General features: G+C 44.4%; 3 protein-coding genes, 1 long non-coding RNA gene and 1 pseudogene across 5 annotated transcripts; 3 read left to right on the top strand and 2 right to left on the bottom strand.

The window, feature by feature from the left end:
- The first annotated feature begins 2,648 nt into the window (after positions 1-2,648).
- Positions 2,649-5,283, top strand: LOC117844854 (uncharacterized). Its single transcript, XM_034725663.2, has 2 exons — positions 2,649-3,760; positions 3,856-5,283. Exons 1-2 carry the CDS (start codon positions 2,909-2,911, stop codon positions 4,042-4,044), a joined length of 1,041 nt encoding a protein of 346 aa, XP_034581554.1. The 5' UTR covers positions 2,649-2,908; the 3' UTR covers positions 4,045-5,283.
- Positions 5,284-5,953: 670 nt separating this feature from the next.
- Positions 5,954-8,613, top strand: LOC117844855 (uncharacterized). The gene is made up of 3 exons (XR_004637947.2): positions 5,954-6,142; positions 6,280-6,316; positions 6,885-8,613. It is a non-coding gene; the product is annotated as an uncharacterized lncRNA (long non-coding RNA).
- A 2,486-nt stretch (positions 8,614-11,099) lies between these two features.
- LOC140221834 (uncharacterized) lies at positions 11,100-15,685 on the bottom strand (annotated as a pseudogene).
- A 17,462-nt stretch (positions 15,686-33,147) lies between these two features.
- LOC117846176 (uncharacterized) lies at positions 33,148-36,299 on the bottom strand. The gene is made up of 5 exons (XM_072291946.1): positions 34,483-36,299; positions 34,308-34,388; positions 34,138-34,225; positions 33,677-34,010; positions 33,148-33,372 (listed from the first exon to the last, which is right to left on the bottom strand). The coding sequence occupies exons 1-4, from the start codon at positions 34,558-34,560 to the stop codon at positions 33,937-33,939; spliced, it is 321 nt and encodes a 106-aa protein (XP_072148047.1). The 5' UTR covers positions 34,561-36,299; the 3' UTR covers positions 33,148-33,372; positions 33,677-33,936.
- Positions 36,300-58,722: 22,423 nt separating this feature from the next.
- Positions 58,723-67,855, top strand: LOC117842412 (uncharacterized). Of its 2 annotated transcripts, XM_034722866.2 has the most exons (10): positions 58,723-58,903; positions 60,570-60,990; positions 61,165-61,301; positions 62,366-62,479; positions 62,561-62,629; positions 63,505-63,619; positions 64,774-64,934; positions 65,009-65,138; positions 65,593-66,873; positions 66,951-67,091. In XM_034722866.2, the coding sequence occupies exons 2-10, from the start codon at positions 60,676-60,678 to the stop codon at positions 66,954-66,956; spliced, it is 2,328 nt and encodes a 775-aa protein (XP_034578757.1). In that variant the 5' UTR covers positions 58,723-58,903; positions 60,570-60,675; the 3' UTR covers positions 66,957-67,091. The 2 variants fall into 2 exon arrangements, with proteins under 2 accessions (XP_034578757.1, XP_034578755.1); XM_034722864.2 differs by having other exon boundaries at positions 65,593-67,855.
- The last annotated feature ends 3,635 nt before the right edge of the window (positions 67,856-71,490 follow it).

The raw sequence follows: 71,490 nt of genomic DNA, 5'->3' as shown, positions 1-71,490 counted from the left end.
CTGAAGCTCCTCAGTAGCAAATTGCTCTAGCCTCTCACGGATTTCAGTATTACGATCAAACTCTGCTTTCTTTCTTCTCCATGGATGGTTAGTTGGAAGGAAACAACAGTGGCCAATATAACATATCTTGTTCTTCAATCTCCTTGAGCAAGGATCCATGTCACAACGCACACAGGTATAATAACCTTTCATGACTCAGCCCGCCAATGTGTTCAGTGCTAGATAATCATGCATGCACCAATAACCGCAGCATGCAGTTTAAAGGACTGATGACTACAAGCATCGTTTGCATTGACAGACTTCCAAACGTCCAACAGCTCATTTACGAGATGTTGCAAAAAGACATCAAAATCCTTTGATGGAGATCTCGACCAAGGGATCAATAATGCCATCTTGAAGTTTAATTTATCCATGCATACCTATGGTGGCATGTTATACGACACAAATGGTCTGGGGTAATCTTACCGAAAGGGCAAGAGGGGCGGCAGTTGATGGGGTATTATCTTGGTCCTGTTGGGAAGTGGGCTTTGCTAAGACACTAAACCCACTAGAGAGGGTTTATGCTCTACTACTGCTTCGGAAATCTTAGCGGGTTACCACTTACTAAGAAATCTTTGTAAAGGCCTCGTAGCATCCCTATGCAATCACACCTCGGAAGTGTGGTATTGTGCCTGATCAGCACAACATGGTTGGGCCCAAAGTTCTCTGACTTTTACACGACTTATGGGTAAATATGTACAACCTCTGCAGAATGTAAACTGATATATCAGCCATGCTCACGGTTAAGAGCGGCCTGGACCCTCACATGATTAATTAAACTTGAAGATGGATTAAATCATTATTCCGGTTAACTCCTATGGCCTTACTGAGTACCAACCATAAGTGTACTCACCCTTGCTCACTGCTACTCAGAAGAAGAACATACCATGAAGATGTTGTGAAGATGCTACTGAGTTCTAGGCGTACGCAACCCCTAGTTGAGTGCCCGTGAAGTTTGGAGCCTCCATTTCCAGAGTTTAAGCTGTGTCTCTCCGAAAGTCTTGTAAGTCTTTTTGTATTTTTTTTACATGATACTGTTCCTGTTATTCACTTATAGCGTCACTATATGTGTTATATGTATGAAACTTGATCCTGGTATTAATATAGGCAATACTTGGTTTTGTTTTAAAACCGGATGCGACAAATCAGCCCTCCTCCCTCTCGTAGCCAATACCTGGGTACGCCCCTGCCGATATCCATGTTTCTGTCTCTCAATATTCATATACAACTTGATTGAAGCGATCAGTAGGCTTTCAAACTTGGTTTAGGGGATGGGAGAAAATAAATTTCTGTTTACTTATTTAGGACTGACACTGTAATTCTCGTTGTTGTATGTGCACAACAAATTTCCTACTATCTCGGTTCTATTCGCAAAGCTCTTTTCATAATCCTCAGTTCGAAGTACATATCCTGTTCATTGATGTGTTTTTTTGTTTATCTTACTGACCTGAGTTACACTTTTCAGATGGATTAATTCAACTAGTACGGCTTACAAAATTTCTCCAGATATATGCGTTTTCAGATCAACAGCTAATAACCCGTGCATGTGCACGGCTCCTAGTTTAAATAGGTGTCCTCGCAGCCCAGATCATATCGCTTGGCGCCATCATGATGAGGCACAAGGGTGAGGCATGCCCGCTAGGACGGCGGGTCAGCGCATGCCCCCACGCTCTACGCTCGACTGGTTGACACCACTGCCCACATAAGAGAAGAGCTCGTGAGAGGGAGCCAGGCTGTCCCGGGCAGACCTATCCGTAGCTCTGTTTGAAACATCTTGCGTAAAATGAAAGACTATACAAATACAACTATGGTACTGTTAATTAAACTTGACCATCATTAAGGTGAGAGAGAAAAATATAGTATTATGGGATTTGATGGTCATTGAAAAGCCCTCTCGATTGTTAGGTGAGTGTTATAGGTCATATAAACCGTCGATCGTTCCGGGAACGATAAGCTAAGGATAGGCTAATTTCGTACGTAGCCGCAGTTGCTTTTGAAGAGTGCATTTGTTCTGTTGCACCAAAATTTCTCTTAAATTCATGTCAAATTCTTAGCCAATAAATAAGAAGCTGATTTACAATTTTCCGATTTCAGTAGGTATACCCAAGATTTTCCGTTAAAAATAATATCATTTTAAAAAATCCCCGGCCAACGCTGTTACTCATCGGAGTCATCGGTCATCAGCAGCTCAGCACCGCAACAGCAGGAACCTAGCCCAACTGGTGACAGGTGGGGCCTACCTAATTTAGCGTCAAAATCAAAATCACTTCCAGTCTTGGTTTGGTTCACTTGCTTAAATTTAAGCACCCGTCACATCGAATGTTTAGATACTAATTAGGAGTATTAAACGTAGAGTATTTACAAAACCGATTACATAAGTGGAGGCTAAACGGCGAGACGAATCTATTAAACCTAATTAGTTCATGATTTGACAATGTGTTGCTACAGTAAACATTTGCTAATGATGGATTAATTAGGTTTAATAGATTTGTCTCTCTGTTTAGCCTCCACTTATGTAATGAGTTTTATAAATAGTCTACGTTTAATACTCATTAGTATCTAAACATTGATGTGACACTTGCTTAAAAATAAGCAAAGGAATCAAACGAGCCCAGAGTCGGACTCGGACTCGGACTCGGAGCCAGCCAGACATGAGGATATGGTGGCGCCGCCCGTACGCCTCCGCCGCCTTCCTCCGCCGCCACCGCATCTATGCAATACAAATCCAAATCCTCGGATCCAATCTCAAATCATCCGCGAAACAATTCTCTCGGCAACCTAGATCGCCCGCATCGCGTTCAATTCCTCCCAGCAACCACCGCAAAGGAGAGCCTTGCTCCCAGCAACCACAGCAGATCCGGCGAACGAGATGCTCTGCCTCCCCTCCTCCTCCGCGTTCCGGCCGGCCGATCCGGCGGCGCGTGGCGCCATGGCTTCGCAGCAGGAGCGCCAGAGCTTTCCTCACGCCTCCACTGCAGCTCGAGGCATGCTCAGCTTCTCCTCCGCCGCACCGTCCGGGCCGGCAGATCCGGCGGCGCGCGGCGCCATGGCGGCGCAGCAGCAGGACTTCCGCATGCGGGAGTTCGACTATTTCGTCGTCGTCGACTTCGAGGCTACCTGTGAGAAGGATTCGCGCATCTACCCGCAGGAAATCATCGAATTTCCTGCGGTCCTCGTCGACGCCGCCACCGGCGGCCTGCTCTCCTCGTTCCGCACCTATGTGAAGCCGCGGCACCACCCGGTCCTCACCGCTTTCTGCTCCGAGCTGACGGGGATTCAGCAAGAGCAGGTCGACGGCGGCGTGGATCTTGCAACGGCGCTGGCCTTGCACGACAAGTGGCTGGCGGCGGCGGGCGTCGCCAAGAACCGTCTCGCCATCGTCACCTGGGGTGATTGGGACTGCCGGACGATGCTGAAGTTCGAATGCAATTTCAAGAACATCTCCAAGCCATCGTATTTCAACCAGTGGGTTAACCTCCGGATCCCCTTCGAGACCGCGTTTGGCGCTGGGCGGCGCAACCTGCAAGAAGCTGTCCGGGAGGCGGGTCTGCAGTGGGATGGCCGCCTCCACTGCGGGCTCGATGACGCCCGCAACACAGCGCGTCTCCTTGTCGAGCTGATGCGGCGGGGAGTCCGTATCTCCATAACCGGCTCTCTGGTGCCACCGCCTCTGCCAGAGCCAGAGCCAGAGCCGGAGCCGGAGCCGGAACTCCAACATCAGGTACAGCTTTCACCAGCGAATCGCAACTTAAGCTGGTGTGATGATGGTGCTGCTACTACTGACTGCTTCTACTGCTACTGTGGTGTTCCTATCAGAGGCGGTGTGGTGACCACACCAGGACCAATGCACGGACGATTCTTCTTCGCTTGTGGGAACTGGATGCCGACATGTCGTTTCTTCCTCTGGGCTGCCTGATTGCCGGCCATCTGGACTCCATCGCATCATCGGCGTTAAGGTTAGCTAGTTACTACTCACTTATACACACACATGGAGTGCATGCTTAGTTAGTGCTCAGGTAGGTACCGCACTTGCTCAGGAGTTCATGCTCTGTGAATCTGTGTGAACCAGTTAGAATTTTTTACGGTCGGTAGCAGTGTCTCTGGGGTCTTGGAGGGCAAATCCTGTTGAGGATAGGTGCTTGCAATGAAGCTTGGGCTAGTGTGCAACTCCTGGATGAAACGAACAGTTTTCATACATAATTTCTAAAAAGTTTGATTTTCCTCTTTACTGATCATTGAAAAATTGATCTCCCAATTCTACCAATTTCCTGTAAGTGAGATGATTTGAAAGTCAGGATGAAGCGTAAAATGCAGCCATTGTTAATAAGTTAATAAATTGACATGGTGATGAAACTTGACCCTTTCTGTTTCGTTTTACTGAATAACCATATAATGAAACTTGACCCTTTCTGTTTCATTTTACTCTCTAAAATAGCTTCTTGTGAGATAGGAGTATGTGACTTGTACAGTTGCCACCACACTTTTCTTCAGTACCAGATTTAAGCTATCTTACTAATCCTTTATGATAATCTCCTGAATCTTCTGAACTAGTTTGTAACTCGTGGATGAAACTAACAGTTTTTCTTACATAATAAATCATTAGAGCTAACTTCTAAAAGTTTGATTTTTCTCTTTATCGATCATTGAAAAATTGATCTCCTGTTTCCACCACTTGCCTGAAATTTAGATGATTTGAAAGTCAGATAGGATGGAGCGTAAAATGCACCCATTGTCAATAAGTTAATAAATTCACATGGTATGGAAAATGCAACAATTGCTAAAAGCGTTGTTCTTATACCACTTGGAACATAGCAGATAAGAAGAACTAAAAAAGAACCGAATTCTGAGCCCTTGATCGTTGTGAGTTAACCTTAGGATCATTTTTTTTTGTTTGTCTGTTTGTGGGTGGGGTGGGGGGTAGACCGGTGGAGTCTGTTGAATACCTACCGTGTAAAATACTTCTGGTTCACCTAGATTGACTGAGCACCTGCATGTGGTTTCGCGGTATCCTGAGTTTTTTTTGAAAACTCCTGTGTGTGTGTGGTGAGGTATCTAGGATATGACTACATCATCTTCAATGTAATCTAGTTCGTATCTGGTCTTCAATGTAATCTAGTTTTTATCTTGGCTTCAATGTAATTGAGTTCTTACCAAATGTAATCGAGTTGTTAATATAATCAAGTTCTTCCCTTTTCTTCAATGTAATGGAGTTCTTCTGCGTAATAAACTTTATATGGAAGTGAATGGAGATTGTTTTTCCCGAGTGTCTGCAAATATTGTTCTGTCCAAGCCATTTTACCTGGTGGCAGTTTAAATAGCTTTGGTAACTTGCAAATTGCATGGCAAACCTATTCTTTGTTTTCTGCTTTGATGCGCTCACATCCGATTCCAAGCTTCGCACACCGGGAACAGGTCTTTCGATTGGCAAAGGATTAACCATTAGCATTTATGTGTCTGTAAAAATTCAGTTCAATTCATCTGGTTATGCAAATTCTGAATCATGAGGTTGAAAATTTATGGAGGCATACGTCAGAAACAGCTCTTGCCGCATCGTGAACAGTTAAGATAGCCAGACCTGGAAGGTTTTTGTTGGTGCTGAACAAAACGGCAGCTGAGAGCGAGAACATGTTTGGTTCCTGCAGCAAGGCTGACGTCACCTTGCCAAAACGAGATTTATGGAGCAAGCAGGACATTCGGATTGGGAACAGATCCTCTGGTATGTCAGAGGGATGTTGAAGCCGCAGGTCCCTCATTGCCCATCCAAATTGCAGGCAGTGACGCCGCAGAAAACAGGGTGGAGCTGTAGGCCCAGGAGCATGGAGGGAAAACGGCGTGAGGCCAATGGAAAAGGGCGCAGAGGAATTGATTGCCGGAAGGGATGACCTTCTCTGCTCTTCTATCTTGTATGTAAGTCTTCTGCTCTACCTTCTCCTGCTGTCTTCAGCATGAATGGCTCACTGGTATTGATATAACTTCCATCATCAGATTGCTTTGAACTTGATCGAGCTTCCCCTTTCCTCATGAAAGAAGCAGCCAGTTGAAGTTGTATTATGTAGTATTGGGATGGAAGACGAGGCAAAACTGAGCACCATGATTCCAATACGTAAGTAATACAACCCGACTCTGTTATTTATTATGTGACATCAAATGGATATTAGTTGTTTCAATCCCATGTACTGCTATTCCTTGCTTGTGCTCTGCAATTGCACGTCTCCTGCTCATGTTATTTTTCTGTTGCAGAGCTACGCTACGGCTCCTATCAGCTGTCCAAGCAATGGTGAGTATGTAAGCCCTTTAGTACTACTACACCATCCACTTTGTATTGCAAGTTCGACATGTCTGTAATTACAACTATGTGGTATTCAGAATGGCACATTGCAGCAGTGCGAAGTGGCCTCTTGTAGGCCAGTCTTGCATAGGTGCTAGTATTAGTTTGCATTAGTTCAGTTTTTTTGGATCTTATGTAAGGTAGTCATTTGCAGTAGTTATTTGATATAGGCGCTGAGATCTTGAGTTTCATAGAAATATTTATTTGAGAAAGGTTTCATCATCAGTCCCAAATGATGTAAACAATAAATTCAGAGCCGCTTTGAGGTTTACCCTGATTGGTATATTCATTGTGTTGCAACTGGATTTGGATTGCTCACTACTGCATATAGAATAACATGGTTATTAGAGGGTTACATGGTTGTTGCTGAAACTGTGGCAGCAAAAGAATACCTTTTATCTATTTGTCAACAAGTCAAATATGGACAACACATACTGATTAAATTGGAATAATAAAGGTTGAAAAAAATTGCTTCCTCCTCTCTGTTGATTTAACACACTGTACTGTTGTTTTTCAGTCCTTATGTTAACAAAAACTCGACCACAAGAGGAGACTCCCCCCGAGCTTTGTTCTAAGAAGGTGCCGTGCTTCGAATCCGGGTCGGGACAGGAGTTTCATCGACTCCTGGAGTTCAACGCTCTAACTGGTCCTCCGCGAGAAGCTTGGCAGTATGCCAGCATGTCCTTATGTCAACACAAGTAGGATTAGCTAGCTGGCTGCAATTGACTAATTAGCCCAGCTGATTTATCAAATTAATTGAAAAACAATAATTTCCTTGTGCATGTTAGGTTTAAAATATCATTTTCCTGCTACAACAATGAGTGATAGTCTCAGAAAGCTCGATGTAAGATTACCTGCACAAAAATACAGACATCAATTTATTTTTTTTATCATTGATGGTCTAATACTGCATGTTTGCTTTGATTACCACGTCGACTGGTTGTGGCAAGTTGCCTGTTCGTTGCTGCATTGCTGCAGGATGGCCGCCCGGTGGCGTGGCCTCTTCATGTCCAGGTCTGCGCGTGTCAATGGAAAAAAAGGTAAGAAATCCCAACCGGTGCCTGCTTCCTTCTAAATTATCCCAATTATTTTTGTTCCTTTCAAGCATTGAAGTGTTCAAGTGAAATTGCAAGTTAGAGGAAAATTTAAGCTTAGTGGGACTTAGTTGTGCTATTTCTTTAGCATGTGTGATAATATGTGATTGAAATTTGAATCAGCTATGATTGACAAGTAATTGATGGAAGAATTTATAAGAGGACATTGCAGATAGTGACAACAATGATTTCATGTCTAGAGGAAATGAAGAATGCCATTCTATATTTTTCCTTTGGGGAAATTTAGTACTGTGGTATTGTATTTCATATACTACCTCATTCTTAAATATATGACACCATTGACTTTGTTTCATTCGTTTGACTATTCATCTTTTCTCCAAATATTTTTACAAATAGATAAATCTACATGTTAAATCTAAAGTACTTTAGACAATAGACATAATGGTACTCATTTTACTTTATTTAACTAATTCATTAAATAGATGTTGGTTAAAGTTGGAACAAAAAGTCAACAACATCATATATTTAAGAACGGAGTGAGTATAAAATAAATAAATAAATAAAGTGTTACAGTAGCGTAGTGGAGCACAAAACCACAAAAAGGCCAAGTGAAGGAGAGAAGAGAGAGGTCAGAGAAACAACTTTACAGAAGGCTATTCGGCCAGATGGATACATTTACGACTAAAAGGACTAAATCTGTGCAGGTGAATCTTTACAGTATCCAGAAAGCAAATTTTCCAAGATCTGAATGGAGACTAAGGTCTTTTGAAGATTTGTTCATTTCTCTGTTTCCAAATTTCATGCTGAGATAGTGAAGATTTTCATGAAAAATTGGTGCTGACATTCATCTTAGCTTTCTTAATTGTAGCAAAGAATCTGGTAGTGATCCCATGATATACCAACGAAGTTCCAACATCTACTGCTGAAAGGACATTCAAAGAACAGGTGATATGTGGTTTCCTCTAGATTTAGGTTGCATAGCATGCAGTGACAATTTTCCCCATCAATCTTGTAGTTTCTTCTTCTTAGTAGTTTCTGGAACTCAGTCTATCTTTGAAGATTAGCCACATGAAGATTTTTAGCTTTTTGGTCATTTTAGCTTTCAAGATCCAATCGAAAGGAGTTCGAGGTGTAATAGATCTGAATGATAGCAGATAATACTTTCTTGAAGAGTAATTTCTATTCCCCAAACTGTATTGCCAACTGTCTGTTTCATTGCTTTGCTGCTGTATTTGTTCAACTTTGCTTTGCAAAATTTGCAGTTCCTCCGATGCCTGCTGGGATAGTGTTATATGAAAGTGTATCTGTGGAGTGCTATCTGCCAGAAACGGAGCATATTTTTTTTTTGTAAAGGAGAATAATCTAGGTAGTTGATCCCTAAGATAAGATCCATTCCAAACATCATTCCACATCAGTATTGCCAGTTGGATGCTTTATTTTCCCTATGGAGATCATCTTTTATCTATGATCTTTACTAACAATATTATAGTGGCTTATTAATTTGGTAAAAATTGCCTGGTGCATTGTTATTTAGACAATGTTGCTTTAAGACGGTATTTTGTTATGTTTGCGATAAAGTACCATACCCTTCCTGGCTAACTGGAACCTCTTAATTTCTTTTCATGAAATCAAGGAGCATATAGTCACTAACAATTAAGCGACATATAGACATATATGAATATATGATGTTTAGTCCGAATTATGAATAAATGAAATTTCTGGAGCAGAACATAGGCCACTACCGATATCCCATGGCGGATCCAGGACCCGGGCTGCCTAGGCTGCAGCCTGGATCAAAGGCTTGAAAAACAATGGAGATACAAGAAAAATTATACAAATGATAGATGTGCAAAACACTTGATCTTCGATATCTCGTGGCGGATCCAGGACCCGGGCTGCCTAGGCTGCAGCCTGGATCAAAGGATTGAAAAACAATGGAGATATAAGAAAAAATATACAAATGATAGATGTGCAAAACACTTGATCTTGTATTAAGCTCGGATCATGTCACACCTTGAAATTTTTGAATTTTAGGATGTGATTAAAAGGAATAATTAAACAATGATTTTCTATAATTTAAAATTTTTGCCAACATATATTTTCTTTACAGGATATTTAGTATAGGAAAAGTAATTGTTTGTTTTTTAGAATTAAATAATGTTGTTCTCTGTCTGTGCATTCATGCTGATGCATCTTGGTGTTTCATAAGTGAAAAAGTTTTAAAAATACGTTTAGACGTTGTCCAAGTTCTTCTGAGATTTTTCCAGTTTTTCTAGAATTTATTCTCCTTTTCCTTGAGCTTAATCCAATTTTTTGGATAGTTCTAGAATACTTTTCATGAGCTCCAAATATTTTATTTGGGTTCCTCGTGTCCCAATCTATCTCTGGGATTTTTCCTAGAATTTTTGGGATTTCCAGAACATTTTCCGTGGTTTTAATGATTTATCTAGAATTTTCTGGATTTATCTTTACACGCGAAATGATTTCTGAAAATAATCTTTCAGTCCTTTTCCTTTGGGCCGAGCCTTGGGCCCGACCCACACCAGCCCAGTAGGCCGTCGGCCTTTTTCTTCTGCCGACCCGACCCAACTCCCTACCTTCCTCTCACTGATTGGTGGGCCCCACCACTCGGGCTTCTCTTCAACCTTCAACTGGCGCCGCCGCTTGAGCTCTAGCGCCCTGGCACCACTCGATCTTCCGTCGCCCCGGCTTCCCGACGCCCCTCGACTCCCCACGACCCTCTGCCTTCTACGCGCAAGCTGCCACCCCCTCGTTTCTCCTCCCTTCGGTCGGAAACTGCCGCTCCACCAACCCGCCGCCATGAATGGCACCGCCGCCACCGCGATTCAAGTCCAGGCACCTCAACTCCCTTCCTCCACCCCTATAAAGCGCCTGCGCCTCCTAGGGCCTCCTGCTGCCGCTTCTCCTTTGTGCCGCCGCGCTAACGCCCCTGCATCGCTCCGCAGCGCCGCCGCCCACATCTCTGACCGCCGTCGGCCAAATCTCGCGCCACCACTCCGGCTGCCGCCACCTCACTCCTTCGCCAAGTGCCACCACACCAAGCCTCCGGCTGCCGCCTAGCGCTAGCCTCGCAGCTGTGTCCCTCGCTCGCCGGCGGTGGACCGCCGGAAGGAGCCCCCCATGGGGTGCGGTTGTCAGGCTTGAACCGTCGGTTGGAGGATTGTAGGAGAAGATAAGGTGTCTTTGCAATAAAGCCCCTGTATAACCTCTTTCTTTGTGTCTTGCACCTTTCATAGAAAAGTCCTCGAAATCTAATCAAGCCTTGACTTTTTGCAGATCTAACCCTAGGTTTTCAGCTTTTCGCAGGTCCTGTTCTCTGAGTCTCGGTAATCTTCTCTGCTAACCCCTGTGTAACGACCTAGATTAACTCAGCCGAGTTTAATCTTAAAGACAAGTCCCCTAATCTGGTTGACTCAGCCTTTCTTGAGCTATACCGGCTAAGTCTGGTTTTCAGCCCAACCTAGCGCCTTAGGGAGGGTTTATCTTTGGTAAGTTGAGCTGAACGTCAAGAAATCCCTTTTTTTTAGAAGTTGGAGAACGAAGTCCCTGCTTTAACTTTGTTAATTGGCCCTTAATCCAATTCGCCTCCGAAAATTCCCAAATCTGCAGTTCAAATCAGCCCCGACCCCTGAAACCCAGCAAACCGCCGTTTTTCTCTAAGTCCCGAAACCAGTGTTCCTCTGAACTTTGGAGCCCTGGATCTCCGCATCCACTGCATTTTTGGACTTGGTCTAATTACAAGAGTTGGGCCTTGGCCTGAGTACTACAACTCTTGTTAAGGGAGTCAAAGTGGTGCAGTTCGGAAATTGGGAGATCAAGATTCTGGAAGATGGACCCAGAAAAGGATCCCATGGATCTATCAGACAAAGAGCGCCAGAGCGCGCGTGCACCCCATTTTAGAGTGTCGTCGCCGCGTGGCGTAACCTCACCGGTGAGCACCGCCTCGCCCAGTCGCCAGCCGCAACAAGATGGATCAGCGCGCCTCTTTCCCAATCGCGCGCAGAAGCGCCTTGCAGACCCCTCCGCCCCATCTCGTCTCGCCCGAGACCTCGCCAGCCGCGCCAGGCGCCCTGCTGCTGCTGCGACCGAAGATTGGCCGCTTCCGCGTCAGTACCGCCTCGCCTCCCGCGCGCATCGCCTCACCCGGATCCCCGGCCGCGCGCCCCAACGCCTTCCGGCCCTCCAGTCACACCTCAGTCGCGCTGTGCACGCGCGCGCCCCGCGATGATACTGCCTTCACCAACCTCCGCGCAGGTAGTGACAACTCCTTTTCCCCCACCTCACCAATCGTGTGCTGCGGCAGAGCCACTAGTCCATGCATGCTCGCGTCACATCGCTCGCCCTGTCACCTCGCCTGCAATGCACCTCTCTCCCTCCTATCCGCCGATACCGAGTCGCTGCACCCAATCCGACGCTTGACGTGACCAGGCACGCGCTCGACCTCGCCAATCCTTCACCCAGCAAAACCACGCTTGCCTAGCGCTGTCTTCCTAGACCAATGCCATAAGATCCTGTCCCCGGAGCTCCGCTTCGCCGACCAATGGAGACGCCCACCAATCGCCGTCGAGGCAGAGCACTCCTTCTCCCTTGATCTTATCCTCGCGTCGCTTGAGCTCGTTCATTTTCGCGCAGCTATAAAAGGGGTACTAGAGCCTCTTACCGAAGTTCCCTTTGCCATCTTTGCCCTCGCCGCACTGATTGCATGGTTTCTTCTCCATTGCACTCGCCACCGCACACTCCTCTCCTTCACGCGCAAGTGCGGCCTCCTGAGCTCTCTGTGGAGCTCCCCTTCCGCCCAACACCCCGTCAGTCACTTCGCCTTCTTCCACGCAGCGCTAGAGCTTGCTTGTTGTCCGCAAGAAGCACCGCCACCGCCGGAACACCGCCGGACCTCGCCGCCACCCGAACCTTAAACGCCCTTCGACGTTCCGCCTGAGCTTGCTTCTTCCTGACCCCCAAGACTTTATCAGTAGGAACAAAAGTAAGCTGCCGACCCCTGCCCGTTTCGCCCGACCCTATCTATTTCGCCCGACCCCTGTCCACCTCGCCCGAGGGCCCGGCTGTATCCTTTTCTTTTGACCGAGGGTATCTATGTAAAATTTCGGGGACTTCTCTGTGTTAAGTCTGAGGACCTCGGTACAGTTATTCCCTAGGTCTAAGGGTCAGATCGTAAGTTTTTCCCGATCCGACTCTTTTATCTTGCTCTAAACCAATAGAAGCTTGGAAAATTCATCCTAAATCGAGGAAAAATTAGAAAAATGTGAAATCACTTGGGTTGGAATCCTCTTTCTGAGTAGAATCCAATAAAATGGGTTTCACACCTTTCCTGTAGTTTTGCTACAATTTTTGGGCTAAATACTTGCAAGTGTTGTTGAAATAACCATCTAAGTGTCTCACCCTCGCATTTGCATTCCGTGTAGAGCTAAACCTCGCTGACGGCATGTACGAGCTGCACCCGGTGCCAAAAGACGGAGTTTTAGCCGAGCTGCCGCCTGCAGGAGCTGAAGCCGAGAGCACCGAAGATCAGTTTGCTTCCACCCCGCTCGAAGGCAAGCCCCGGAGCATAACCCAGTCTTTCTAAACTTGCGCATGCCTTCTATTATATGTATGTGCATTTACGTTCAGGAGTTGTTTGGAACCATAGATGCATGACTTAGATCCCTTTTGATCTGAACACTAGTATAATAGGCCGAGTAGTTGTTGTGCTTAAACAGGACTTGGTAAAAGTTGAGTGATTCCCGGTCACTCGCGAGTTATAGGAGTTGCTTGTTCTCCTTTGTCACCACTATAAGGACGATGGACGGGGCATGGCTCAGTGAACTATTTTGGTGGTCGGTGGATTGCCCCGTCTGTCTACATGAAATTGGTTTAAGGTCGAAAAGTGTTGGTGTTCGTGATCAAGTGTTTGAAAGTACTAGGCCCTGTTTGTATCCGCTTTTCTAGAACTCGCTTATCTGGCAAGCAAGCTTATCTGACAAGCCTGCTGCCTGGAGAATCTGCTGTCTGAATAAGCAGGGTGTTTGGCAATCCTGATTATTTTGTGTCGATTGTCTGTCCAGGTTGGTAAATTGACCTGAATGCCCCTAAGGCTGATAATAGCTCATTTTTATTGTGAATCTGAGGAGAAGACAATAATTGTAATGCCTTTGGAGTATGTTAAATAGAAATTACATTACAACAATATGAAATTCATATGATAGATCGGTCTAGTATGGAAACATCCATCATGGGTACAACAACGAATCACGAAACCATAGCGACAGCAATAGCATCACGCAATGCACCCATATCAATGTCATCTCCTAAAGCACCACCACCACCATCTGTGCTAGGTTGGGTTGGATTACCATCATCTTCCTCAAAATTCTCTTCAAAACGCACGTCATGTACGGCACTATCTCTGATGAAATTGTGAATACAAGCAACTATAATTTTTGACTGCTTGTTAACCGGATAACTGGGCAAATTCAAGAGAATGCGCCATTTCATCTTTAGAACTCCAAATGATCGCTCAATCACATTTCCAAGGGATGAATCTGCATGATTAAACACTTCTTTCAATCCTACCGGATGCTGACTATGCTGCCATTCAGAAACATGATACCTCTGTCCCTTGTAGGGTGCAGGAAATCCTTTTCTATTAGGATATCCAGAGTCAACAAGATAGTACTTGCCTGCATGTTATATTTATATGTTATATCACAATGAGCAAATATTCCCTGAAAAATAAATTGCAACATAACTCGTCCTTACCATCGGGAGGATGTGGAAATTGATCCTTGTATGTGAGAAGCGTGTCCAATAATACACGAGTATCATGGACAGAACCAGGCCAACCAAAGACAACAAATGTGAACCGCGTATCAAAGTCACATACCTCCATGACATTTTGTGAAGGATACCCATGCCGACCAATGTATTTCGGTTGATCAGCTAATGGCACAGTTACGGGTATATGGGTACCATCTATTGCTCCTATGCAATCTTTGAAATGAGGCCAAAACCTTGGTTCTTGTAGTTTAGGATGAATAGTAGAAAATTATGGATCCTTAGGCCTCACAATGTCAACAGCTAATCTCATGATAGATTCAAGAACCTCTTCAAATTTTCTACTCACAATTTCTAATGAGCGATGGAAATTATTCTTGCATTGCCTAAAAGATTGACGTGCACCACAAGCCCATAGAAACATTCCTAGTGCTTCCTTGCTACAAAATTGTCTACTTGATCTCAATCCATAATCTTGCACCAAAGTGTCATGAAGGCTTAAGAAAACTGACCTCCTCATTCTGAACATGTTAAAGCACTCCACTGGATCTTGTAGTTGCAACTCAACTCACTGTATTCCAGTCATCCTTGCTATCGTAGTAGTAATCTTCTTCTTGTGCATACCAGATGATGCCATGTAGTCCAGACCAAGCATTGCCACTATGTAATCATCATCAGTGTCATCAGATTCATCAACATCCATGGTATGAATAGAATCACTGTTGCCTTCACATTCACTAATTGCACTAGAGGTACTCATCAAAACAAATGCAAGCCTGTCAAAAAGCACTAACCAAGTCATCAGATGAATTTTTATTGTTACAACACAACTAATAGAAGGTTCATAGTCTCACACATCATACTTAGAAAATTGAAATTATGTCTCACACAACATAAGAGAAATGAAAGAGAAATGGCACACTAATGCAACACCCTAGTGCTTCTTCCTTATCTCCCAAGCTCTCCTCAGCCAATTCAACCTCCCATTTGGTGTCTTCAATGTAATGAACACATCACGGTTTTCCTTTTTTTGAAGAAGTTGTGTGGCATAGAAGTGCTCATCACTCCCCTCCTCAGCCCTATCGTTAATGACTTGCTCCAACATACTTCCAATCTCATCTCTAACGTGATCAACAACTTATGAAGTAGCTGAATGTTTACTACTTTGAGCTTTCAACTCATATGCATCGACCAACTGCTTCATGCACTGGTCTCTAAAAGTCTTCTTCTTTCCTTTAGGGGAACTAGGAGCCGGCCTTTTTGAAGCCCTCCGCTCAGAACTGGATGGGGCCTTATGTGCCTCCCTATCATTGTTGCCCTCAACATCAACAACATCATGTTCATCAACATCAATGTTTCCATCACCACTTGGAACATATGAAGTTTCATTTGTAACAATGACCGATTCAAACATGATTCGCATCTGATCCTCATATTCAAGTGGAGCTGTTCTGAACCGGAGACAACCTGGCATAGCCTGTAAAATATTACCAAAACAGCATGCTATTATACTCCAATTCAAAAAAAATAAACAACGTGTATGTGAACTATATCTCTAGTATGATTGTTAGTGGGCTCACCATATTTTGTTCTTCCCACCATTCATCGTCAGCCACAATACAACCAGTAACAGGATCTCTTCCCAATCCAGTTGATCTCAAGTTCAAAGTCTTCCATTGGGTATACATTTTTTTCAATATATCCCACCTATTCTTCATTTTACTCTCACCGTATGGTCTTTTAATACGCTCATAAAACTTTCTAAGAAGGTTTGCATATCCTACCGCATTCAAACATTGCTGCGGCCGATTGAAAGCAAGTACTTCTTCCACACAAATGTCATTGAAAGCTTTCGCGGCAAATGAATCCCATTTTGCCACAATCTTTGACGGCTTTTCCATCTAAAATTTGATTACAGTATTGTAGAATTAAATACAAATCTACGAGCTTGTTCACTGACCATACAACCCATAATCTGTCATTTTAGCAATCCATCAAGAAGTGACACAAATTTTACCTTGCTATTTGTTGGCGGCCTTGCTGTCGTAACAGCTACAGCTGTCCAGATCCTCCGCAGCAACTGCACACATGCATAAAATTGTTATGAGCTACTCCATCATCATACAGCTCCAAAGAGACTCCAATGCAAAATGAAAAAAGAATTAATGACTTCATTTAAACTACCAAGTAGAAAGGTTACGCATAAGTCATGAAAAAGAAATGTAGTTAATTGAATTAATGGACAGGTTTGGCAAATTGCAAGTACTCTAACTTTGATATGCCATTGAGCATACTTGGTTGCCATTAGGTGGTTAACAGAGTCAACTTTGCACCCTCTATGATACTCCATATTTAATTGACTACAGTTTAGATATCGTTAGGAGTCCTCATCTTACTTTAATTATACCCCACAGTTGTGACTTCATGCAATAACCGTGATGGTTTTATCACCATATATGTATAGGATCCTGCACAACCCCTATCAAGGGATAAAAGGAAGCTACATTGGGGGTATGTTTTCATTATTGTATCATACTGTGTAATAACTTCTATTTTTTTGCACCCTTATGTTATTCTTAACTTGTTTAGTATTCAGTATTAACTCCATCGCTTCACCTTTCATTATTCAAAAGATTTTTTTAAATTGCACAACTCCTTGTGGTAATGGAAACCTTTCTTATTTTTCAAAAACTTTAGTTAGCTACTCCACCTTTCATTGTTCAGAAAGGAAACAACGCCCAACTTCTGAATTTTGCTATGTGGGAAAAGTAGTACACAAAGGCTTCAAGCTACAATTTGGTAATAGATAGTCTTTGTTGCTAACCTTAAGCTTTTTATCAACGTCTGATGAGCACAAGGTTCCAGGAGAGGCGGCGGGGGCGTCCGGCGGCGGGGGTGACGCCCCGGCGGCAGGGGCGGCGCCCCCGCGGCGGGGGTGTCTGGCAGCGGGGGCGGCGCCCAGGCGGCCCGCGGCGGGGGTGGAGCGCCGGCGGCAGGGGCGGCCCGCGGCGGGAGCCTGGCAGGGGCGGCCGGCGGAGGTAGGGAGGCGGAAGGGCCGACCTGAGCGGCGGTGGCAGGATCTGCAGGGGGGCGGCGTCGGGATCTGCAGGAGAGGCGGCGGCGGGATCTGCAGGAGCGACGGTGGTTGCGGGAGGCGCGGTGGGAGCCAAGCCCATCGAAGGTAGGGAGGCGGGCCGGGCGACCCGAGCGGCGGCGGTGGTTGCGGGAAGCGCGGGGGTGGACGCCTGGAGGCGTCGTTGCCCGAGGGTACCTGGGGGAAAAATGGTCCGCTTGCCCCAGAAGCGTCTTCGGACCCGCGTACAAGATAAGCTGGGTGCTAGTTCTATTCCAGATTTTCAACTAAGCGGCTTACGTGACAAGCGAGAAATAAGCAAGGCGTTTGGGTGGGTTTATCGCTTATTTCCACCAATAAGCGGGAAATAAGAGGATACAAACAGGGCCCTAATCTCATACCTAGTATGGGATGGGGAAGCCTAGTACCTGATTGAACTAGTGCATGGCTTATACCCCTGCTGTCCCTGGAACGAGGTTCCCATGGTGCATCATGTGGGTGCAAGTGCGGTCACAGTACGGCAAGAGGTCGAGACTGTGGAGCATTGCAGGAAGTTTGGACCTGACGCGCGCCTAGGAATTGATGGGGACGACCGACAAAGGAGGCAACCTTCGTGGTGTGTGGATGTCGTGAGATTAGGTTCGCCATGCATGGTTAAGAAATTTGAATTGATTTTTCTGCCTCTCACAGTTTGGGACTGCTTCATCGCTATGCTACACTGAGTAAGAATGGAACTTGATGATGAGGTAATATGTTGCTTGTCATAAATTGCTTGGGAACTTTTGCTTGTTTAGTATAGCTGCTAACTTAGTTTGGTAAATGAACCTAGAACTAGAAGCTAAAATATTGAAAGTAAGGACCTACTGTAGTCGCTTTTCGCAAAGCGAACCCCTCAGCCAAAAAGCCTTGCATGTCTAGAAGTTGGTGGAGGAGTTCCCACCAGTCGGTTAAGTCTTGTTGAGCATAGTTGCTCAGCCTTGCTTGTGGCACATCTTTCAGGTGGTGTTGAAACTCCTGAGTTTGCCGCTGTTGGCACTTGGCCTCCCCAGCTCCCGCCTGGGTGGACGGTTGAGTGGGATCCCTCCTCGGATGGCGAGGATAGGGACCAGTGATGTCAGGATCGGCCTTATCCGTGACATCCGACCCCGGCGCTAGCTTCCGCTGGTTTATCTTTTCCGCTGCTTATGAACTCTGTAAAACTTTAATTTTCGAACCAGTGTTGTAATAAATTGATGTACTTGTTTAAGTTGGATGATCTGTTGTACTCTCTGGAACCACTCACCTTTGTGTGAACTCTGCTTGTCTCGGTCCTGATTAGTGGTTTTATCAGATGAAATCTGACGGACTGCCGAGTTAACTTGATTAAAGCATAAGAGCGCATGTCAGGCGACTTAATTGTACTTTAGCTAAGTTAATTAGGGCGGTTCCGCCACACCCTAAGATCTACGGTTAATCTTGTTTAGGTCCTTAGAACCTTGTTTAGTCCATACATTCCACGTCTTAGCTCTGTTTTAATCTGTTTAAGATGCGTTGCATTCATAACAGCTTAAAGTACACGTTAGTAGTGATATCATCCTCCATTTCATGTCTTTAAAAATAAATTTAGTATTAATTTGATTAATGCCTAATGAACATGCGTTTCTCTAAATAAAAGTTACCAAGGGTCATACACCGTTTTTCATAATAAAGATCAATATGATTAATACCTACTTTATATCCTTTGCTAAATAAAATCCAATTAGGTTATACACCGATTTTTCATAAACCAAAGATAAATTTAGTAACACTTATTTAAATAATTCTTCCAATTAAAAGCCATTTAGAGTTAAACCTCGGTTTTTCTCAAATCAAATTTAATTTGATTAATATTTATTCAATTTGCTTTCTAAATAAAAGCTACATAGGTTATATCTCAATTTTTTTCATAATTAAAAGTTAATTTGGCTAATATAAATATAAATACGTGTTTTAATATAATTTGCTTAGTTAAACTCGAAATATAAATTATGCGCTTAGATGCTTTTACAATTTTCTTATAAAATTAAATGCTTAATTTGCATTAATTATACTTAAATATTTATAAATAACATTTGACTAGAACTCGATTAATTCCAAATAGGGTATTTCTCTGAAATAACCTATGTGCATGTTTTGTTTAATTAAAAAGGATCAAGCATATAGCCTTTTTATTTCTTTTATAAATCAAACCTCTCGATAGATTTGCTTTATCAACCTTAGGGCCGTTTTAAGCGTTTCTTGCATTTACGTGACGTTAGATCGAGCCTTGTCCTTTAGTACGCTCTTTTGAAGCCTTTCTATTGTTTTCGTGTATTGTTCTTAGTTGTACTTGTTTACTTGCTAGGGCCGATGTTTGCTTCGAGTAGAAGGATCGCCGTTTGAAGCTTTGAAGATTTAAAGTTTCAAGAAAGCAAGATTTGAAGAGCAATAAGAGTAACTTTGCGTTGGAGAAAGGCAAGTGTCCCTAACCATCCTTCTACCTATGCTTTATTCACAATATCATGATAATGTTAAATGGAACATGGAGAACCACTCGGGAAAATAGTACAACCACAAGGACCATCATTGCTATGGTCTTGGCTAATTAATTAGAGACTAGTTGGTCATGTTGCCAAATGGATTGAAACCATCGGTTGCAAGGTCAAGTCTAATGTTCCTAGCATATTTTGCAAATTCCTACCAACTGTTATCGAAATCTTTCCATGCTTTACTATCAGCTGGATGGCTAAGCTTCAACTTATAATATTGTGCATCCTTTGTTATTTTTGATGAAAGAAACGTCCTCTTCAGCCTTGAACCAGTGGAAAATGCCTCAATACCTTATGAGGATTGCACTTCTTATTGTCTGCATCTTTCCATCTTGAATCCGCTTCAAAACACACTAGGCACACATCATGTCTCGTTAGCATCTTGAGAAACAATACACAATTATTCTTACAAAATCTGATAGATTCATAGCCGAGTCCTATGGCACGTATGTAATTCATTGTGTCATCATAAGGTGTCGGAACACATCCTCCTAGGAAAGCAAGGGATAACACCTTCAGAATCACATTGAATGCGACATTGCTGATCCAATAGAAAGACTTGATATGGAGTAACTTCACAACAAATGTAAATTTTGTATATTTAGATCCCCGTGACACCTTACGGTTTATATGTTTCTTTATATTCTAACATTTTCCTTTCCAGCTCTTTAGCATGGCACATGTCAGCTATTATTTCAGGAAGTCCATCTTCAGTGCCTTCATCCTCCTCCATACCCGAATTTGTTCATTTTCCTAAACCATTTCCTAATCACCATCTTCCTACAGAACTGCATTATCTAGAACCCCCTCATCTGACAGTATTACAATTTCCTCAACCCTATCATCCTGTAGAATTGTATTTTTCTGAACCTCATTATCCTGCATATTTGTATTTTCATGAACCCTATGCTCGAATTTTTCTCCATGATGAATCCATCTAGTGTAGGTGCTTTCCATCCCACTCATAAGTAAGTGCAGGTGCACCACTTCTACAGTACATCTAGATTGATTCAGGCATCCACGACACGGGCATAGTATTTGTTCATCATCAAAGTATCTACTCTTAACAAATTTTGTGAAATCATCAACCCCTTTTTGGGGTAAATAGTTGACAACTGGGTATCCAACATCTATCCATCTAGGAAATTTTAGCGAATTCAACTCAAAATTACTGACAAGATTGAAAGACCTCAATGCGAAATGAAATTTCGTCGAATTCAACTCAAAATTATTGACCAAATTGACACGTTGCAGTAGGAAGCACTAGATTTGTGATGTCATAGGACTGAGCCGCTGTCGGGAGGCGCAGATCTCCGCCGGAGTGCTCCGTTCAGGCCGCCTTCTCTCTATTTTTTTTCCTATTGCGGGAGTGCAGCAGCGGGTAAACTATTTTTTGGCTGCAGCACAGACTTTTCTGCCATGAACTACCACACTCATCTGAAACTTACCTTACATGTTGGACCCAGTCGTGGTAAAGACTTTCCATTCAATCGGTAACAGGTTCGAACCACGGGAGAAGCACGTTTTCCATTTTATTTTACCACCCTATTTATCAGCTCAAACTTATATGTGGGATCCTTGTTGGTTTATGATGTTTTCGCGGAGCCTATATCATCACAAAACCACCATGTAACTGCAAGTAATGATTTCTTTTTGGCTACAGTAGTAACTTTTACGGCGTTCCGTAACTTTGTCACTAAATTTGCTTAGATGTGAAACTTTATGACGTTTTCAGCCAGAAACGTCAAAGATCTATGACGAAAACAAATATGTCATAAAATTTTCATAATAGATCAACACATTTCTTGTACTCATTCTTGGTAGGCTGGTGCCCAAAGCAAGTATTTGATTCGAGAGATTAACTGTGTCCTTGGTAACCCACCTATATAGCTATCTTTAGGAACCCTCTCTACCCACGCCACCTATCTCGCTATGTCCTTGGACCGATTAAACTAGGAGTTAGTACACACACGTTCCTTTGAATTCGATACCCTTAAAATACTCTGAGGTGAAAACTACAACTATGCACTTGCGGATTTATTCATATTCATTAAATATACCAACACCTTACCAGAATGTGGAATGATTGGAGTAATCTTAAGATGTGTGGCAGACACGACATATTCAGCATCTCTTTTGTGCTTCTTTAAAGCAGTAGGAATCTTCGTCAATTTCGAAACTCCTAACGAACCAGCAATATCTGATAACTACTTTTTGGATGTTTTCTTCTTTTTATTTAGGGGGTGTTTGATACCCATGCTAAAGTTTAGCACCTGTCACATCGGATATTTAGATGCTAATTAGGAGTATTAAATATAGACTAATTATAAAACTAATTGCACAGATGAAGTCTAATTCGCGAGACAAATCTATTAAGTCTAATTAGTCCATGATTTGACAATGTGGTGCCACAGTAACCAATTGCTAATGATGGATTAATTAGGCTTAGGCCTGGTTTGGTTCCGGTTGCTTATTTTTAGCACCCGTCACATCGAATGTTTAGATACTAATTAGGATTATTAAACGTAGACTATTTATAAAATCCATTATATAAGTGGAGGCTAAACGGCGAGACGAATATATTAAGCCTAATTAGTCCATGATTTGACAATGTGTTGATACAGTAAATATTTGCTAATGATGGGTTAATTAGGCTTAATAGATTCATCTCGCCATTTAGCCTCCACTTATATAATAAGTTTTGTAAATAGTCTACGTTTAATACTTCTAATTAGTATCTAAAGAGTCGATGTGACACGTGCTAAAAATAAGCAAAGGGAACCAAACGCCCCCTTAATAGATTCGTCTCGCAAATTAGCATAGGAGTTTTGCAATTAGTTTTATAATTAGCTCATATTTAGTCTTCCTAATTAGCATCCGAACATCCGATATGACACTGCTAAAGTTTAGCATCTAGTATCGAAACACCCCCTAGTCTCAGGAACGTTAGAGCCAATGTTGGGGGGGGGGGGGGGGGTGTTGGCATTTTCTTGGCAGGGCCTCCAGGGCGAGCGCGAAGACCATATGAAACACCCATTTCATCAAAAACTCAGTTGATTCACCCTCCATCCTGTAGAACCACCATGGCGTTGTCACGTTCCCTTTGCAAATAGTTGCCAATCATAGAAACGGAATGCCTCTCTATCTCAGTGAGAAATTGTTCGTCGGTATAACCTTCTGGTTTCTTAACACCAAATTTAGGAAATCTAACTTCAAGATCTAAGTTTGGCACCTTTTTCTTGTAAAAGCCTTTCGATTCCGAACCATGGCGCGTGGGACAGATTCCAGTGGCCAAAAATTCCTCGACAGCGTCTCGACTTGAAACAACTTGGCTCCCAGTATAGTAGGCCGATGTTCCGGTGAGCTGCTACTACGCTTCCTTAAGACAGGAGTGAATTCTAAGGGGGTGTTTGGATAGGAGGTGTTAAACTTTAACAATGTCACATCGAATGTTCGGATGATAATTAGGAGAACTAAACATGAGCTAATTATAAAACTAATTGCAGAACCCTGTGTTAATTCGTGAGATGAATCTATTAAGCCTAATTAATCCATCATTAGCAAATGGTTACTGTAGCACCACATGGTCAAATCATGGACTAATTAGGCTTAATAGATTCGTCTCGCGAATTATACTCCATCTGTGCAATTAGTTTTGTAATTAGCCTATATTTAATACTCCTAATTAGCATCCAAACATCCGATGTGATGGGTGTTAAACTTTAACAGCTGGTTGTCAAACAGAGTCAAATACTCAATCTGACAAGCAAGAGGATATTCCACTTTATCGTTACCCTCGGAATCTTGCCCGGTAACAACTGGGATCATTGTGTAAAATCAATACGAATCCCATTTGTCAGATCATTTATTCCTTTGACTGGGAGCGAGGGCAACTGGTGTTGCCACAGGATTATGGCCGATAAAATCCTACAAAAGAGGAAGATGAAGATCTGTGCGGGCACGTTGAGGTCGTCCTCAGGACCGGTGGCAAGGGCGACACCATGATCTTGTTTAGTTTCCAATTTGGGAGTGGTAAAGTTGGAATTTTACCATAAATACGTAACTGTAGCATTTCGTTTGTATTTGTGAATTATTGTCCAAACATTAACTAATTAGGCTCAAAAGATTTGTCTCGCAAAGTACAATAAAACTGTACAATTAGTTTTTGATTTCGTCTACATTTAGTACTTCATGCATGTACCGCAAGTTTGATGTGATGGAGAACCTTCTTTTTACATAGTGCCAAAGTTGGAATGTTGGAGGGACTAAACAGGCCCCATGACATTGCCGAGGATGGCAAGATGGCGCTCCCGTCAACGGCCGATACTACGAAGCTCCCGGGATGCCACAAGCTGCCGAGGATGATGGCGACCTCCTGGGGTGACCGGCCTTGGTACTAGAAGTCTAGAACGGAGGGCCAGTACATGCATATACAAGAGTAATTAAGGAAAGGATGGATGGTCGTTTGATGCACGACAAGTTTCCTAGAGACGCAAGTAGAAGTACCATGGCCAATTGTTCCGTATCTATAATTAGATTTGCTTGTTAATTAAGGAGTGTATGTTTAGGAAGTTTATTTGGTTTGTAAGGTAGAGTCCGAACTGTTTTGGTGTAAGATCACGCGGCCAATTGTAAGGTTATCTCTCGATCAATCAATACAATTTTTCAGCGCCACATCACCAACCCTTAGGAGTAGGAGTAATGTAGTTTCCCAACGAGTTTATTTGACGTTGCTCCTAGTTATTGAACGACTTAGATCTGGTTAGGTTGTCTTCATTAACTCCCTTGCCTTGTCTAAATGTTCGCAGTTATCAAATTGTATCGGCTGGTAGATCTTGCATGCCTTTCTTGTTTTACATACGCTAGAACGGATAGATGTTTACCCCTACCCCTCGTATTTCTAACCGTCTGGCCCTTAACGTCAACACGCCACTGTTGAGAGCCGATGTTTCAGACCAGTCTTATCTGTATCTCACAGAAGCATGATAACGTCATTGAGCCAATAGGGGTGTGTACGAAGCCTTGCTGCCACGAGCTTGTCTATTAAAATTAATGGGTCGAAGTTAATGCCCTCTCACCGTGTTACCTTGTCTAAGTTTAATTACACGGTCATGACATTGATTAGATTTTGTTACCTTAATCCGTTTGCAAGCGGTAGGCAAGAGGTCTTTGGTGATTGTGCTCTAGTCTTTTATATTGTCATATCGAGATTAATGCCCTCTCATTCATGTTGCCTTGTCTAAATTCAATAGACTCATCAAGACATTAATTAAGATCTATTAATATATCGAATTTGCGTAAAGTTAGCATCAGCTGATCCTTGTTGCTATGTTCTAATCTTTTCAGTTAGTAGATTGATGCCAATGCCCTCACATTGATGTTATCTTATCTGAGTTCAATACACTTATAAGGACATTGGCTAGATCTGTCAGCTTATCTGATAAGCGCGTGGTTAACAAGGGCTCCCTTTTGTGGCTGTTGTGTTATAATGATTTTTCTTAGCCTATCGGCTCATATAGCCAAAGGCACATGCCATTAATGCTTCTATTTATTTACGCTCCATGATTATATTGAACATATCTTAACTGTGTTTATTCAAAAAATGCCTACCTATGAGCTCAAAGGTTCCGCCGCTTATCGGCTCATGAATTTTACATTTCCTCTGTCAATTGCAAGTCAAATTAACCGGTACGCGCGCACCTACGGGAGTCGATCTAGAGCCTGCACTGGAGTTGAGTAGATGACGGAGGTGTTTTAGGTCTTCGGATGACGGAGGTGGTTTTAGCATCCCAGTATTTTTACGGGAAGGATGGGGAAGCTGTTGGAGGTAATATTTTTTTTCTGCTAAATAAAATTTTGGGATAATTTTAAGGGAGTTTTTAAGCCGGTGATCCCAGATAAGCTTTCTCAGGACGAACAGTGCGAGATTCAGGAAATTATTTCCAATGACGAATACAGATCGCCAAATCAAGTAGCTCCCATTAAATTATATTATTCTTCAAGGATGCCTCCTGGCCTCCTGGTTATCATGGTGTCCCAGATTTCGGAGGGATTCCATGTGCACCTATCAAGCCAACTACTCAAAAAGGAACTTATCGAAGTAATGATTGGGTTGAGAAAATAGCTGTGCATCCGTCGCCTCTAGGAAAGATATATCAGCCGGCTCTACGTTGGGACACACCAAAAAATTCTCTACAATGTCTAAGGAAGCAGACCTGAGTCTGGAGATTTCAATGACCATCGACAAACTTTCTGATAAGAAGAAGATACAGGTTGAGCAAGTTGTCAATGGTTTCCAGAATATGCGTCGGCAGGAGCAGTTCAATCTCGGTTGCCATTGCCGAGCGAATACGATGGCTTTTCAGTGTATCGGCTGCGGAATATACGACTATTGTTAGCCCTTATCAAGAACCGACAGAGCTGATATATAGTAATATACTAGCAGGCGATCAGAGAGAGGCGGCATCCATCCTGCTAACAATCCCACTAATGATGGACAGCCGATGAAAGTAAATATTGCAGGCGATGGGACATCTTCATTAGTTACGCGTTCTTTTAAGATGGTCTTGTGATCAACGGAAGAGGCAGAGAATAAGCAGGGCCGATTGCGTAGTATTTATTGTGGAGCTGTTGGCCGCTCTTGCTCTTCGCTGGGATTTTTCGTCGGCCTCCTAGAGAAAATATATACAAGGGGAAACAAATATGTTTGTCTGATATTGTTAGAATTAATAATCAGCCGCTTGATGGTGATAGCGATGCAACGGGGGAACTAAAATGATCATAATCTCAGTTTATTGCTCCGGAGGAATATTTCTTGGGTATTTTTCATCAGCTATCCGATCTTGGTGTCATCAGCTTCTTGGTCTTCGGCTTCTGTCTTTTACTTTTTCGAGGGGACTCTTCACAGCCACTTGTTTAGATATGATTTCATATCTAACTATTTGGTTTGGGCCAAGCATGGCGAAAGAGGGGTATAATGGAAGACGACGAAGAAGAGGAGGATGATAACAACATTCTGGACTGGGCTGTAGGCTAAACTTTTGCAGATACTACAATGGGCGAGGCTGATGACGAAGAGTTTGCAGAAGATGGCCCTATTGATGATCTTGGTCAGGTGCTACGGGATGCATAGAAAGACTGCGAAACTGGGTATAAAAAACTTGATACCACAAAAAAATTGTTGCATATGATAGATGATCATAAAAAATTGTTATACCCAGATTGCAAGTAGGGGCATAAAAAATTGGGTACCACAAGCTGCAATGAAAGGCAAAAAATGGCGTGTCTAAAAAGGTATTTTAGGGGACATTGAAAATTGTAAAGAACACGCTTCCCGAGAATAATGAATTGTTGTCCACAACATATGAAGCTAAACAGATTGTTTGCCCTCTGGGATTGGAGGTTCAAAAGATACACGCATGCCCTAATGATTGTATCCTCTATTGTGGTGATGAATACAAGAAATTGGATGCTTGTCCTATGTGCAGAGCACTGCGGTATAAGATCAAGCGAGATGATCTTGGTGATGTTAAGGGGCAGCCTCCCAAGAAGAGAGTTTCCCTAAAGGTGATGTGATATTTCCCTATAATGCCATGTTTGAATCGTTTGTTCATAAATAAGGTGAATGCTAAGTTGATGCGATGGTACAAAGAAGAACGTAAACAAGATGAGATGCTTAGACACCCCGTGAATGGGGCCTAGTGGAGATCAATTGATAGAGCATTCCCAGACTTTGAAAGTGATGCAAGGAACATAAGGTTTGGTCTAAATACTGATGGATTCAATCCAATCGGTGAGTTGAGTAGTGCTTATAGTATTTGACTTGTGACCCTATTAATGTTCAACCTTCCTTCTTAGTTGTGCATGAAGCATAAGTTCATTATGATGCTGATTCTTATCCAAGGTCTAAAACAACCCGACAACGACATTGATGTGTACCTAAGACTATTGGTTGATGAACTTTTACTGCTCTGGAAGGAAGAAACTGTACGTGTGTGGCATGGGGATAAACAAGAGAGCTTTGACCTATGAGCATTGTTGTTCATAACCATCAATGATTGGCCTGCCTTGAGTAACATTTTAGGATAGACAAAGAAGGGATATCAGGCCTACACCCATTGTTTAGACAACACAGACAGCATGAATTTGAAACACTATAGGAAGGTCGTGTATATGGACCATCGTCGATTTTTGTTTCATTGTCAATGGGTGAAGCTAACTGGAGGTAGTGTAACAAAAGATTAGTATGGAATGACAATAGTGGACCAGACCAAGACTGGATACAAGGATAAAGCATTTGTCCTTGCTAATGTTGTGCATCAGGTTTTCTATGTGAAGTACATGTGTAGCAAACCCAAGAAAAATTCAGAAGATAAAGAAAAATCATGGGAGCCAAAGTGCCACATAGTTCTTCCAAGTAAAAGAAAAAATTGTGGGAGTCAAGGATAAAACAAACCAGTCAGATGATTATGATCAGTTTGATGGCATGCCTCCATTCGCTGTTGAAGTTGACCCAAGCATCATGCTAGCCAAACAAGAGACTTTGTGCTTACGTCACGATCATGACCAGGAACTTTGGTCAACAAGAAGTTTTTTAATGTTACTAAATATGATGCACCTTTATGTAATGCTCTATGGCCATCAGAACCTTTGAATTATATTGTAATGCTTTATTGTGAACCTTTATTAGATCAATATAAACAATGTTCACATACATCAATTGCATTTTTGCGTGTTAAAATTATTTAATTGAAGAGTTTGTTGATGATAGTGATGCATTAAAATAATTATTTTAGAAAATTAATCAACTAATATAGAATTAATGGCTGATTCAAACTTATTTTAAATATACTTGCTAATTTAATATATTTTTGCATGTTCAAAATATGTAAAGTTTTTAGTTTTCTTTAACAACACCAATACAAAATAACTTAAAACATAAATAAATTAAAACTACAAAACTAGTGGGAAATGAAAAAGGGGGGCCTTTAGTCCCGATTGGTAATATCAACCGGGACTAAAGGAAGCTTTTTCATCTCCTGTGCGAAAAGCACCCTTTTAGTCCTGGTTGCAAATTCAACTCGGGACTAGGGGGTCTATAAGCTCCGCCCCCTTCTCCCCCACCTCATCTCCTCCGATTTCTGGCCGTCGTCCCGTCGTCACCACCGCCGTCGGCCCGCCTCGTCTGCGTCGTCCTGCTCGACATCTTCTTTGCCCCTTGCCTATGCGCGCCTCAGCACCCCCAACGCCCTCCCTAGCCTCCCCTCGCGCGCTGCCACACACCGCAGTCCGTCTCGATCCGTCGCCATCGCTGCATTTCGCGCGCGTGGCCTAGCACCCTCCTCGCCCCGGCCCCAACCCGCTAGCTTCTCTCTGCCGCGGCAAAGCGCCGTGCATGAGCCTGACAGTACCCGAACGACATCGGGCCATGCGCCGCCGCCCCGCCGTCCGCCCGCCCCATGTAACACCAAGTGGTTTTGGGACTTAAAGAGTTCATCAAGATGATAATAATGAAATTTGGAGTAAATTAAGGTATTATGAGTCAAGTTCAAATTTGGATGAAATTCGACCAAAAATTCAAATAAATAGTCGAATTTGGAAAAATTTGAATCCAACATGGAATCATAAGTTGAAAGTGTTTGGAATTCAGTGGAATCAAGTTGGGAATCAAATTCAAGTCATAAGTATCTCAAATACATAGACAAAGTTGTTGACTTGGTTGACTTGGGATACTGTTCAAAATCCAAAAAATTTCCAAAGTCTGAAAATTTTGCCAAGTAGTCAACTTTGAGCCTCATTTCTGGGAGCTTTGATATATAAACTTTGGATCTTTTTAGACAACAAATGAACTTGGATATCCAGTGAGCATCTTGGCTCAGTTGTTGATCAAAGGAATCAAGGGATTCATAATTTAATTGAAGTTCAAAGATGGAAAGTTCTTCCTGTCTTGGTGTTACTGACAAACTGAATGTCACTTGCCATTTCAACTCTGAAAATAGTGATAACTGGCCAAATTTGGCTCAAAGTTTAGAAAATTTCTACAAAAGAAGGTTGGACAATAACATGCAAAATGGGATGTAGAATCTGTGGGTAACAAATGACAGTAGCTCTTGGATAAGGAAAAGTTGGTTTGGATATTTAAATTGGAGCTCCAAGATGAAACAATGTGCTGTTTCGAAACTTAACTGACAAAACTAAATGGCATGTTCAATCGAACACTGACAGATAGTGCTTGGGCAAATTTTTGGGGCTTCGATTCAAGGGATAGAGTGATCCTTTGCCCAAGATGCAAATCTATTGAATGAAGTTCCGTGGATCTTCCACAAGTTTGATTAAAGGAGATTGTAGAGTTTGAATTGAAAGTTTGGTGCAAATTTGGTTTGTACTTTGGGCGGAATCGGAGCAAGGGGGAAGAACAGAGCAAAGGCGCTGCCACGCAGCTGCTTGCCGCCGATGGTCAGGGGCGGTTTCGCTGTGCCACGCGCCGGCGATGCGTGCGGGGTGAAGCAGACACGCAAGAAGGAGGTGACCGACGAGGAGGCGGTAAAAAATTGTATAAGTACCGCTCCCTCCCGCCGTGGTTATCCGTTTCACCGCTGCCGCCCAGTTTTTTCACCGCGCCTCTGTCGCCGATGATTTCCGCTGCCGTCCGACCACCACCGCCTGTTTCCCTCCGCCAGCACAGTTGCCTTGACATCCTGAATCCGTTCCACCAGTCACCGTCCAGCCCCTTCCACCACAACACCTTCTTGCCACCGTCTTCCTCAAGTGCGCCAACCCCTCTATTTTTTGTAAGGCCATTGCCTTGGAGCTCTATGCTGCTGGGGTTTTGGTCGTTGTCTGAGTGTTAGGGTGTGTCACGCGTGAACTGTAGATGGTGTAGCGCTTGCTTGGTTGCCTGGATCACAGCCAGGTTGGCCGAAGCTCTTGCGCCACCGTGCGCGGCTCTGCCATGGCTGCCGTAGTTGAGCTACTTTCTCTGGCTACGGGAGCTCTGGTTTGGAAGAGCGCCGAGTGTTTTAGGTCAAGGCAAAGCTCCTGATCTAGCTCATGGTCATTGAGTCATCATCGTTGAGCCGTGCGCCGCCACGAATCCTAGCACCGCCGCGCTCCGCCGTTCGCCGCCATCGCTAGCCAATCCACCCCAGGAACACCCCTAGTGTGTGCGCGTAGTCGAGGTGAGTAAGGCAGTGTAGTCACCGTCGCCAGAGAGCTCGCCGGTGGCGAGCTCACGTCTCTACCCACTGATGTAGTCATTGTCGGTGTTTAGACTGAGCAATCTACCCGGTTGAGGTTAACTTTATGGTTTCTGCAGCAAAACCACTGTATATATGTTTACTTGCCTCAAAGCAATGATGCCAACATGACTAGACATGATACAGAGAAATACCATCTGTTTAGCACCATCAACTAAGTACGTATATGCACTCAAGCAAACATATATAAGCAATAGGCATATCACTCCTATGTCGGAACCGTTAAACATGCAAGAAAGTACAAATAATCAAAGCCACAACCATCCTACAAAAGCAGCAACGCTTCTTTTTTTTAATCTTTTAATTCACAAATTAATGCAATTAGAGTAAATGAATACATTTTCAGAAACTAAAAAAAAAGACTACGACTTTCACTAGTCAAACTATTTTTATGCAAAAAGTAAATTGTCCTAATCTTCAGTTCAATTCAGACTATAGAATATGTCTTCGATTCTGACAGTCAGTGGTAAAACCTTGATATCTACTAAACCACTCATCCAAAAATTATGAAACTTTACCATAAAATGCACAACTATATTCTCCATAAATTTATATAGCTATTTGCAGTAAAAATAACTAGGATTAACTAATCATTGTACAAGCCTCGAGTGCTAAAAATCCACTTTAGAATTTCATATCTGGACTTCTAGCAAACTGAAAATTATGCTCTATACCAATATGGAAAGCTTGATAAAAACTCTAAAATTATGGTATTCATTTAAATAACTGATTTGGCCTCTAAGGTGCCTTAAAATTGAATAAATCTGTTATTGTTCAAAAACTCATCCGAATAAGTCAGCTATCTTTAAACTGCAATATTTCTTAAACCATGTGGCAAAAAATTAATTCTACAGGTAGAAAAATTAATTCGTGTTGTACCATTGTCAAATTTGATGATGAATTGAAATTGCCAAAAGTGTCATCCTGCATAGACTAATTACAAGATCAAAGTCTAAACCTCCCACTAATCCAACAAAAAGGCTAATTGCATGCCCTAAATCTCATCCAAAAGAGGGGGAGGGACGTCCTTGGGGTCTCACCTAAGGTTTCCCCTTGAAGAGCAACGATTCAAAGATGGGGAAAATATTGAATGTGCACATATTCTTGATCTTCATGTTCTCCTGAGTCTATTTTCTCATTTTTCCCCCTTCTTTCCCCTACTTTCTCCCTGATCTTGGAGCGGCAGCAGGAAGAGGAGAGAGGATGTCTTTCTCCTATTCGTGAGAGGAAGGGAACGCGAGGGAGAGGGAGAGGGGGGCATTAGGGGGCAGTGTGGGAGAGAGGTGGGGGAAGTCACAGTAGATTATGTTTTCTATTTTTGTTCTTTGAGCCATCTCATCCATCCAAACTTTGATATACTAAAACACTATGATCTTAACTCCGAATGTAATGCATACGAGATAAAATGGAATGCCTTTGACAAGCTCTATGTATCTACAGTCCCCGATCATCCATCCGAGCTAATGTTCAAAAAGTCAACATTTTGTCTCAATTATTCTAACTCCAAATCAAACTAGAACCCTTTTACGCTTTCCAACATATACAGCGTATCTTGCTCTATTAGGCATTCTAAAGTCATGCAAACAACTAAGATTTGTAATCATAAACCATGCATTTTCTAAATTGAACGTGGAACGTTAGTCTAATTTTGGGGCGTTACATATTTTTTCCCTTTATGTACATGGGCGAGAGGAGGGAGAAATGAGCTAGCTCTTTGTAAAGAGATTGTTTCAAACACACAGTTTGTCCATTGCTCTTCACAAACACAAGTTATGCTACTCCATGGACATTCTCCTAGTAGTGCCTTTTTGTATTTGACGGTGGAAAATAAAATTGTATGCCACTCTAAATGACATTCTACCGTTTGAATTGAAACATATCGTTTGAATCGAAACATATATCGCTGATATTGACCACTTTTTAGCTAGTAAGGATAGACAGCAAGCAGCCGATCTCGTTGTAGGAAAGTAAAAATCAGTCAAAAACAACTCAACTGGTATATTAAATCGACATTGCAGGAATTAGTCTTGCAAAGGGGAGCACCCATGACACATCCCCAAGATTCAGGGCATAAACTGCATCTTCACAACAATTTCTTGTCCAGGTATAATACAGTTGAAATTCATCACTTAGTTAACAAATAGCAGCATGAGTCGACCTGATTCGCGTAATAAGTTAATCACTAGAGGATTGCATACATATATTTACATAGCTTCACAAGGATGAGTAACCATGCTTCCAGAGCGGGAGAGAACCAGTGCTTTCAGAGAACATGTGAACTTTTAACCTGGAAAGAATTATAAAATATTAACTCATGCTCCATTTTCGATGACATAATCATAGTCCAGAAAATTTGAAGACTGATATGAAAACATGTTACTTCCATGTGCCTACTTATTACCCACATGCTAACAGTCCTCTGTTAACTACCTCATCTGTGATGGCAATGGAAATGAAACGTTAAAGAAAAGTGCATGCTGCACAGTGCAGTCATCATAAAATATAGAAATATAACCAAATATAACCAACACTCACACTCACATATAAGAGCCCATACGATTCATGATAGCAAAGAAACAAATGACCATTACCTATAGCAGGCAGCAGCTTGGGTGAGTGCATACCTAAGCAGAACAAGCATCGATATCAACATAACCTAGACCAAAAAAAATTGCAATAATTAAAGGCAAAATACGAAGTAGGGATATGAAAGAAAACCTACCTTTCCAAATGAGATAAAAAAACAGGAACATGCCTAAAGAACCATCATTGCACAAAACACTTGCAGGACATTAACCATCGCAGCTAATCCACATTGATATCAAATATGGTATGCAAACACAATAAAATATCACTTGCCTTGATCCACTTTATCAGGTGGCACCAAGGAAGAAATTGCATTATGAGCAGTAATAGTGTAATAACCTACAGTAGAAATGTCTGTTTAGAAGAGATTGTACAGCAAAGATTTACAATTATATTAGTATATCTATATCCTCTCAGCACCATTAACATATTTGCATGATATTAAATTTAAGGAAAGATATAGGACCTCTAACAACTTCTTCTCCCTCATCTGTTAACTTCAGTGTCATTTTTATGGTCCTTCGCTTGCGTATGCGTGTGCGAAATATGCCAAGCTGAAAAGTGAACATATTATATTAGGGTGTGAGAAACAAACATTGAGCAAATGACCCAACTAAAAAGCATAAAAGTAATTACCTCAACATCAATTTCAGAATCATCATTATTATTTCTTCTATCAAGGTGTTGTTGAGACAAGTGCAGCAACATTATTTCCAACTGATAACAAGCAAAGGCACAAAAAACATAATGCCATAAGAACATAATTTCTTTTTACTCAATTTTATAAAAACCTATGGAACCTGTGGCACACCTCAACCAGAGAAGTAATACAGTTTCCATCCAGACTTTCAATAACATCCCCAACTCTAATTCCATTCTTTTCAGCCATTGATCCACTAGATACCTGTTATTAACCAATAATTTACATGAGAATCAGCAACCCTATGAAAACACACATAAAAACAACATAAATAAAGTGATTACACAAAACTAAATAATATATACCTCTTGGACAATGAGACCGTCATCAATGCCACATTCGAGTAATATCCTCTCACTCTGAGCTGGATCAAGATACCGGATGGCGCAAAGCTTCAACTGGAGGTGGGGTCGAGGAATGCGCCTATACCAAACATTAATTTGCTAATTTTTTTTCCAAGAGAGGTGTAGTAACATATAGACATTTTACATGAAACATTTTGGTTGCATTTCAAATTAGGTCAAAATAGTTGGCCAAACTGTTAAATTTGAGTCAAGCTAAAAAAATTCAAATAGACCACATTCCAATTGTTTATCAAACAGATCAATAATTTTTAATGTGACCAAGACCGATTGAGTTCTCATAAAACTTATATCACCAAAAGAATCCACGTTTTGGAATATAACAGAGATTCTTGTTCGCTAGTTCAGCTAAGCCATTGCATGGGCTGGAAGGACTCTTATGGAATAGAGTACCGGTATTTTACTGGAATCCATACATAAGTCTTATAGCACAGTATTGCAAATATTATGCACAGGATTTTATTGGCCTCGTTCAATTTGAGAGCTGGACTCCTTTTCAGTCTCTGGGTCAATCATGGAGATCAGCATCATTAAGTGCAGCGGTGATGTTCACTTTAACAAATTGCGCATTGCTTCTATTGCATAAATGGCTTCAAAAACTGGGTGCAGGCCTTGCCATCATATTGACTCAGCGGCCATGACACCCTAGCTTTTCGTAAGCACAGAAAATTTGACACCGAATCATATTTCCATGCCTATTACTCTATGGAGAGATTCAAAGTTGCATAAGTGGTACAATTCCACCACTGACTGACACTGGCCTCAAGCTCTCAAGTAAACTTGAGTTTTTCTAGTTGCTGCAACCCAACTTAAAAACAAAAGCAAGGAGAATATGAAAGAAGACAAGCTGTGAATTAGGTGAAAAGAAACAAACAAGTGCCAGATATGCGCCAGCTTGCACATCATGAGCCTGTGTGTGAACACAATTGTCCAAACAAGAGGGCACTATACCAACATTAGTTAAAATGTTAAAATGGAACTTGAACTAGAGTAATAGTCCATGTGTCTACTTGTGATGCCAATTTGTCAAGATGTATTAAAATACTACTTAGATGGACTATATGCAAGTGTTATGAACAGAAGAGGAGGCTACCGTGCCCTGTAGGGCAGTTTTGGTCACTTGCAATTTGAGAAATGAGATAAAAAAAAATAGAAAAGGCTCCCGCTCCCACCGGATTTCCCCTCCTCGTTCCTCTCCAAGTCACGGTTCAAAGGAAGAAGAAGAACCCCCCCAAATTTTGATCTGAACCCCTACTTCTCTCTATTCGCGAAATAACCCTCCTACCTCTCTCATACTCTTCTCACAGATATGCCCTTCCACCTCCCAAAAGTATTTGCAAATAGATCCCTGATTTCTCGCAGATTAGTCCAAGGCCTTGTTTTAACCCCTAAATACACGGTTATCTCATCATTTCATGCACCAATCTTCCTCGAATTAATCCCAAATTCGACCACGTCATCCTCCAATATACCTCCGCTGAGTCATATCCAAATTTCATGAAAATACTCATTCCTTCTATTTTCCGTTCGCGTTCTCTGTTTGAAGCTCAACGGGAAAAATCTTATTTTCTTCTATTTATTGTGTGCTCGATTGTGTGTGCCGTAGGTCGCGGAGTACCCGAGGAGGAGTTTGACCGCGAGCCTGAGCCCGAGGACTAGCACCGTGAGCAAGAACTCCCGGAAGGCTTTGAGGACTGCAAGTCCAATCTCACCCTTTGATGCATATTTATCCTAAATTTTCAAACACAACCTGTTGTCCTGTTTTACAAATTGCATATTATTTTACCGCTGAAACATGGTTGGATAGCCACCCCTTGATTGCTATGATTATTCCTTGCTTGTCCTATAATTATCTCTAAATATGACTGTTGGCGCTAGAAATCGGTCAACCGAATCCCAGCGACCGACACACGACCTGGGAGAATCTGCTTAGCTCCTGTTCGGGTGAATGCCCTGGTGCGGTTCGCGCGGCGTGCCAGCCAATCTGACCTGTTGATTGGCAAGGAAGAACACGTGTCAAATTCAGAAACTACGATCGGCTAAGTTTCCGATTGAGGGAAGTTTATCGGCAAATCGGCCGATTTACTATGATAATGAAATCGGCTACAAGACAGCACGATCCCTGTAGCCTTGTAGACAGAAAAAATACTAAAGCAATCGGTACAAAGCTTATGAAAACAGCACTAGGAAAAGATCTAATCGGCAACAGATTTAACGACAGAAAATAATGAAAGCCGATACTACCGATTCCTAGCGGGATATCTGGTGATAAAAACTAGGAAAACAGGTAAAAACCTATGAATCTAGTTGATATCGATAACTGATGAATAAATCTAAACGAAACAACAGCGATGCGCCGGAAGTTAAGGCTTAGATATTACTCGATAAACGGAACTTACAGAATCGGCCGGAGATCAAGATGATGCAGCCCTGCCAACCCGCACGAACTCATGAGAAGAAAAAGTGATGGCGAAGTCGCCTGCTCGAAAGTAAGTACGAAGAAGAAAGTAACTTGTTGTATTGATTGATTGTTGTGTTTACAGATTTACAAAGGGTAGCTATTTATAGCCCCGTACAAATAATCTTCTTAACCGACTAGAACTCTATCTCTAATTCAAACAGAAAACAAATATCTACAAGCACAATCCGTGCTAAACTAGTTACCCCACGCTTCGTGGGCTGACCTCTACCTTATCCTTCCATCTTTCCAAGCCCATACAGGCCCATCTTAGTCCATCTTCCTGATCGGCCGATTTCTTATCGGCAAAGGATTGCCGATTGGGAATCTGGCGCATTCACCCTGAAGCGAAGTAAAAGCTACCGACCAATTCCGCATTATAGCACCTTTTGACCGATTCCCAACCGTACTTCTTCGACTTCTTTCCTCCCTGGCGCCGATTCTACTGATGACGAAATCCGGCGTCAACACATGCCCCCCAGTTTCGGAGTAAAACATAGTCTTTTACTTCGAAATTCTTTATAACCTCCCCTCCGAAACGGCCGCAGTGAAAATATCCTTCCGTTTCGCGGTCTCCCGGCTGATCATTGCAATTTTTGAAACGGGCGCCCACGACAGCCACTACCCCGAAAAACTCGACGCGCCGGCGCGGTGAAAATTCCATCTTTACCCTTTCTTCAGGCACCCTATAAATAACATTTCACCGCAGCTCATCTTCAAGCTCACGTCTCTTTTTCCAACGCGCGCACATCCTTCTTTCTTCATTTCTCCCTTGCCATCGAAGTCTTCCAGTTCCAGCTCCTGTCACTTCTTTCCCTTTCCCTTCAATGGCGACTCCTTCCGGCAATTCCCCCGCACGCGATGCTCCAGGGACAGTGCCTCCGGTGGAGGTAGCGACGGCCGTCACTTCTTCCGCAGATGCAAGAGCTTCATCAGAAATCCCAATGGCGGTCCCCATCACAGCCCCGTCATCTGCGCCAGCGTCGGCGACCACGCCGATTACTCAGAACTTTATCCCGGAGGTAAGTACCGAATCCTTCCCCTATCGGCAATATTTTAGATCTACTCCTTACATTCCTATGCCCCTTTTCCTTTTTAGGCGATTAGAGATAGAATTACTATTCACCTCACGGGCAGTCCTGGCCTTGTTTGCCTTGGTCCCATGGGAGACCCAGATCCGGCGATTCTTATAGATTTGGAGACTGATCGGATACCTTTCAAACGGTCCGATATGAACTTAGATCAATGGGCAAGCACTTTTAGATCCTGGCCGAATGAAACCCCAGGTTGGAGGGAATGGTACCAACGGGTGGCCGCGTCAAGGAGCGTCTCATGGGATGAGCTCAAAATCGGCCAATGCATCAACCTTTCCCTGTCGCAAATGGAAAAAAACGAGCCGCTAGTGATGGCGGCTTCCTATTTTTGGTCTGACGCACTTAATGCGTTCTTATTTGGACATGGTCCTATGACCCCCACTCTGGCCGATGTGGTCCTCTTGACCGGCCTGGACATATCCTCCCCTGACACACCTTTCCAACTTCTGACCGTACCATCGCATCGGCTGGACACAAGGGGAATCGGCGGCTGGAAGGGCTTTATCAGTAGTAACAAGAAGACCGGTACTGTTGATAACAGGGAACATACCGCTTTCCTGATGATGTGGCTAGAAAAACACCTTTTCTGTGGAAGAGCCGCCGGCCCAACAACCAACACCCAATCTTTAGCCGAGGCACTGTCCAAAGGAAGCCACATTCCTCTCGGGAAACATCTTCTGGGTGCTGTGTACCACATGCTCCATCAAATCGGCACAAAACTTTCCAAGGGAGAACCAATCGGCAACCCAGGTGGGCCTTGGTGGTTCGTCAATCTATGGTTGAACCTTTATATGAACAGGATCACCCGGCAGCCAGTGGACCACATGATGTTTCCCAATATTGAATCGGCGGAAGACCCTACCGAGCGTCGCCGATGCATGTCTTATGGCGAAGCAGCGTCAGCTTTTCCAGGTTGTGCGTATTCCGCTACAAAAGTAGCCGAGTACTTTCGGTGCTTCTATAATGGATTCAATGAGGACGCAACTATCTGGTTTCCATACCAGCGAGACATCCCAGTCTTTGAGCTCCCCTCCTGCTTCGATTCGACTTCTGGCCGGTTTGATGAAGATCTTTATGAAGAATTGATCAAACCAGGACTCTTACCGGCCAACTTCTTTTCGGGGAAAGATGCCCCTACATATGAGTTCTACAACCCATCTACTGCTGCACGACAATTCGGCATGGGTCAATTGCCGATACGGGTGTATTTTGCTGGCCGAATCAAGTTCAGAGAAGCGCTTAAAACTGGCCTGGATTATTGTCGGCTGCGAGACCGAATTCCGGACTCCAGTACGATTAATTTGAATGAATGGCTATTATGTCCATTTGCCATCCAGCCGTTCAAGCTTTGGTGGGCCGAATGGAAGCAATTCTTATTCTGCAACTCAGCATCGGCATACTGCAACCTTCTAGATCCGGCCAACATTGATCCCAACGCCGAGGTATTTCTGATTACCGATTTTATTCTTTTCAACATAATTGAGCACTAATGATTTCATTGTCTCTTTAGGCCGAGAATCAAGCCCCTCCAACGCACAGCCGCAGTGGTCGGCTAATGGAGAGCTATCCGTACACCACTTATCCTCTTATCGGCTACGACGCTCCGTCAGTTGACATGATTGCTGGCCGATCGAAGAAGGTTCATAAGAAGGTCGTCAAGAAAACCAGTCGCCGAGTCCGGGCTCGTACGACATCGGCGGATCCTCCTGTGCTCGTATCGGCAGAAACCTTAACTGCATCGCCCCAGGCCACACAAATTGCCGATACTCAAGCCATTACACAAGCCGGAGCGGCTGCCGCCTCACTATTGTTGGAAGCTTTACAAGTGAGTTCAAGCTTTACCGTTTCCGATTGTCATTTTGATATTAACTCCTCCTAACTTTGTATCTCGTAGAGTTCTTCCATGGAAATGCCACAGTCGGCGACAACTCGACCGGATACCAACGCGCCCTTGCCCTCATCCATTGAGGTACGGTACTTATCTTATGGACTCCCTTCGGGTATTTGCATAACATATTTAACCGATTCCTCGACGCAGACCATCGGCACACCAAGCGTTTCTCGACAACCGATTTCTTCCCAGGGAGCTGGTCCGAGCACCGTGCCGATTGTTGTGGAGTACTCTTCATCGGATGAACCTACGGTACAGGCCACTGATCAAAACACAACGGCTTTACAAGCGCAGCACGAAGAAATTCGTTTTAAAACGGTAAATTCTTAAACCAGCTTTCAACCAGCCGATTTGCTCTGTTCCCCAGCCGATTCACCCTTTTTCTTTATTCTCTCAGGAACAAGACTCCCCCAACAACAGCCTTTTCTCCTTCGCGGTCGCTCTCTCTGATGATGAGGAGACCTCATCCCGCCAAGTCGCCTTAAGCTCCGTTCCTGACGACGTCCGGGCTAAACTCACCAACATCCGATCCCTCCTTCAAGGGGATATCAGCCGACTGGTAGAAGACGCTTCGCCGATTCGGCAGCTCTTTAGTGACGTCAGCGGACGAGTACCAGAGGAAGCGGAAGAGGCCTTGGCACCGGCGGCCTTTATTGAGTCCATGAGGATTCCCGTTTTTAGAGCCCTCCGTCATATGGCCGATCGCGCGAAACTGGCCAAGATTCGTGAAGATGAAAATGCCTTTAAGCGTCAGGCTCAAGAAGCGAATCGGCGTATCCATGTCCTAGAAGACTCACGCCCGGCGATCATTAGTGAAATAGATCGCCTCAAACGACGGAGGGCGGAACTTGCTAAAGAGATGGAGCAAGTGACCAAAGCAATCAGCGCCGAAGAGAACAGGCTTCAAGATTTACCCTCTGCTATTGCAGATTTGACACGGGAGAGGCAGCGTTTTGCTCAAGAGGCTCTGAGACTCCACCGCAACGCATCGGAGGTCCCTGGATCGGCAGAAGAAGACCGACGGGTTCTTGACTCTGCCGATCAGATCCGGCGTCGGGCCATCACGGCTATCGATACCCTTTTGGGTAATCTGTAAAACACTGACCGCTTTGTACGAACATTTACTGCCTTCTTTGACCGACCCTTCGCGATGCCTTCTATTTACTGCCTTCCTTATTACCGATGGGACGTGGCCTCATCAGATTTCCACGTATTCTCCCCATAAATATCGACCTCGGCGCCTCCTCCCGATAGCATCGATCTGGCTCCCATTTCACTTTTCCTCTTCCTCTCATCGGTGCAACTACTTTGTCATGGCCTCGTCGTCATCCTCCTCTGTCAATCAGGTGACGCTCCGCCTTCTCCTCTCAGATCTTAGGAAAAGAATGCGCCGCCTTATTCCTTCTTTGTTTCAGCCTCAACGCCTTGGTCCGGAGCTTGTGCGTGCCATCGAGTGCATCCATTCCGAAGACCCTTTGACCCCGGAGGACAAGGCTCTGATTCTGGCCCATCAAGAGGAGCTCCAAGATCACATTACTGCAGATGCTCGTGTAGTCTTGGACGCCGTGGTGAACGAAAGCCGTCGCCGATCTCCAGTCATGAGGGGTCGTCATCGTGACGTTCCCGGAGATGACATCACTTCGACAGCCCGCACGATCCTGGACTTCTTGGAAAGGAACGGCAACCCGCGGCCTCCCACCGATAGAGTCCGTCTGCTTCCTCGGCCTGTCATCCTGGCGGCGGCAGAGGCCTCGCGCCTTCGTGCTTTGGAGCGGAATGAGAATGCATCCCAGAAGAAGAACAATTAGTTTGTTTTTTTATATTTTTTGTTCTAAGGGCGACTTAGTGTTTTGCCGGCCATGTAACCCGTCGTCCGTACCGAATGAATGTAATCGGCCGTTCCGGTCGACTTCATGTGTGTCTTCAAAACCGAATCGTATCGGTTATGTATGATTGTGTTGATTCCTTAGGCACCGACCCATATACTTGGGTAATATCTTTTTTAAGTACCTCCCATTCAGAGCTCTAGTGAATTCTTCTCCTTCTATTGTTTCTAAGATATAGGCATTCCCTGGAGCGCATCTGCCGATTTTATACGGCCCTTCCCAGGTAGGAGACCATTTGCCGAATTTAGGATCTTTCGACCCGATCGGTAGTACCAACTTCCATACCAAGTCTCCAGGGGAGAACTGCTTGACTTTGACCTTTTTATCGTACCACCTGGCCACTCTCTTTTTATTCTCTTCGATGCTTATCAGAGCCCTTAGTCGTTGGCCGGCCAAATCATCAAGTTCTTCCTTCATCAGAGATGAGTAGTCATCGGCTGACAACTGGTCCTGAAGTGAAATACGCCTTGATCCTGCCCTCGACTCCCATGGCAGCACTGCATCGTGACCGTATACCAACTGATAGGGAGATAACTTGGTAGCCCCATGACAGGCCATCCTGTATGCCCACAGGGCTTCAGTCAAACATAGGTGCCATTTCTTCGGGTATTCTTCAACCTTCCTTTTCATCAACTTGATTATTCCTTTGTTGGAAGATTCTGCTTGACCATTGGCTTGAGCGTAATACGGAGAAGAATTTAACAATTTGATGCCCATATCGGTCGTAAATTCCTCAAATTCCCCCGATGTGAACATTGTTCCTTGATCGGTTGTTATAGTTTGAGGGATACCGAATCGGTAGACGATATGATCCCTTACGAAATCGGCCATGATAGCCGAAGTCACAGTCCTTAGTGGGATTGCCTCCACCCATTTGGTGAAGTAATCAGTAGCAACCAGAATAAACTTATGCCCCTTGCTCGACGGTGGATAAATTTGGCCGATAAGGTCTATTCCCCACCCTCTGAACGGCCACGGTTTGATGATGGGATTCATGGCCGACGCGGGTGCACGTTGGACGTTTCCAAACTTTTGACACTCCTGACAACCCTTATAATATTTGAAACAGTCTTCGAGGATCGTAGGCCAATAGTACCCGTTGTTTCTGATCATCCACTTCATCTTATGTGCTGATTGGTGAGCTCCGCATACCCCTTCATGGATCTCTCCCATTAGAGTCTTGGCTTCTTCTGTCCCAAGGCATTTAAGAAGAACACCATCGATCGTTCAGTAGAACAGATCATCTTCGAGCAATACGTACTTGGTAGCGTGAAAGCGCACTCGTCGCTCCACCTTTTTAGACGGATCCTTCAGGTAATCGGCAATTTCTTTACGCCAATCGTCAGCTGCAAGCTCTAAGGCCATGGCGCCCGGAATCGGCCGATACCCAGATGCGTGTTGAGCGAGTCTGTTTGCTTCCTCGTTGCGGTCTCTTGGGACATGCTCGATTACTGCCGATCTGAATTCTTTTAAAAGCTGCAAGCAATCTTCGTGATGAATTCGTAATATGTCATCTTTGCACTCAGCCCTTCCGGTTAGTTGATCCACAATTAGCATCGAATCCCCGAAGACCTCAACAGAATCGGCCTTGACTTCTCTCAATAATCGTAAGCCTTTTAATACAGCTCTGTACTCCGCTTGATTGTTTGTGGCGGCGGTTTCTATCGGCAGAGAAAAATCATATCTTGCCCCCCGAGGCGATATGAGAACGATGCCGATTCCTGATCCGACTCCGCATGATGACCCATCAAAAAATAGCTGCCAAGGCGCTAGTTCCACGAAGGCGATCTCCGACCCACAGTGCTGGGCGATGAAATCGGCCATGACTTGACCCTTGACGGCTTTTGCCGATTCGTACCGTAGGTCAAATTCCGATAAAGCTAAGATCCATTTACCGATTCGTCCTTTCAATATCGGCAGTGACAGCATGTATTTCACTACATCATCTTTGCATACGACTATACATTCTGCCGTCAGTAGATAGTGCCTAAGTTTGGTGCACGAGAAGTAAAGACACAAACACAAACGCTCGACTGGAGGATATCTTGTTTCGGCATCCAGGAGTCTTCTACTAACATAATAAATTACCCGTTCTTTGCCTTCAAACTCTTGGACTAGAGCCGACCCAATAGCTTTTTCATCGGCTGATAAATATAATTTAAACGGCTTACCCGTTTGAGGGGGAACCAGGACTGGGGGTGAGACCAAGTATCGCTTGATGTCTTCTAACGCCTTGCGCTGTTCTTCGCCCCATATAAATTCCTGGTCTGGCTTCAACTTCAGAAGTGGTGTGAACGCCTGAATCCGTCCAGATAGATTAGATATAAACCTTCTGATGAAGTTTACCTTGCCGATTAGAGACTGTAGCTCAGTTTTGTTCTGTGGAGCGACGACTTTGTTGATGGCTGCTATAGTCTTCTGATTGACTTCTATACCTCGTTCGTGCACCATGAACCCTAAGAACTGTCCGGCGGAGACGCCGAAAGCGCATTTGTTGGGATTCATCTTGAGACCATGCTTTTTGGTACATTCTAGCACCTTTCGCAAATCGGCTAGGTGTTCCTCGTGGCTTTTGGACTTGACCACAACGTCATCGATGTAGATCTCCACCAGGAGGCCAATGAGTTTGTGAAAAATGTAGTTCATGGCTCTCTGATATGTAGCACCAGCATTCTTCAAGCCGAAAGTCATCACCACCCACTCGAATAGACCAAGATGGCCTGGACATCTGAAAGCCGTTTTGGGTATATCCTCTTCGGCCATAAGTATTTGATTGTATCCGGCGTTTCCATCCATGAAGCTAATAATTTTGTGCCCCGCGGCAGCGTCGATCAGTACATCGGCCGTAGGCATGGGGTAACCATCCATCGGTGTGGCCTGATTAAGATTTCTGAAATCAACGCAAACGCGCAGCTTCCCGTTTTTCTTGTACACCGGTACGATATTAGAAATCCACTCGGCATAACGACATTGCCGAATAAATTTTGCTTCAATTAGCCGAGTTATTTCAGCTTTTATGTCTGGTAAAATTTTAGGATTGCATCGCCGTGCGGGTTGCTGGTACGGCCGATACCCTGGCTTTATGGGTAGCCGATGTTCAACAATAGATCGATCTAATCCGGGCATCTCGTGATACTCCCAAGCAAAACAATCCTTGAACTCCCTTAATAAATTTGTCAATTTACACTTATACTCTGGATCTAAATTTGCACTAATAAAAGTCGGCCTTGGTTTGGTCCCGTCACCTAAATCTATCATCTCCAATGAATCGGCCGACGTGAATCCGTGTCCCAGCTTCCCGTCTTCTCGGGCGAACTGATCCATCTATTGCGCTTCTTCGGAGCCGACTGCTCGGATCGGCTGTAGGCCAAAATCGGTGACCTTCAGGAAATCGGTTTCCCACACCCTACCTGATATGCATCTGACGGTTTCGCAGCTCCATTGCTGTGCGTCGGCTGCTGCGATGCTGTACGCGGAATCGGCTTTGACCACCTCGATGTTATCGCCGACCCATTGTACAAGGCATTGATGCATAGTTGACGGGATGCAGCAGTTTGCGTGTATCCAGTCTCGGCCAAGAAGCATATTATAGGACCCTTTGCCATTAATGACGAAAAACGTGGTAGGAAGGGTCTTACTGCCGATGGTGAGGTCGACGCAGAGGGCACCGCGAGCGTTTGACACCTTGCCTTCGAAGTCCTTGAGCATCATGTCCGTCCTGGTTAGGTCGTCGTCGCTCTTTCCAAACTTTCGGAGTACGGCATACGGCATGATATTGACGGCAGCTCCCCCGTCGACCATCAATCTAGTGAGGGGGCGACCGTCAACATGTCCTTTAAGAAACAACGCCTTCATATGTTGTCGTTCGTCGTCTTCGGGCTTTTCGAACGTGGCCATCATTGGTTCTAAAGCCAACCGTGCTGTTTGTTCCTCTATTGCCGACACGTCCTGTTGATCGGCAGGGGTCATGAACTCCATCGGCAATATGAAAACCATACCGATTTCGGCTGCCGATTCATCGCCCGCCGACTCATTGTTGCCCTTGTCGTTTCTTTTGGGGCGCCACACCCGAGGCCTTCCTTCCTTCTTGTCCATCGCGCTCTCTTCTTCTTGCTGTTCCCATTGGCGGAGGCGTTGGACTCTCCGTTTTTGTGATTTGGTTAAACCGTCGGGGCACCATCTGGGGTTTATTGGCCTCCCTTCTTTCCCGGCGCGTTCCCATTCCGGTTCGCGTCCTAACGGGTTTTCGTCCGTTACCCGAGCATCGGCCATGTCTTCGAGCCGGCTGTGAACGCTGGCTTTGCTATTTGATTGATCGTGTCGATCGGTCCTGCCCCCCTGCCTATTATGGCTTCTACCTTCTGACCGATTATATCGGTCACTTCTGCCCCCCAGCCGATCACGCATGGAAGGGCGCTGATCATCTGGGTTGCGCCAATTCCTGCTGGTCGGTTCTGGCCTTCCATCTCTAGAGCGAGACCTGGTGAACGGCCGATTGCCTCGATAGGGACCGTTGCACTCCGAGCAAGTATCAGCCGATGGTAGCCTGAGGTTATTTTCCCAACAATGGATGAAGAATGGGCATCTCCAATGCTCCTCGTGCCGACGCATCGCTTCCTCTCGGGACCTCGAACGTTCATGTTGGCGTTGGTACTTTTGGAGCAGGAACTGGGAAGTAATGCGTGGTCCTTCTGACTCACCATCATCGACCTCCATCCGTCACTTTCCCTTGATGTCTTCAGACGTAACTTGATTTCTAGGATCGACAGCGCCACTCTTTTTGGCCGACTCGGACGTCAGCACTTTTGTTTGGAGAGAACTCTTCCCCGTGTCAGCCATGTTGGTAGGAAAAGGATGTTGGTCGATTTTCATTGGTTTGGCCGGTTTTGCCGGCACTTCAAATTTGAGTCTGCCCTGCTCAATGGCCGACTGTATTTGTTGCCTGAAGATTTTGCACTCGTTGGTATCATGTGATGTGGCATTGTGCCACTTGCAATACTTCATCTTCTTCAATTGTTCGGCAGAGGGTATTGTATGGTAAGGCGAGAGTTTAATCTGCCCTTCCTGGAGTAGAAGATCGAAGATTTTGTCAGCTTTAGTTGTATCGAAACCAAATGCTTCTGGCTCCTTCTTGCCGAATGGGCATGATATCGGCTTTTTTCCTTTAATCCACTCTGCAAGTCCGATTTCGGCATCTTCTTCATCCTCCAATTCTTCCAGGAATGCCACTTTTTTCTGGAAATTCCTTCTTGGATCGAATGGACGCACCTCCTGCCCGGACAATCGGTGGACAATCTGGCTCAGGCTCTCGAACTCTTGCGAAGCATATTTTTCTTTAATGTGTGGCAGCAGGCCTTGGAAAGCTATATCGGCCAACTGCGCATCGGTTAGAGCCAAGGAGTAGCATTTGTTCCTGATTTCCCGAAACCTTTGTATATACGAGGGTATCGGCTCATCACTTCTCTGCCGGAGGCTAGTCAAATCGGACAGCTTCATTTCATGGACCCCAGCATAGAAGTACTTGTGGAACTGCCTTTCTAGATCGGCCCATGTGATAATTGAGTTTGGTGGCAAAGTTGTGAACCACTGGAAGGCTGACCCAGACAAAGATGACGAGAACAACCGCACCCGCAGGGCGTCTTGCGTAGCTGCTTCCCCACATTGAATGATGAATCTATTCACATGTTCCACGGTAGAGGTGTCGTCCATCCCCGAAAATTTGGTAAAATTAGGAACTTTGTACCGATGAGGGAACGGCAACAAGTCATATGTAGATGGGTATGGTGTTCTATAGGTATAAGTTTGTACTTTCGGCTTCAAGCCGAATTCTTCTTGCATTACCTCTGCAATCTGTGCCGACCAATCTGGTTGTTGCTGGGGAACAGTTGGCTGCGGTATCGGCACGTGCTGATAAATCGGAGGCTGAATAAAAGGAGATTGATGAAAAGGTGGTATCTGAGTGTAAGCTGGTGGTGTAGTAAAGGACGGCTGCTTGTATGAACCACTTGTTTCATCATATAGCATGAGCTCTGACGTCTTGTTGACCTCCGGAGCGATAGGCTGGTATGGTGGTATGATCGGCCGAGTGGCCGTTTGGGAGGGTGTCTGGAACGGAGGATTTCCTTGACTGACCGATTGATTCAAACCGGTCGTGTTTAAAGGTGCCCCCCAGGGTAAGGGGATGACTGGAGGGAGTGGTGCAGAGGACGGTTGGATGGAGCCATATCCCAAAGGAGTTGATGACGTGGAAGTGTCGGATCCTCCGACAGAGGATTGGATCGGCTGTGAAGTCTGATAAGCCTGATTTGGTGGAATCGGCTGAAAATAAGTAGGTCCCCTGTACCCTTGAGGTATACCTCCGGCGAAGGAGTTGACAACAGCATTGTGCACCATGTTTGAGAGTACCGGGGATTGGTTGATGAAAGCGTGATGAAGGGATTGTTCAATCATATCGGACATTTTGCCCGAATCTTCGGAAATTGTGATTTGACGGGGAATAGAGAAAGGAGCCTTTTTAACAGTCTCCCCGCTCCTGGAACGACTGAAGGATTTCAAGCAAGTTTTTCGAACTTGCTCCAAATATTTATTCAGGTCTTCCTTTTGGTCGTCCTTTAGATCTGCTTCCGTCACTTCGATGACGTTATCTTCGGAGACTTCAGCAGCTTTCGACATGACAGCGGTTGTATTGGTCCCACCGGGCGTGCCAAAAGTGTGTTGGCGCTAGAAATCGGTCAACCGAAATCCCAGCGACCGACACACGACCCGGGAGAATCTGCTTAGCTCCTGTTCGGGTGAATGCCCTGGTGCGGTTCGCGCGGCGTGCCAGCCAATCTGACCTGTTGATTGGCAAGGAAGAACACGTGTCAAATTCAGAAACTACGATCGGCTAAGTTTCCGATCGAGGGAAGTTTATCGGCAAATCGGCCGATTTACTATGATAATGAAATCGGCTACAAGACAGCACGATCCCTGTAGCCTTGTAGACAGAAAAAATACTAAAGCAATCGGTACAAAGCTTATGAAAACAGCACTAGGAAAAGATCTAATCGGCAACAGATTTAACGACAGAAAATAATGAAAGCCGATACTACCGATTCCTAGCGGGATATCTGGTGATAAAAACTAGGAAAACAGGTAAAAACCTATGAATCTAGTTGATATCGATAACTGATGAATAAATCTAAACGAAACAACAGCGATGCGCCGGAAGTTAAGGCTTAGATATTACTCGATAAACGGAACTTACAGAATCGGCCGGAGATCAAGATGATGCAGCCCTGCCAACCCGCACGAACTCGTGAGAAGAAAAAGTGATGGCGAAGTCGCCTGCTCGAAAGTAAGTACGAAGAAGAAAGTAACTTGTTGTATTGATTGATTGTTGTGTTTACAGATTTACAAAGGGTAGCTATTTATAGCCCCGTACAAATAATCTTCTTAACCGACTAGAACTCTATCTCTAATTCAAACAGAAAACAAATATCTACAAGCACAATCCGTGCTAAACTAGTTACCCCACGCTTCGTGGGCTGACCTCTACCTTATCCTTCCATCTTTCCAAGCCCATACAGGCCCATCTTAGTCCATCTTCCTGATCGGCCGATTTCTTATCGGCAAAGGATTGCCGATTGGGAATCTGGCGCATTCACCCTGAAGCGAAGTAAAAGCTACCGACCAATTCCGCATTATAGCACCTTTTGACCGATTCCCAACCGTACTTCTTCGACTTCTTTCCTCCCTGGCGCCGATTCTACTGATGACGAAATCCGGCGTCAACAATGACTTGCTCTGTTTGGATGATAATTACTGCTGGAATGCTTAGGACCTTGTTACTCAATTCAACCATGACTACATTGTGTTTTGTTAAAGAGTAAAGGTGTGAGTGTTTTAAACTGGGAAAATGGTTTTTTGGAAATGAAGGAAAAACATGCTTAGATGAGATGGATGTGTGTTTCTTGTGTGAAATGCCAATAAGTTGGGCTCGTACCTTTGTGGTTGAGCAAGGTTGGGAGATATCCATCTTGCCATGGTTAAGGATCGAGTTGATGTGTCATCTTGCCTAACCGAATCCATCGTGCAACCACTCGACCGTTGTATGTGGCAACGGCTTAGCATAAATCCCACAAGCTAGTCTACTAGTCATCAAGAGAGCTGGTGAGCAGCGGGAGACCATGGAAAAAGGAGTAAGATCTTTGTGACTTAGGTCCTAGTTAAGACCTCGTTGGTAGGTCGTTAACCTCTTGGTTGCTTCTGTGTTGACTAGTGAGTCTTAGCTAAGGTGGGTAATGGCTTTGTTAGGATTTGCACCGACACTAAGGTATTCGTGCTGCCCTACTTGTGGGAAAAGTGCACAACCTCTGCAGAGTTAAAACCTATCCGGGTAGCCGTGTCCACGGCATTGGACGAGTTACGGCTTAGTCACATAACTAGTGATTAGAGATGGGTGATTTTTATGGCGTGTGTTGAATTTTGGAAGTGTCCGGTAGTTGTGCCGTGAGCTACTGCGGACGGGGAGTCCGGTAGCATTAAAACTCGGATCCTTTGTGTAGGATTACCCCCCTTAATGATTCAGATACTAAAAGAAATGCTTTGCGAAAACTCTTTTAAAAATGAACCCTTGCATGTGTTGAAAAAACGTAGCTTTATGGCAAATAAACCCTACCCTTGCTATATCCTGTTATTGACGCTAGATTTTGACACGTTTTCGATCAGCGTCAAGAGAGGAAAGGATTGGCCGATGCGGCGGATTAAAAGGTTACGATTGGGAATCGGCCGATTGGCGCTACAGTGTTTCGAGCGATTGGTAGACGGAGTTGGTGGAGGTCGGCCGATTGGAAGGCTGGAGCGTCTGGGCCAATATGGGCTTAAGGTGGGCCAGAAAATGAAGATAGAGAAAGATTGGCCCGTGGGAGTATGATAACCAACTCCGATACGAGTTGTGTTTGTAAATATTCATTTTCGTTTAAAATTAGAGATAGATCCTAGTCGGTTAGGAAATCAGTCGTAACAGGTTATAAATAGCCATCTTTAGAGATTGTAAAAACAACACATCAATCAATACAAACAATCTACTTTTTCATCGTACTTTACTTCCAAGTCGGCGACTTCGCCAATATATGTTTTTCTTTCACGAGTTCGTACGGGTTGGCAGGGCTGCATCGACACGATCTCTGGCTGATTCTGTAAGTTCCGTTTATCGAGTAATATCTAATCTTTAACTTTGGGCGCATCACTGTCGTTTCGTTTAGATTTATTTACAAGTTATCGATATTAACTAGAATTATAGGTTTATCTATTGCTTTAGTTTTATCATCAATTATCCAGCTTGAGATTTGAACTGTCGGCTTTATTACTGTTATTTTTATTTATCATCATACAGCTGATTAGATCTATTTCAAGTGTTGCTTCGTAGTGTTCTCTGGTCTGCTCTAGTAGATTCTTTACAATCGCTGCGTGATTGTCAGCTGTTCTATAGCCGGTCATCTTCATAGCAAATTGGCCGATTTGCTTATATGCTTTTTGAGATAGATCGGAACTTTAGCTGATCGAAACCCCTGGGATTTAATACATTTCTTTTCTTGTCAATGAACAGGTCAGATTGGCTGGCACGCTGCGCGAACCGCACCAGGGCGATCACCCGAACAGGAGCTAAGCAGATTCTCTCGGATCGTGTGTCTGATGCTGAAGGTCATCAGCCGATTTTTAGCGCCAACACACTTTTAGCATGCCCAGTGGGACCAACACAACATCCAACATGTCAAAAGCCGCCGAAATCTCCGAAGACAATGTCATCGAGGTTACGGAAGCAGATCTCAAGGACGATCATAAAGAAGAATTGGCAAGGCACCTAGAACAGCGCGCCCTTGGCGGCACGAGCCATGAAGCGGGCCGCTAGAACAGCTCCGCGAGCCCCATCTAATGAACCGCGCCACCCGTTGGGATTCCGACGGTGAATATTTCCACATCTCACAAACCTAGGCCTATGCCGTCCTATGCATGGGCCCCGGAGTGGGTGGACCCCAAAAAACATCCTCCTTGGACCCTCGGTGCTCCGGGGACCATAGAAAGCTGGAGTCAGAGTCACTCGACCATAAAGGTCCCAGCGAACGCCACGTACCACCACCCGGCGTCCATCATGAAAGGGCTGATGTTGGGGAAATGGCCACGGATCACGGGCCCAAGGGACACTAGGGGTCGGAGAACCCCTAGGCATTTAGGGGTCCCCCGAACTCGGAAGAGAGAGAGAGAGAGAGGAGGCCCTCAATCTCTCTCGAGGCTTACAACCATAGACGGTAGCCTCAGCCCGATGAGTTGTGCCACGCACCAGATGGGACTCCTCCATGGATTTCGAAAATCACCTCGGAACCGCGCCTCCCCATCTCGCCTACAGAGGTCGTCACAGGTGGGGGCCTCACCACTTGACCCACTAGCATGGTGGGGGTGGGTGCGCGTCAACCTTAGGGATGTGTCGGCTGTACCGGCCCCCAGTACGGAAAGTCTTCGTATGAGGCGGCCACGTCCGCCCTAGGTACAGAAGACCTTCGAACCACGGAGAAATAGGGTATAGACCAAGATACCCCTAAAAGGGATGCCACCGGTCGAGGGGATCGTTGATGAGGACATAACCTGCTCGGATACAACCACATTAGTAACTTTTGATTCACAGGTAAAACAATTCTTTACCATGATTGCATTTGATACATTTGATGAATTGATGTTGCACCATGATGTGTGTTCGTTGTCCATTTCAGAAATACATACGTGGATCAAAAATAGTGTTAAACACACATGGAAGGCATGGAGGACCAAAGAAGTAGATTGTGGGCCAAGTCCAAGTATTCCCAACATCCTCCATCAGGCCACCACGTCACTTTTGGGCTAAGGAAAGAAAGAGTTCCAATCCAACACGTTTTGGGGCTGGATTCGAACTGCAGCTCTGTGCCAACTTCCAACGGCTGCCACGACCTCATCCAGACTCCGTTTTAGGCGTTCAAGTACTCCTTGGAATGCTTATGAAGTCTATTTTCATATGGATCTGGACTCATATCCATATCTATTCTGAGTTGGCCGCAATCACCGAAATACTACCGAGGTTTTCTGTCCAGAGGTGATGCGTCACCTTATTTTGGCCCAATGGGCCATGTATCAAGTTTGGTCCATTAGGGACATGTCCTAGGGTTGGAGCACGACCCCAACGCCCCTTGGTCATCCTCCTAGGTATTAATAAGGATTAGAGCTACCACAAACAGATTGGGTTTTGTTTTGTTGAAAGTTTAGACATCGCTACTTCCTTGTAGACACGTGTGTCGACTAGACCATCCGTTCTACTCGATTCAGAACCCCAACTTTATGATTTCAGATTGGTTTTCATCTCCATATTTGCAATCGAGTTGTTTGTTCTACTTGTTCTTGCTTGTTCTTCGATTGCTTGCAGGACGAGTGCCCTAGTGGCCGGGTGACGCGCTCCACAAGATCGCGACAGCCATTGGAGTTAGTGTATCGGTTGCTAAGGCATAGCTTGGAAGGCTGTAGTCGGGCCGTGAACGTCGTCGCCATCGACCAATCGAGTTATCCCACGCCTCTTATCGAAAGATCGGGAATCAACCCTAGCGGGTTCATATCAATCGTACCGACGGTAGAAGGGTCTTCTACCCAAAAAGGCTCGGCCCATTGAGGCTATAAATAGATGAGTCCTGGGTTCACTCAAGACACAACATTCTAGTCACTCAGTCCCCTAGAAGCTTTTTGGACAAGTGCCTTGTTCTAGAGCCACCCTCTATTGTTTTGGCATTTTGTAACCAACAACAACATCCAAACATGTACTCCCTCCGTCCGAAATTGTAAGTCGTTTTAGCTTTTCTAGGTGCATAGATGTTTGTTGCACCTAAATATAGTCAAAAGTCAAACATATATAAACCTATAAAAAGTCAAAACGATCTCCAATCTGAAACAGTGGGAGTATAAGGCCCCATTTGGCATGGCTTCTCCACCGGCTTCTGAAGGAGCTATACCAAACGCGAGTTCTGAGAATAGCTTCGCTGATGAAGCCCGTTGAAACCCGTTGACTGAGACCATCATAGGGAGAGGAAGTCCAAAAAATTGGTTCCCTATGGCTTCTCCCCATCAGATGCCATCCTTGTCCCCAGGAGGGCCCCCAGGTGGAGCAGGCAGCTGGCGGGGGTAGAAAGGAGGAGGTGGAGCCCGAAGGTGATGACGGCATGGGCGTGGCTGGTCAACGTGGGGCGGATGGCGATGACGACGTGGATGAGGCTTGAGCGGCGCTGGGAGCAGAGGCGCGGGCCTGCGGTGCGCGCTGGGATGCAGGCTCGAGGCTATCGGTGGTGGGTGCTAAGGCATACTAGCAACGACCATGGCGCCAAGCCGCGACCCTTGGTGGCGTATAGGTGGCGGCGCTAGACGGAGGCGCTGGATGGCGGGGATGGGATAAGGAGGAAAAAACAAACACCCGGGTAAAAAGAGGAAGAAAGAGAAAATGAAAGAAGGAAAGGAAATAGAAAGAAAAGAGGGGAAAAGAAAAAAAAAGATAAGGGTGGTTTGGACATTTCATCTTTTTATCCATTTTAGGGTCCATTTGGTTTGCCCTTGCTTATCTTTAGGGACTAAACTCCCATTTAGTCAGGGACTAAAGTTTATGTAACATCCGTAAAATTTACAAACTTAAATCATCCGCTAAAAATTCATCTTCAAAATCTTTTGACCGTTGAGCTCCCGAAAATCCTTTCCTTCCCAGCGACTTCACCGTCCCGGCACCCAACGCCGGTAACCACCTTTACTTCCTCCGCAAATTTCACCGTGTGCCCATCAAAATCCGTCACGCGTGCCCGACCGTTTCCACATTTTTCGCCGACTCTCCCTCTCTTTTCTTTTTTCTTTTTCCCCTTCTCCTTTTTCCCTTCTCTTTTTCTTCCGTCTCTTTCTTCCTTCTCTTTCTTCCTTCTTCCTTCTTTCTTCTTCTTTCTTCGTCCGCCTCCTTTCCTCCTGGCACCTGGCACCTGGCCCACCCGCGCCACTGCCACACGCCACCCCGACCCCGCGCCCGCTCGCCCAGGCCGCCCCTACCGCTCGCCCTAGCCCCACACACCGCACGCCCCGCACGCCGCCCGACCGACACCTTGCCGCGCGCTGGTCGCCGCCCCTGCCGCACGCCACGCCGCCCTCCCCTAGCACGCCTCCCCACACCAGCCACTGTTGCTGTGCACCCCTTGTGCTCCTCGCCGCCCGAGCCCGGCCCCGCCACGCTGTCCACGTGGAGCTCCAGTCCACCATGCCATCGACCGGGAATCGCGGTCGCCATTAACGCCTCCGGCCGTCACCCGCCCCCTCCCACCGGCTATAAAAGGGCCAAGGCCCGGCCGTCCCTCCCCACCACCTCACCCTCACCTCCCAGCTCGCCACCCCCTGCTTCACCGCCCCTGCGTGTCGCCGCAAGGCCGACCACCACCGCCTCCCTGTCCACCACCGGCGCCCCCTCTCCCGTCACCATCCGCCTAAGGTGAGGGCCAAAATGGGTCCCCCACATCTTCCTCCGCCTTCCCCGCCGCCCGGCCTTGCCGCAGGCGAGCTTGGCCGGCTGGCCCGCCACCGGATTTGCCCCCCACCTCCCTGTGCTCATGCGCCGGAAGAAGAAGGGGAAAAATTCCCCCCAATTTCAATCTAACCCCCTCCTTTTCCCTATTCATAAACCAGCCCTCCCACCTCTCAGAGTTCTCTCACGAATATCCCTTCCACCTTCCAGAAATATTCGCGAATAGGTCCGTGGTTCTCGCAGTTTAGTCCTAAACCTTATTTTAAGCCCCTAATACACGGTTATCTCGTCATTTCATGCGCGAAACTACCTCCGATTAATCCCAAATTCGACCATGGCATCCTCCAATATACTTCCACCGAGTCATCTCTAAATTTCATGAAAATACTCATTCCTTCTATTTTCCGTTCGCGTTCTCTGTTCGAGCTCGACGGGTAAAGCTTTAATTTTCTTTTATTTATTATGTGCCCGATTGTGTGTGCCGTAGATCGCGGAGTACCCGAGGAGGAGCACAAGGAGGAGTTTGACCGTGAACCCAAGCTCGAAGACCGGCACCTTGACCAGGAACTCCCGGAAGGCTTTGAGGACGGCAAGTCCAATCTCACCCTTTGATGCATATTTATCCTAATTTTTCAAACACAACCTATTGACCTGTTTTATAAATCGTATATTGTTTTACCACTGAAACATGGTTGGATTGCCACCCCTTGATTGTTATGATTATTCCTTGATTGTCCTATATTTATCTCTAAATATGACTTGCTTTGTTTGGATGATAATTACTGCTCAATCATGACTATAATGTGTTTTGTTAAAGAAGAAATGTGTGAGTGTTTTTGAAAGGGAAAATGGGTTTCTGGAAATAAAGGAAAGAAATGCCTAGATGAGATGGATGGATGTTTCTTGTGTGAAATGCTAATAAGTTGGGCTCGTACCTTTGTGGTTGAGCAAGGTTGGAGATATCCATCTTGTCACAAATTAAGGACCGAGTTGATGTTTCATCTTGCCTAACCAACCATCGTACAACCACTCGACTGTTGTATGCGGCAACGGCTTAGCATAAATCCCACTAGCTAGTCTGTTAGCCATCAGGAGAGCTAGTGAGCAACGGAAGACCATAGAGAAGGAGTAAGAACTGTGTGAACTTAGATCCCGGTTAAGACCTCATTGGTAGGTCCTTAACCCTTTGGTTGCTTCCGTGTTGTCTATTGAGTCTTAGCTAAGGTGGGTAATGGCTTTGATAGGATCTGCACCGGCACTAAGGTGATCGTGCTACGGTACCCTAATTGTCGGAAAAGTGTACAACCTCTGCAAAGTTAAAACCTATTCGGGTAGCCGTGTCCACAGCATTGGACGAGTTACGGCTTGGTCACATAACTAGTACTTGGACATGGATGATTTTCAGGGCGTGTGTTGGACTTCGGAAGTGTCCGGCAGTTGTACTGTGAGCTATTGCGGACGCGGAGTCCGGTAGCATTAAAACTTGGATCCTTTGTGTAGGGTCAACCCCACTAATGATTCGGTTACTAAAAGAAATGCTTTGTGTAAACTCTTTTGAAAATGAACCCTTGCATGTGTTAAAATCTAGCTTTACTACAAATAAACCTTAGCCTTATCCTTATTATATCCTGTGCATATTCTTGCTTGTATCCTCCTCCGTGGTTGGGGTTGGACTTGTTGAGTACTTTTGTACTCACCCTTGTTTTGTTGCTCAGAGGAAGACCCGGACTTCGTCGCCGAGGATTTCGAGTAAGAGGTCGCTTCCACACCCAACGCTGCCTGTGGTGTTGGCCTTTGCAGAATGCTTCCGCTATCGCTTAGTTCCGATTGCAGCCTGGGGTCCGACTGGATTGCAACTTGGATCTGTATCGTTGTTGGTTTGTTTCTCCTTTGGGTGTGCCTTGTTTGCCCACTCCTTCGGGAGTTGTACGGTTTTTGAACCATCTGTTGAATAAATGTGTTATCAGCCTCCTGGGACTGATATTTGTATCACATTTAGTCTCTACTTATGTGGGGACGCTTCAGTTTAGTGCCACCCTGTTTGGTTCTAGGGACTAAAGGGCATTAAATGAGATGAATAATGACCAACTTGCCCCTAATCATGGCTGCCCTACCCTTTTCCTTCTCCCACTCCTCCATTGCTAAGCCCCAAATCCATGGCCGCACTCCTCCTCCTATCGCGTGTCGCCGCCACTATGGTAGCCACGCCGTGTTGAACCTCCTACTCCCTCACCACGCTCCCCCGCCGCCACCAGGATCCGCGCCGCCCACACCCGCCATGAACAGATCCCGTAGCGTGCGGCCCCGGCCGCCGCCCAAGAGCGGCCTCCTGACGTCGTCATCCTCCTCTTGCCGCGCGGCCACCACGGGCTCCGTCCCGCCGCCGCTGCCTCTGCGGCAAAGGAAGCGGTGCAGGCTGCCGCGGCGCCTGGTGCTGACGGTTGTGAGGGCGAGGGAGGCAGGACGTAGGGGGTGGCGTCTGACGCAGTGAGGAGGGAGGACGGGCTCGCCGCCTGCCGGTGCATGCCGGTGGGGAGGAGGGCGGGACCCCGACCATGTGTGCCTAGCGCGAACGAAGGGGAGGGGCCGTGGGCGCACAACGCGAGGATGATGGCGGGGCACGGCCACCGGCGCCCGGCGCGGAGGAAGGGGCGCGACCACCAAAGTACGCGGAGTAGGAGAGGAGAGGCGCGGGCGTCGAAGCACGAGGAGCTGCAATTGATTTAGCCGACGGCGGGGCGGTGGCCGGCGGGCGGGAGCGGCTGGCGGGCTGGGAGCGGGCGGGTGGGGTGCGAGGGGGACCTGGTCACGGACAGAGCATTAATGAGGGGTACTGGATTTACAAGGTACCTTTTAGTCCCCTAAGCAACCCCATGGGACTAAAGGGCTAAACTTTAGAGCCATAAGAGGGACTAGCAGGAGCAAACCAAACAGGGTCTTAAACAATAAGGAGAAACCACGTTTTTCCAACCTGACAAGTCGAAGAAAAGCCACGGCCAGACCAATTTCAGCCCAACCTGCCAAGCCCTAAGTCACGGCCCCACGCTCCACATCGGACGGTCACAAAATCCAACTGACCGAGAAATAATTTCTAAGGTGTCACGAGCAATTTTTTTAAAAGAAAAAAAATAGCCATACGTTTGCCATCCAGGCGTTTATCCCTTCTCCCCTCTTGGCGGCGACGACTAGGCGAGCCGCGCCTTCCGTCAGTGGTCGACTGCGGACTGCCTCTCTTCTCTCCTCCGACGATTCGTGCTCGTCCAACCCTGGTGGGTGGTGGTAGACGGCCGGCGACGAGGTGGGTCCTCCTCCTGCTCCTGATTCCTCTCTCGGATTGAGGCATGGGTGATGGCTGGGTTAGGGTTTCCGGTTCTGGGTCGTCGGGGGAGGGCTCCATGGCCGGCGGGCTTAGAGGAGCGTCTGGCGGCGGCAGTAGGCATGGCAGCGGTGGCGGATCGAGGGTGGCGTGGTGAGGCGGCCTGGGCGCCGCGGGCGGCGGACGACAACCGGCGGGAAGGGCCGACGGATTCCTCAGTTAGCAAATGGCGGGGTGGAGGGCGGCTTGTGGCTGGCGCGGCCGGCGGCGCCATTGCCCGCGGTGGCAGGGGCAGCCCGGCGCATTAAACCTCGACTGTGCATGCCCTCGCCCCAAATGTTGCATGTGGAGGCATTACTAAATCCTTCACCTTTTGTCATGTGCTGATTTATTTTAGCAACAGGGAAATAGGAATTGACTGATTTATTGTGTACATGATCTATTTTAGTGCAAGTTTTGTCGTGCATGTTCGCCCCACCTAAAATTTAGAGCGTGCTCCGCCACTGATCTGACCCAATACAAGGATTCACATATATTTTGCCTACTATTTCGTTTTTTAAAAAAATTAATCGGGGTGTACATGTGTACACCCATGTCCTAGGTCTGTCCCGACTACTATACTAACTTATCCATCTTTCTGTAGTATGATTAGGTTCTTTTATAGCACGCTAAGAGCTCCGGACTTGCAGCCCTGGTGTTTTTTTTTTATGTTTTTCGCATTTTGCATAGTAGGATTTTGTTTAGCAGACTCAAATTTCTCACCTTTTGGTTGCTTCAATGCAAGGATGTGCTGTACTGGCAATATATCCTTTTGGTTTTGTGGTATTATGTACACATTTTGATTTTTCTTTGCTAGAAAGTGGTACTTAATTTACCTTCTTACCAGATTAATGATTTAAATCGTAGTTGTGGATTAAAAATGCTAGTTATGTAAAACAAAAGTTGAAAATGACTGAATGAATTGCCATGTCTGATGAAAGATGCATGATAACAAAGCATATTGCTTCATTTTGTTGGTATCACGCATATCCAGAGAAGTCATATAGTCATGGAAAATAAAGATTTTGGTCATGTGCAATTCAATAACCATGATAACTTAGATTCTTGAGTTACCATAGTGTTGAGATATCCATTAAATGAATAAGAGGAAATGACCAAATCATGTCATTAGATCGAATAATTCTAGTTTCTCCTGGCTCTATTTTCTTTTGATTTAGCCAGAATTGGTATAGATATAGTAACCATTTGTGTTAGTTAACACTTAACTGTGATGATGACCAAACTAACAAATATCTGCAGATATAACATTCAAATCTAGGGAGCTTTGCAAAACAGTATGCAAGTTTAGGAACATACTGCAATTTTTAACTAATATCAGTTTAAATGAACATTGTGCCATTGTGGTTGATCATGCTAACTATTGTTTAGATGAATAAATCTTTATCAGCAATTCAGCATTTCTTCATTTCTTTCTGTTGGCCTTACAATGATCATGTGCCTTCTATATAGCAGTTTTTACAATTTAAAGACTAGCTTTGGTTTGTGGAACGGGTGCTCCACCATTCAATCAATTGAGCTATTTATGTGTCCTTGTTCTCATTTTCTTTGAGCTGAAGATCTAATTTAACCAACATATGTTCCGTTTTAGGAGCTGTACATGGTTGTCTTGACGTCCGAAATAAATCAAGGTTCAAGCAAGATTTAGGAGTTATTCAAAAAATACAGGGTTTCCAGCCTTCCAGTTAAATGATCAAATGACCTGTAGAATGTCAGCAAGCAAGCAAAAGAAACGACAGATAAATTATACTAACTCAGAACAATGTAGGCCGGGGAAGAAAACAAAATTTGACTCATCCAATTGTCTTGTAAGTTTGAAGCCTCATATTGGTCTTAAATGGGACCAATATCTGAGGAGAGTTGTGCCAGAAAAGGAACAAGTTGGAATTTTGTGGTCAGACTTGGCTCCTTTCATAGAAAACCAGGAACATTGTTCCGGCCTTGCTGATGTTACATATGTTCCTCCAGAAACTTTTTCTCTCGAGAGCCTGAGAGGTGTGCTATCCTATGAGGTATGCCTATCTTTTCTTCTGAGTTTATCTACCATGATCTGTTGTTTAAGTTGATTCTATTTATCTTCTATGGTTGTCTTGACTTGGTAATATCACGATTTCGGTGGTGTTAGCACCCTATTCTGTGCTTCTTTTTTTTTAATATACACAAACAGAGTTTGTTCTTGATTGTAGGTATGGTCTACATGTCTGACAGAAACTGAGAGAAAGTTTCTCAAACAATTTCTTCCAAGTGAGACTGATGCAGAAGAAAATGTACATTTGTTGCTTACAGGAAAAAATCATCACTTTGGAAATCCTTTCCTCAGCTGGCAAGTTCCCTATGATTTGATTCCTAATGCCCCTTTTATTTTCATTTCTAGGGTTGTAGATGCATACATCTATTCCTTCTGTTCATTGTGATGTGGTTGTATTACTTTCTGAACGTTCCTGTTTTGAGCTACTTGTCTTGTTTCCAATCCAGTGTATGTGAAAAAGTATCAAGTAGGGTATCGAAATTGGTACATCTGCGTTATTTCCTCCCACAAGTCCTGCTTAACTAATGGCAACTAGATCTATCATTGTGCTTTTTGATAACTAATACATGTTTTGTGGGCTTAGGATTTGCTGTTTGGAGGGGTTTTCGAGAATTGGCGAGGGAAGGGTTGTGGTGGCTTGGAGCCGACACATGGAGGCTGGGGAGCTGGTTGAGGGTTTCCCTTCTAATTCGTGGTTTCCTCATTACTGATAGACAACCCCTTTATATAGAGGGAGTGGGAGGGGGATGATCCCTAAGCAACTAATAGATTGAATCCAATCATAACAATCTGGAACAATATACCTTCTAATCTAATCTTATGTAGCTTCATAGACAAGCAGTCTTTCCCCGGGGGGTGTGGGTCCATTGCTACAGTACCAGCACAATTATTGTTTGTAGTGTGCTTGAACAGCACAATCGTCAATCGGCCTCTCCAAACTGCCTGTAGGGCTTGCTCGCCCATAAACCTTAACGTACTTACACGGCTACACGTTGCATAACAACTTTTTTTAAAGTAGGACAATTAGCAATTTAAGAATATGCTCAGATCAAACATCAAAAGCCACTGATAGTTTTGATACAATCTTCTGCGGACAATGCATGTTGACCTAGACCACTAAGCTGAGTTAAGGGTTCCCATTATCCTATGTTGAGGTTAGTCCCGGTTAGATACATTAATGCACTCATGTTTATCTCTGTAAATAATGCTGAACTAGAATATACCATACCGGAATCCCTTCTTCAAATATACTATTGCCCTAAAATTGTCTGTTCAACTTTCCATCAGTTTTTCTACAGTCCTTTTTCACCTCTTGATATGTTTCTTTGACGTGGATCATTGATTGAATAATTGAACAGGTCATCTTCTCTTTGCTATGGTGATATTCATCCGGATGCCATACTTAACAAGGAGAAGCACATAAAAAAGGATGAGAAGGCATATCGTGTTAACTTGCTTAATTATCATTCCAAGTATGCCCAAACCTGAGCAAGTCCATTGTAAGTTTACTATTTAGGCAATCCCTTGATATTAATTGCAAACTGGATGTGCAGCATGGTTGACACCTTGAAGAAATGGAAGAAGAGATGGCTAAACTGCGGTGATATAGAGAATTTGTTCAGGTTGGGATTTGCTTCAATTATTTGTCTCTTGACTCTTGGGTGATGCAGTGATTTATTTAGGATCTGCTCTGGTTCCTTAGTATAGGGTTGAATTATCTACATAAATTGGTTTATTTCGTCAAAATTTTCACAGGCCTAATGCCATAATATGATGGTGCATATGGTGTCCCCAAGCTGGTTTTGACTGTAGTCTAAAGCTCTTGAATATTTCTGAATCCCTTGCCATACTACTACTGCTTGCTAGTCAACTAGAATGCGTACTGTTTCTCATGGTTGTTTGATGTGCCCTTGTTTGGTTAGTACACCATGGTACCACCTATAACTTGTATGCAAGATCAACGTAGCATGGTATTTGGTGCCATCCTTTTCTTTTTTTCTTGAACACGCAGGAGAGCTGCATATCATTTCATTAAGAAGGAGTCATCCTTTTCATTTGACTGTTCATGTCTTCAGGAGTTTCAGATGACTGATGTATTGAGTTGGAATATGCATGTGTTACACAAGCTTTCTAGATAAGTTAGTGCTGGTAGGCACATGGCAAGTGACCTCATTATTGAGTAGTGGATTTATAGAGTTTCAGTGCTGCATTGTCTCTTGCTTTAGCTTTCTGGCAATTCATATTGACAATTTCAACTGATGTGGCTATAAGAACTAAAGAACTTAATTTTCTCATGTAAATCTAATAATAAAGGTCCCTTAAACTTACTAGTTTTAGTTTTTTCGACTTGAAGGAGAATATCAAGTACAAACCCAGCATTCATTGTGGTGCAAACCAACATTGACCTATTCTATACTGCATTCTAAAGAGTTAACTCAATATAAGATTTCTATATAACTTACTAATTGATAAGCCACTGTTTGTTATGCTTTTGCAGGGATAACCCTGGTAATCAGAAGCAAGTAGCTATGCAGCAGAAAGCTACTAAGGGTGGAATGCCCATGAAGGTTGCACAAAGAGTTGATGTTTCAAAGTTTATGTCATACATCAAGGTAAAATTGCTATCTCATAAGAAGGGTGACAATGACTTTTGCTCAACTTTGGCCATTGGAGCTTTTTTAAGAAAAAGTAATGAGATCTCAGTTGTCTTTGTCTAGACATGTAGCTCTGTAATGTGCATTTCTTCCTGCAATTTAGTATGCCTGCGAAATAAGAAGTATATTGCTAAAATTAGGTCCTCTGTTTGTGTATTTGATTGAAGTCTTTTTGCCTTTTAGTTTTAAAAATGTGGTATCGCTGAACTGAAAAAGGAGGGAATTTTTATTTGGTCCATGCTTTTAGCTTTGTGCAGTACATGTATTCAGTTATGGGTGTCTCTGCTAAGTGGTTTTTGTCTTTTTGAGGTATTGTGGCATACTGTGGCTTTGGGGGCACACCTGGATGCCTAGACAACGCCCTAGGCGACAAGGTGTAACTAGGACCTTGTGGCATTCTGTGGTGCTGGGGGCATGCCTGGACACCTAGGCGACACCTCAGAAACCTTGCCTCTAACAGCTGATTGATGTGGGCGCTCCATTGTCTCACGTATAGAATATGTTATTTTCCGTATAATTTATTTGTTTTTCCATCCTGTAGCTTTATCTCTTAGCTGTCACCTCTTTCGTAATTGTTTTATGAAGAATAGTGTGAGGGGTGTGTTATTGTGCGGACTTGATGTAGAACAGAGTCAGAATTTCCTAAATTAGTCTGCATCATTGGATGTGACGCTAGTCTGAAAAATGATTGTCAACAATGACTACTGTTCATGGTGTTTTTTTTATGCCTGGCTATGATCAAAAGATATTATTATAAATTACAAAATATATAACTGAAGAACGTGTTTTTGAAGATGATCTAATTCGTTTTTAGGGCCTGTTTGTTTCCCTCCTAGATTATATAAGTTGGATTATAACCCAAGAAGGATAGTACAGTAAAAGGCCATCATGGGACCACAAGTAATCTGAAATAAGCTACCTAAGGCTAGCTTATTTCAGATTATTTGTGGTCCCAATGTGATATTTTACCATTGTACCCATAACCCATAATCCAGCTTATATGATCTAGATGGACTATAATCTTAAACAAACAGGACCTTAGAATGCTGAATAGCAACTATGGTGTATTTTACTGAATGCTGTGGTACCTTTGCTGTTGTAACTTTTTTCAGGTTAGTAGAACACAACTAAACCATATCAAGAGACTGAAGCAATCTGGGGATGGCATTCAGACCAAGCATGTTTCACGTGTAATTGGTGGCCTTGATAAATCCCATGTAAAACCATATGGAGCTTTATTAGAGGATGAACATAGGAGACTGCGTGAGCATTGGTAAGTAATGCTTTAATTTATTGTGTATACCTTATGTTGATCATTATTCTTATGAGGAAGTATTTACATAACAGGTTGAACATGTCGTGCAATGATCTACCTGCTGCTTTTGAGGTTCTTAAGGACAGGAAGGCACTGATGGAGAAATCAAGAAAGTTATTAGGCCTTGAGCTTGAAGAGAAGAATGTGTCTGTCTTGAGAAAGGTGCTGTGACTTGTCCTTCAGTTCTTATTCTTAAGTCTTAGTTTTGTGCCCGAGAGAGGTCCTATACTTGAATGTATAAAAAAAATACAGTGGATGATATCAGTCCATGCTTACTTCTGTTATGTATCTTGCCATTTTACAATGTATATCATTCACCAGTGCAGCAGAATTCCTATTCAATGTTAATGCTATAGATGAGAATACCATGACAGTAAAGATACTGAATTTGTAATAGAGGCATCTAGTATGAAAGAACTAGGTAGTATTTCATTATGAATGGTGAATTGCTCTGTAGTGCTATCTTATTTGTATAAGGTCATTGTCATTTCTTAAGAAACTATACGTTGTTGTAATCTTCTTAATGGAAATAAATTTTCATAACAAGCAATCTTAATTTATTTTTTAATACCGAATAGGTGATTATGGTTTATTTATGTTTGTTTATGATGAGAAGGCAGACCAGTTAACAGACATTACAAACGAGCTAGGACAACCTGGTGCTAGCGAAAATGATGGTAGCCCAATTTTGCAAAATGGCCAGGTAGAACACTCACCTCAAAGTATGTTTCAAGGTGGGGATGGTCAGAGCACCACTCTTCAAGATCAGGATGATGAGCAGACTAAGTATATGGAAACATGTATTTTTAATATTGACAGTCGGAATGTGGAAGATCATGATCTCATGGTAGTCAGGGGCACAGATATTACTAGTGAGAGTGAGCAAAACTCTGATGTGCAAGATCGTAATGGTGTCAGCTGTGTAGATGAAAGCACTTCCTGCTGTGCCAACAACCCTGACAAGCAGAATGAAGATCTCACGGATATCAAATTGCGTAAAGATGGCCTGGGTGTTAACAGTGAAGATATCCAAGAAATCAGCTGCAAAGGTACAACCATTAACAACAATAATAGCTCAGAGAGTCAAGGGATCAACTCCATCAATAATACAAGCACACATATTGACACTCTTGACTGCGAAAATTTGCAACTAGAAGATCTTGATGGAGTTTCTTACAAAGGTCCATCAGTTCATGCTCATGAGCAAGATCAGGACCTGGAAAGCATCAGCCATGATGTTTTGAACCACAACTGTGACCGTAGTGCAAATATTTCTTCAGAAGTGAGTCATCCAAAAATGAACACTGTAATTGTGGATCAAGAAGAGACTGAGAATGTAATGATGATACCATTAAACAGTTGTTCACTAATACCTAAGTCCTCTGGAGAACAAATGCATGTGGAAGGTTTTCTGGATCTAAATGACCAAGTAACAAAAGGTGAAAAAAACAGATGGCGGTTGGCAGGTCCTCTTCAGTCCCATTATCATCCTCCAGAGAATATAACGTTTAATGGCTCAGGTAACTTACAGATTACACAACCTTATCTCTCTTCAGGGCAACGGAGTTCTTCAGTTTACTTGGATAATGGCGTTTTAAGTCAGCAGCAGGATCAACTCACCACGTCTGCGTTCATAATGGACAATCCATCATCAGTTATTGAGCCCTTCTCAAATCTGCAGAGCAATGGTCAGCTCCAGATGGTGAAGGACATTGGAGCAGTCTCCTACCCACTTCAGCATGCAAATAGCATTGAACAGTCAACTGGTTTGCATTCATTGGCAAATAATCGTTTGGTTCAATCTGCTCCATTCCCCAGGTCGTTGCAGGAGCAGCAGTTAACTGATCAGAGTGATAATTGTCTCTATGGACAACTTCACAAGGATATCTATGCTGATGTGAGTTTTCCAACTAAAGTAAACCCTCCTATATCTGGACAGCATTCTTATGCTGCTTTTGCTTCGATGGATCATAGGTATAACTGGTTCGCTGATGGTTGTCAGTCGCATAACAATAATCTGTCGGGGTTGGAGTCTGGTAACTGCTTAACCGAGGCCTTGCCAAGTGGAAGCAACACCCATGGAACTCTGTTCAGCGCCATATCTCAGTACAAGCAGCCATCATTACACGTGGGACATGGTGGGTCAAGCCCCAGCCAGCTCCTTGAACCAAGGAATCAAGTTTGTCCGCCTCAAAATTTTCTGCCTAGGAGTCAAGACACAAACCTTCCATTTTCAGACATGTATGGCTACACCCAGAATGTGGCCAGTGGCACGAGCAGTCAGGTAGCACCTGTAGGCTCTCTGGATGGGTCGCATTGGACAAACTTCATACAACAGAGTCCTGGAATGCTGCCTGACATCACAAACAGGCCGTTTCGAGGGCCCTGGACCAGATAACTCTGTAGGTGCTGCCTGAGTTGGTTAATAAGGAGATTGGGGGCAGGCTGGAACAGAATGTTTTCCAGCATTATTGATGACTGACATGGTAGTGGTTTTGAGCTGCTTGAATGGTGGTTTCTGAACGTAATTTTGTGCCATTCCTGCCCGAATATGGGCGCTGGGAATCTGGAGAGTCAGGAGCTGATGATTCCCATTTTTGCGGTTGTCCAGCTATTTTTCTTCTTTTTTTATTTGCTTTGATAATAAGCTGTGCCCCAATCTCCATGTGTAGGCTGCCTCTGTAGTGCCCCTCAGCAAACTAAAACCTGATGCGGGGTTGTGTTGTTCTTAGCGATGGTTCTCGGCGCACGGGCCATGTGGTTACAGTGTTTTCTAACATTGCGTTTCATGTCACCCCTTTGTACATCTTTACTGGCACGTCGCCGCCTGCTTGTTGGTTAATCTGAGCGCTAAGGCAGGCGAGGCATTGGGTTGGCAATTTTGAGCCTTGCCTAACTTGTGTACCACCTTTAAAAAGTTTGTATTTTTCTCTCAATTTGCTTTGCTTGGCATGCCAGTCATGCCACACCGTTCCAGACGTCCAGTCGTGGAGATTTTAGGTATCATGAGGTAGCCAGCTCCAAATATACAGGTTTCGTTTTGATTGCGAGGTACTAGTGCGATTTCTTCTGATACAGAATTTTAAATCGCCTGCAACACTTGGGTGGTGGTGCATACAATGCCTTGGATCGAGCAGGGCTCACGTGAAGCAGACTCGGGTCACTCCGTCCGATTCAAGACATGGCGGTTCCCTCGGCTCGTCGATCACCGCAGGGATAAGGGTTCTTTATACGCTTTTCTAGAACTGATAAGGCAGCAACCTGGAGAATCCTAGGTGTTTGGTAATTCTGATTATTTTGTGTTGATTGTCTGTCCTGACTAGTAAATTGACCTGAATGTTTCTAGAGCTGATAATAGCTCATTTTTGTTGTGAATCTGAGAAGATAATAATTCTAATGTCTTTGGAGTTTGTTAAATAGAAATTGCATTACAATAATATGAAATTCATATGATAGATCGATCTAATATGGAAACATCCGTCATGGGTACAATAACGAATCACGAAACCATAGCGACAACAATAGCATCACAAAATGCACCCATATATGTCATCTTCTAAAGCAGCAGCACCACCATCTATGCTAGGTTGGGTTGGATTAGCATCATCTTCCTCAAAATACTGTTCAAAATGCACGTCATGTATGGTACTATCTCTTATGAAATTTTTGAAGGTCCATAGAAGCAACTATAATTTTGGACTGCTTGTTAACTGGATAACTGGGCAAATTCAAGAGAATGCGCCACTTCATCTTTAGAACTCTAAATGATCGCTCAATCACATTTCTAAGGGATGAATGTGCATGATTAAACACTTCTTTCAATCCCACCGAATGCTGCTTATGCTGCCATTCAGAAACATGATACCTCTGTCCCTTGTAGGGTGCAAGAATTTTTTTTCTATTAGGATATCTAGAATCAATGGGCCTGTTCGCTTCAGCTTATTCAGCCGGCTTATCAGCCACCAAACAGTGTTTTTCTCTCACAACAAATCAGCCGTTTCGGCTTTTCAACCGGCTTATAAGCTGAAGCAAACAGGCCCAATAAGATAGTACTTGCCTGCATGTTATATTTATATGTTATATCACAATGAGCAAATATTCCTTGAAAAATAAATTGCACATAACTTGTTCTTACCATCGGGAGGATGTGGAAATTGTTCCTTGTATGTGAAAAGCGTGTCCAATAATACACGAGTGTCATGGACAGAACCAGGCCAACCAGTGATAGCAAATGTGAACCGCATATCAAAGTCACATACCGCCATGACATTTTGTGAAGGATACCCATGCCGGCCAATGTATTTCGATTGATCAGCTAATGGCACAGTTACAGGTATGCAATCTTTGAAATGAGGCCAGAACCTTGCTTCTTGTAGTTTAGGATGAACTGTAGAAAATTGTGGGTCCTTAGGTCTCACAATGTCAACAGCTAATCTCATGATAGATTCAAGAACCTCTTCAAATTTCCTACTGACGGTTTCGAATGAGCAATGAAAATTATTCTTGCATTGTCTAAAAGATTGAGGTGCACCACAAGCCCATAGAAACATTCCTAATGCTTCCTCGCTACAAAATTGTCTACCTGATCTCAATCCATAATCTTGTACCAAGGTGTCATGAAGGCTTAAGAAAACTGACCTCCTCATTCTGAACATGTTAAAGCACTCCACTGGATCTTGTAGTTGCAACTCAACCCACTGAATTCCAGTCATCCTTGGTATTGTAGTAGTAATCTTCTTCTTGTTCATACTAGATGATGCCATGTAGTCCATACCAAGCATTGCCACTATGTAATCATCATCAGTATCATCAGATTCATCAACATCCATGGTATGAACAGAGTCACTGTTGCCTTCACATTCACTAGCAGCACTAGAGGTACTAATCAAGAAAATGTAAGCCTGTCAAAAAGCACTAACCAGATGATCAGATGGATTTTTATTGGTACAACACAACTAATAAAAGGTACATAGTCTCACACAACATACTTAGGAAAAAGAAATAATGTCTGACACAACATAAGGGAAATGAAAGTGAAATGGCACACTAATGCAAGACCCTAGTGCTTCTTCCTTATCTCCCAAGCCCTCCTTAGCCAATTCAACCTCCCATTGGTGTCTTCAATGTAATGAACACATCACGGTTCTCCTTTTTTTGAAGAAGTTGTGTGGCATAGAAGTGTTCATCACTCCCCTCCTCAGCCCCATCCTTGATGACTTGATCCAACATACTTCCAATCTCATCTGAATGTTTACTACTTTGAGCTTTTAACTCATATGCATCGACCAAACGTTTCATGCATTGGTGTCTAAAAATCTTCATCTTCTTTCCTTTAGGGGAACTAGGAGCTGGCCTTTTTCCAGCCCTCCACTCAGAACTTGTTGGGGCCTTAGGTGCCTCCCTATCACTATTGCCCCCAACATCAGCAATATCATGTTCAGCAACATTGCCATCACCACTTGAAACATATGAAGTCTCATTTGTAACAATGACAGATTCAAACATGATTCGCATCTGATCCTCATACTCAAGCGGGGCTGTTCTGAACCGGTTACAACCTTACATAGCTTGTAAAATATCACCAAAACAGCGTGACATTAGACGAAACCAAACAACGTATATGTGAACTATCTCTAATGGGAGTGTTAGTGGGCTCACCGCATTTTGTTCTTCCCACCATTCATCATCAGCCACAATACAACCAGTAACAGAATCTCTTCCCAATCCGATTGCTCTCAAGTTCAAAGTCTTCCATTGGGTATACATTTTTTTCAGTATATCCCACCTGTTCTTCATTTGCCCTTCATTGTATGGCCTCTTGGTACACTCATAAAACTTTCTAACAAGATTTGCACATCCCACCGCATTCAAACATTGTTGCGGTTGATTAAAAGCAAGGACTTCTTCCACACAAATGTCATTAAAAGCCTTCGTGGCAAATGAATCCCATTTTGCCACAACCTTTGATGACTTTTCCATCTAAAATATGATTATAGTATTGTTCAATTAAATATAAATCTACAATCTTATTTACTGACCATCAACTAAGAGCATAATTAATCAAGAAGTACTACTATGCAACCCACAATCTGCCATTTGAGCAATCCATCAAGAAGTGACAACAATTTTACCTTGCTCTTGGTCGGCGGCCTTGCAGTCGGAGCAGGTAGCAGAAATGACGCTAGGAAAAATTGACGCACAGGTAGCACAGGTAGCAGCGCCCCACCCACCTTCCTTCTCAACAGCAGCAGCACCTGGTGGGAGCCAGCGGAAGGAGCTGGTGGTGCCAGGCGGGTAGGTAGGACACGAGCCAGGGGGCAGGGAGGACATGAGGCACTAGCAGATTGACATGAGGAGGCCAGGGAGGACGCGAGGCAGGCAGGGAGGACGGAGCCGACGACGGACGGGATCTGCTGGCAGGGAGGTGGCGGGAGGGATCTGGCCAGGGAGCCTGTGGAGGGCGGCAGACGGAGCCGACGACGGATAGGGCCGGCGGCGGGCGCAGGATCGATGG

Source organism: Setaria viridis, chromosome 2 (assembly GCF_005286985.2).
Source record: "Setaria viridis chromosome 2, Setaria_viridis_v4.0, whole genome shotgun sequence".
Lineage (NCBI taxonomy): Eukaryota > Viridiplantae > Streptophyta > Magnoliopsida > Poales > Poaceae > Setaria > Setaria viridis.
Note: the sequence above shows the minus strand (reverse complement) of the source record. Positions and strands in the feature narration are given on the sequence as shown.

What these genes read in the sequence shown, in the direction of transcription:
- LOC117844854 (XM_034725663.2), top strand. Translation starts at nt 2,909, where the DNA reads ATGCTCTGCCTCCCCTCCTCCTCCGCGTTCCGGCCGGCCGATCCGGCG. An exon ending in AGCCGGAACTCCAACATCAG is followed by an intron (nt 3,761 to 3,855) that starts GTACAGCTTTCA and finishes TGTTCCTATCAG; the next exon opens with AGGCGGTGTGGTGACCACAC.
- LOC117846176 (XM_072291946.1), bottom strand. Translation starts at nt 34,560, where the DNA reads ATGGCTGAAAAGAATGGAATTAGAGTTGGGGATGTTATTGAAAGTCTG. An exon ending in GTATTACTTCTCTGGTTGAG is followed by an intron (nt 34,389 to 34,482) that starts GTGTGCCACAGG and finishes GCTTGTTATCAG; the next exon opens with TTGGAAATAATGTTGCTGCA. An exon ending in GGGAGAAGAAGTTGTTAGAG is followed by an intron (nt 34,011 to 34,137) that starts GTCCTATATCTT and finishes TTTCTACTGTAG; the next exon opens with GTTATTACACTATTACTGCT.
- LOC117842412 (XM_034722864.2), top strand. Translation starts at nt 60,676, where the DNA reads ATGACCTGTAGAATGTCAGCAAGCAAGCAAAAGAAACGACAGATAAAT. An exon ending in AGTTTATGTCATACATCAAG is followed by an intron (nt 63,620 to 64,773) that starts GTAAAATTGCTA and finishes AACTTTTTTCAG; the next exon opens with GTTAGTAGAACACAACTAAA. An exon ending in ATGTGTCTGTCTTGAGAAAG is followed by an intron (nt 65,139 to 65,592) that starts GTGCTGTGACTT and finishes TATGATGAGAAG; the next exon opens with GCAGACCAGTTAACAGACAT.